At 34.1% G+C, this 72,089-nt stretch overlaps 3 protein-coding genes across 3 annotated transcripts; 1 reads left to right on the forward strand and 2 right to left on the reverse strand.

Annotated features, from left to right (window-relative positions):
* Positions 1-18,428: 18,428 nt before the first annotated feature.
* On the forward strand, positions 18,429-20,591 carry LOC139889591 (GRF1-interacting factor 2-like). The gene is made up of 5 exons (XM_071872533.1): positions 18,429-18,562; positions 19,196-19,272; positions 19,897-20,011; positions 20,100-20,342; positions 20,514-20,591. Exons 1-5 carry the CDS (start codon positions 18,488-18,490, stop codon positions 20,589-20,591), a joined length of 588 nt encoding a protein of 195 aa, XP_071728634.1. The 5' UTR covers positions 18,429-18,487.
* Positions 20,592-22,090: 1,499 nt separating this feature from the next.
* On the reverse strand, positions 22,091-26,553 carry LOC139889592 (uncharacterized). The gene is made up of 13 exons (XM_071872534.1): positions 26,459-26,553; positions 26,329-26,384; positions 26,072-26,183; positions 25,716-25,895; positions 25,444-25,608; positions 25,060-25,278; positions 24,376-24,573; positions 24,215-24,292; positions 23,865-24,134; positions 23,450-23,548; positions 22,965-23,359; positions 22,459-22,491; positions 22,091-22,289 (listed from the first exon to the last, which is right to left on the reverse strand). Coding segments are annotated over exons 1-13 (1,890 nt in total). The 5' UTR covers positions 26,543-26,553; the 3' UTR covers positions 22,091-22,288.
* Positions 26,554-26,557: 4 nt separating this feature from the next.
* On the reverse strand, positions 26,558-27,258 carry LOC139889593 (uncharacterized). Its single transcript, XM_071872536.1, has 3 exons — positions 26,977-27,258; positions 26,658-26,840; positions 26,558-26,590 (listed from the first exon to the last, which is right to left on the reverse strand). The coding sequence occupies exons 1-3, from the start codon at positions 27,106-27,108 to the stop codon at positions 26,558-26,560; spliced, it is 348 nt and encodes a 115-aa protein (XP_071728637.1). The 5' UTR covers positions 27,109-27,258.
* Between the last annotated feature and the right edge of the window lie 44,831 nt (positions 27,259-72,089).

Genomic DNA, 72,089 nt, shown 5'->3' on the forward strand with positions numbered 1-72,089 from the left:
TAAGGTCAATCTCTAGGATTGAGTAATATCAGTCTTAAAAGCTGATTTTTGATCTTTTAAGGAGATTATCCTTTCTGGGGATCTGATTCATTAGTCTTATCCAGCTAATTTGCATGGTGCCCCCCCATTGTACGAGATAAATCCTTCTCATGGTTAGGATAAATCTGACCACTTGGCGACCCTGTTTAATGATGAGGTCCGTGGATTTCCTGCTGATTTTAGTGATGACTTTTCTAGATTTTTCGTCAACCTACAGCTGGTCTGAACGACAACTTCTTGACCTAAATCAAGAAGCGCGTTTCTTTTTCAGAAGACTTTACTTCCTTTTAATGATGGAATTGATTCATCGTGTAGATCCATCTTTCTTACAGTAAATCAGGTAAAACTTTTTAGTTTAGTCCAAAGCAAAAGTATTTTCAGTTATTTGTACAAAAATATGTGATATATGTTTTGAATAACTTGGTAAATTTTCCCACACTTGGCTTTTATTTTCCTTTTTATCGTCCTCTATTCCATTTAAAATGAATTTTAACATTTTGGTTTGTTTCTCAATTTATGTCCTTTCCGAGGTAACAATAATTTCGGTGTTAAAACCTAGTTTTATCGTTCATAAATATGTATAAACATGATTTTGAGTTCATTTAATTGAAAATTTGTAAAAATTTTACTAGAATTGGGTAGTCAGTATATAAGACTAGGGCTGTTCTTTATTATCAGAGAGCACTAGATTCTAATACAACTACTGCTTTACTAGTATTTTTAATGGTAACCAAGTTTTAAGATAAAAATTTTAAAATCCGAAAGAATTTAACCCCTTCCCACACTTAAGATCTTGCAATGCCCTCATTTGCAAGAAATTAGTAACAATTTAAATTATTGAGGGTGATTTGTGTGAAATTGATTAAATTTTACCAAAGTTTCCAAACATATTGGCGTTTGTTTGCTGAATGATAAATGGTGCACATCATTTGTTCATTCCGTCTTGTTTGTTATTTCACATATATTTTGCATTTTGTCATCAAAATTAGTTGCTTTTGCTGAACTTAATGCCAGTCTTTGAAAATGCGTTGTTTTACCCTGTTGTGTACATAAGATAAACTGCAAACATATATACATATTTTTGAAGTTTGGTATATTACCCCACATTCAAAAATTGTTAAAATCTAGGAATAAAAGTTAGAAAATTATAAAAACTATTATAATATTAACATATGTATCAATATTACAAATTACAAAATAAATAAAACTAAGTAGACTAGGGATGATACTGATACCAATAGGGGGTTCCAAGCATAACCATAGGTGCTATAAAATGCTTCGGCAGGATTATACGTAGGATACGGTGGCTGCATCTCTATAGACCAGGGAGGGAAGATGGGTTTCGGTGTAGGAATATAGTTTCTACCTATATGTTGGCAATGAGCTATGATTTGGTTCTGATGAACTTGCCAATCTTCAAATGCTCTCTGTCTAGCATTTTCATACTCCTGAGAAGCTATAAACCTTTGCATTTCTTGCATCTCATTTCCCCCTCCTACATTACCTTGCTGTTGGTTTCTCTCAACCTGTGGATGTCTACCATGGTATTGTACAGCGGCGTTATTTCGCCTCTTCAAAACTTTCGCACCATGATATACATTTAAACCTATAGTATCGCGGGGTTCTGGTTCTTCTACTAATAATCCCCCCCGACTTATATCCACACCGAGATATTCACCAATCAAAGTAATAAAAATACCACCTCCTATTATGCTATGCTGTCTCATCCCCCTAACCATAGCTGATAAATAATAACCCACACAATAAGGTATACTTACAGCGCTTTTGTGGGTCTCGAATACACATATGGTAAAACAAATCCTGTTCATTTACCTTTTCCTTGTTCTTACCTCTTTGTGTAATCGAATTAGCTAAAAACCTATGAATCACTCTTAATTCAGCTCTATCTATATCCAAATAAGAGTAATTTCCCCCTTTGAAACGGTGATGGCTTGTCATTTGACTCCACACACCGTGTGTATCAAAATTTTCATCTATCTTTCTACCATTTAGTATCAACACTCTACAATCGGCAGATGCTAACTCCTCAGGCGTATATATACGTAAAGCCTGAGCCATGTCTAGTAAAGACATGTGGCGCATCGAACCTCCTAACAAAAATCTAATAAAAGAACGATCGGTTAAACTAGCTACCCGATCATTCAACTCTATACTACACAACAATTCTTCACACCATACTTTATATACAGGTCTACGCATGGTGAATAAACGTACCCAGTCATTAAAAGTAGAATTACCATACCTCTGTACAAGTAATTCCCTAATTGGCCCGGCCAATTCTACAGCTTCTAAGGGTCCCCATTCTATGACCCTCGGTACCTCAACAACTTTAGAATGAAGAGTATGCAAACCCCTTTGGTACTTTGGATAATCTATCCAAAGTCTGTCAAATCTCAGGTTCGGGTGCAACTCTTCCAAATGCATATCAGAAAAGGTCATGACTGGATGAGGTATATCTTGCTTGTAGTAGTTATCCACCTCCTGTTGTTCCGCATTCTCAGCAGGAGCATTGCGAGCTTGGGATGAAGATTCACCCCTTTCAGTCTGCAAAACACATCAAACACAATTTTTGTGCATCCAAATATGCATTAGTGTCAGCAAAATCATCAATCAAAATAATTACAATGACATGATCAATTTATATCAAACTTAAGCTCATTTTCACATTTTTATCAAATCTACACTTTTTCAAATAAGCATATACGAAAATGTTCGCCAAGTTCATAAGCATTCAACTCAAATAACATGTCAAAATAATCATTACTAGCAATTAAACAAGTTTCAAATGGCATTATCTCTCAAAAATCAAGTTCATGAATTTTAGACTTGAAAAAGTCCACTTTAATTCTCAAAATCATGTTTAGACTCAAAGTTTGGATCATTTAACTACCTAGACATGCTACACTACTTAATTTAGCAACCATTCATGACAAAAATCGGCCATAACCTGTTTATATCAAAAAGCCCCAAATTTGCTCAAGAACACAAACCCTAGATTACTCAAAATTTGAAGTTTAAGGCTTCTAATCATGTTAAACAGCATCAATCTAGGTTATACAAGCATAATACATAAGCAATTTAAGCATAATTACACTAAAAAGCATCAAAATCAAATTGGGGAAAAAATTGCTCAAGAACACTAATTTTCGGATTAAATGGTGTTTAGGTGTAGAAATTTACCGTTTTTCTTGAGTAATTCCTTGATAGCATCCTTCTCAACATGATTTTAGTAAAAGATTTGGTGATTAACGGTTAAAAATTGTGATTTTGGGGGTGTTTTTGGGGTTTTTTCGCGTATATGTTCGCAGTATTTTTTTGGTTTGAGGTGTGGACTGATCAGTTGCAGCTCTTTTTATTTTTTCTGTATTTCGGTCCTCCCGCGACTCGCGGTGTTTGGACCCTTCAAACTCCGCGAGTCGCGGAGTTTGCTTCTTTTTTTTTTTTTTTAAATTATCATTAACTTATAAAACAATTAAGTAAATAATTTTTAAAATTTTGTTTCCCTTATTATTGAGGACGATGTCGTTTCGGATCGATGTCCTAGTCCGTCCCTCGACAAAATTTTAAAATTTGTCTTTTTGTAGCGATTGTTTTAAAAGCTAAGATTTTTGGGTTTTTTTTATGTTTTTGGCATACTTTAATTCAATAAGATTAAAAATAATGATAATAAAAATTCTTGTCCCTCCCTTGGGTAAAGCAATTTCGGTTCAAAGACCTAGTCTTCAACTTACGACGAATTTTTTTAAAAAATCATATTTTTAACTTAATGAGATAAAGTAAATTTTTGTTTTTAAATTCACACAATTTAATTATAAAATTCAAAATTAATATTAAAAATTCTCACCAAACTTACAATTTAAAATGCATAAAATTAAAAATTCATATTTTAAAAATTAAAAATTCATATTATAAATTCACACCAAACTTATTTTAATTTTTCAAATATTTACAATTTTAAAAATATTGTTTTTACAAAGTTTACAATATTATTTTAAGATTTATATATTAATTTTAAAAACATGGTAAAAATAAAATTAAAAATCTTTTTGGCTTTTTATCTCACTTTAATCAATCAAATATTATCATAAATATGCGCCCCTCTTTTCGGTAAAGTAATTTCGCTTCCAAGACCTAATTTAACTCATGAAGAATTTTTGAAATATTTTTGGTTGATTAATTAAAGATATTTATACCTTAAGAATAAACGTTAAATTTCGCAGTGATGTAATAAATTTTTGAATGATATCAATAATTTCGGTCGCCAAACCTAATTTTATTCAATACCAATTTAATACTTTTTAGCGAACAAATTAGCGTTTATTATCAAAAGGTTAAAAATAAAAATAAAAAAAAATAAAAATTGTACAAACATACCTGTGAAATAGATTTATTAGTTATATGATCTATCCCATTCATAAGATAGTCGGTTTAATTGGTTTTCCATAGCTACATAGGCGTAACCTCGAGCATTCAGTGTCTTTTCTTCTAAACATATGAACGGTCCGTCTCTGCATAAAGTAACAAATTTGGTGTTTGAATAGGTTTGATTATTTGAACATTTACCTCCATGTGACCATTTTCCGCATTTGTGACATCTTTCTAGGTGTCGTGCTCTTCTTTTCGCTGCGGATTTTGATTTCCTTTACCAAATTGTAACTTATTATCTTCGCATCTGGATTCTTTTCTAACTCCGTCCATTCTTTCTCTGATTACTGATACTATTTCACTCGGAAGTGTGTCATTATTACGTTTAGTGATCAAAGCGTGTAGCATTAGACCATGGTTTAGTTCACAGGCAGTCTTCATTTTGTAAAAACCTAAAAAAATAAAAATTCAGAATGGGGGGAGAAGACTAGTTCTTTAGGGTCTGCTAGGGAAAGACCATTCGGGTTCCATTTTCGAGAACTACACGAAAACAGACAATCTAACTCTAACAGAAATACATAAACCCCCTATACTTAGTTGAAATTGTGATTAACATTATTTTCAATTGAATCATCAACAACTTGTATATCTTTGACTTTTACTTCAATCCATTTGTTGATTTCCTCCGTAACTTTCACAAATTTAACTAACATTGCCTTTTCTTTTGACGATAAATTGGATATTAATCGGTTATATAACTTAAAGTTCCCTTTAATCTTAGCATCGTGAATCCGTTTATAAATTTTCTTCGTTGAACTGTTAAAAATGGATTCATCTAATTTCGTATCATCAACGACATTCTTTGTGATTGGATCATCATTAAGTGTTTCTTCATCTTCCCCACACTTATGCGTTTTTATTGGTCTAACAGTTTTTGTTTGTGGAGATCTAAACTTTCGGTTCACAAAGGTGATCGATGTATCACCATCCCTAAGTGTCATTCTACCTTCTCTTACATCAATGAATGCCTCGGTGGTTGCTAAAAATGGGCGACCTAGAATTAGAGGAATATCAAGGTTTTCCTCCATATTAATCACTATGAAGTTTGCAACAAAGGTCAAACTTCCCACATTAACAAGTAAATTATCTGCTATTCCAACCGGGTGTTTAATGGTTTGGTCAAATGATTGAACACCTATTTTGGTTGGTTTTAATTTACCCATGCCTAATCTTTTGTTCCAATTAGAGTTTTGTAGGCTGTTCTAAAAGCCCAGAGTGCATCCTCCAATTTAATGGACCATTCCTTTGGATTTGATCCTACGGTTTTCTCTAGAATACGTTTTAAAGCTCGGTTGGTATTTTCAACTTGTCCACTTGTTTGTGGATGATATGCGGTGGAGATTTTATGAGTTACTCCATATCTTTTAAGAACTTTCTCAAGTTGATTATTACAGAAATGAGTACCCCGATCACTTATTAAAGCTTTCGGTGTTCCAAACCTTGCAAAAAGACGTTTTAAAAAGTTGACTACAACTCGTGCATCGTTAGTTGGGAGAGCTTGTGCTTCCGCCCATTTAGATACATAATCAATGGCTACGAGTATATATAGATTATTATGAGATTTTGGAAATGGACCCATAAAGTCAATACCCCAAATGTCAAATACTTCACATACTTGGATGACATTTTGTGGCATTTCATCACGTTGACTTATTTTTCTGGCCCTTTGACAAGCATCACAGGATTTGCAAAGAAGGTGTGCGTCTTTGTAAATTGTAGGCCAATAGAATCCAGCATCATAAACTTTTCTTGCTGTTAGTTGAGGCCCATAATGCCCTCCTGTTGGTCCTGTGTGACAATGGTTTAAAATTTTACTAGCTTCATCTCCAAATACACATCGGCGTATTATTCCATCGGGACAACTTTTAAACAGATGTGGATCTTCCCAAAAATAGTGTTTTATATCACTGAAGAATTTCTTTCGTCTTTGGTACGATAATCCTTTTTCAAGGAATCCACAAACTAAGTAGTTTGCATAGTCTGCAAATCATGGGATTTCATTATAATCTATCTTCAATAGATATTCATCAGGAAAGTTGTCTTGTATGGCCAATTCATTTAGAACTTCTAATTCGGGATTTTCAAGACGAGAAAGATGATCAGCGGCGAGATTTTCTGCTCCTCTTTTATCTCGGATTTCAATATCAAATTCTTGTAAGAGTAAGATCCAACGGATTAATCTTGGTTTAGCATCTTGTTTTGAAAATAGGTATCTAAGAGCAGAATGGTCGGTATAGACCACCGTTTTTGCTAGAACGAGATATGATCGAAATTTGTCAAAAGCAAAGACAATAGCAAGGAGTTCTTTTTCAGTAGTTGTATAGTTCGTTTGTGCTCCTTGCAACGTCTTACTAGCATAATATATAGGTTGAAATCGTTTTTCAATCCTTTGTCCTAAAACGGCTCCCATTGCAAAATCACTTGCATCGCACATTAGTTCAAATGGTAGATTCCAATTTGGTGTTATCATGATCGGCGCATTAGTGAGTTTCTCTTTAAGAATATTAAAAGATTTGATACACTCATCTGAAAAGATGAATGGAGCATCCTTTTCTAGGAGTTTATTCATAGGAGTGGCAATTTTAGAAAAATCTTTTATGAAACGTCGGTAAAAACCGGCATGCCCTAGAAAACTCCTAACTCCTCTAACATTGGTGGGATGTGGAAGTTTAGCAATTACATCTACTTTAGCTCTATCCACTTCAATTCCTTCTTTTGAAATTTTATGACCAAGAACGATGCCTTCTTTAACCATGAAATGGCATTTCTCCCAATTAAGTACTAGATTTGATTGTTCGCATCTAATAAGCATTCGTTCCAGATTAACTAGACATGATTCAAATGTATCACCGAAGACTGAAAAGTCATCCATGAATACTTCCATGCATTCTTCTATCATGTCATGAAAAATCGCCATCATACACCTTTGAAAGGTTGCAGGGGCGTTGCAAAGTCCAAATGGCATGCGTTTGTAAGCAAAAGTACCATAAGGGCACGTGAATGTGGTTTTCTCTTGATCTTCGGGTGCTATTGGAATTTGAAAATATCCGGAAAATCCATCTAGAAAAGAATAGTAACTATTTCCAGCTAATCTTTCCAACATTTGATCTATGAAAGGTAAGGGAAAGTGATCTTTTCTTGTGGCGTCATTTAATTTTCTATAATCAATACACACACGCCATCTTGTTACAGTCCTAGTAGGAATAAGCTCATTTTTCTCATTTGTAATGACAGTCATGCCACCCTTCTTAGGCACGCATTGAATTGGGCTTACCCATGGACTATCAGAAATTGGATATATCAAACCTGCATCTAGCAGTTTAATAATCTCTTTTTTAACTACATCTTGCATATTTGGATTTAGTCTTCGTTGGTGTTGCACATACGTTTTATGACCTTCTTCCATAAGGATTTTATGTGTGCAATACGAAGGACTTATTCCTTTAATATCATGAATCTTCCATGCAATGGCTGGTTTATGAGCTTTCAACACAGAAATGAGTTGTGATTTCTCATTTTCAGTAAGAGAAGACGATATTATTACAGGTAATTCAGATTCACCATGTAAATAAGCGTATTCCAAATGGTTTGGAAGTGGCTTTAACTCTAATTTCGGAGGTTCTTCTATCGATGATTTATATCAATATCTGTCTTCTTCTTTTAGCATTTGAATTTCTTCTGTTGTTGGTTCATATCCATTAGCTATAAGTGTAGCTAACATTTCAGCTTCATCAATTGGTTCATTACCTTCTCCTAAAGAACATTCTCTTGTTCCTTGTAATTCTGGAAATTCTTCTAATAATTCTGCATGTGCATCTATAGTTTGAATATAATAACATGTATCATCTGCAGATTGCGGTTGTTGCATTGCTCTATCAACTGAAAAGGTAACACTCTCGTCCTCTATACTTAGGGTCAATTTCTTACCGAACACGTCTATCATTGCTTTAGCCGTGTTTAAGAATGGTCTTCCTAATATGAGAGGAACTTGAGAATCTTCTTCCATGTCCAAAACAACAAAATCTACTGGAAATACTAAAGTACCAACTTTAACTAGCATGTTCTCCATTATCCCTCTAGGATATTTTATTGATCTATCGGCTAGTTGTATGCTTATTCTGATTGGTTTCAATTCTCCAAGGTCTAGTTTAGCGTATAGTGAATACGGCATTAGATTTATACTAGCACCTAAATATGCTAATGCTTCTATTGAACTAAGACTACCCAGAAAACATGGAATTGTGAAACTTCCTGGATCAGATAATTTTTCTGGTATCTTATTCAACAGCACTGCTGAACAATTAGCATTCATAGTAACAGCCGATAGTTCTTCCATTTTCTTTCTATTTGAGATTAGATCTTTCAAGAATTTAGCATATCTAGGCATTTCTGAAGTCACATCAATGAAAGGAAGATTTACATTTATCTGTTTAAACATATCCAAGAATTTGGATTGCTCGGCTTCAAGTTTCTCTTTCTTCATTTTACTCGGGTAAGGAAGTGGTGGTTGGTATGGTTTAACATAAGGTTTAGCCTTAACTGTGTTATCTTCATTAACCTTTTCAACTACCGGTTCTTTTTCCTTATCTTGATCAGGTTGTGGTTCTTGTGGAGTAGGAATAGCTTCATCAGAAGTTACAGGTATTTCAGGTGGTTTAAGTGTTGTACCACTTCTTGTGGTAATGGCTTTAGCTGTTTCATTCCGGGGGTTAGCATTTGTATCACTAGGTAGACTTCCCGGTTTTCTTTCACCTATTAACCTTGCTAGGTTACTTACTTCTTGTTCCAAATTTTGAATAGAAGCTTGTTGATTTCTAAATGCTTGAGCATTTTGTTCATTGGCTTGTTTTTGAGATGTGAAAAACTGCGTTTGAGTTTCAACTAGCTTCGTCATCATCTCTTCTAAATTCGGCTTTTTATCATCGGTTTGTTGTGGTGGTTTGTTTTGAAAATTAGGTCTTTGCTGATTGTAAGTATTATTGGATACTTGTTGATTGCTAAGACCTTGTTGGTTGTTGTATGGAATATTTCTGTTATAATTCTGGTTTTGATTGTAAATCGGTCTTGGCGGTTGATAATTATTCTGATAATTATTTCCAGGCCTTTGGTTTATGTATGAAATATTCTCTCTTTGTTCCATTGTTAATTCAATACTGAGACAATCTTTTGTCAAATGTGGTCCTCCACACTGCTCACAACTAATTCGTATTGAGTGAATATCTTTAGTCATCTTTTCCATTCGTCTCTCCACAGCATCTATCTTTGCGAAAATGGAATCTAAGTCATGGCTAGAATCGGCTCTAGCTGCTTTAGATGACCTAACGATATCTTTTTCTTGGTGCCACTCATGTGAGTGGGAAGCAGTATTATCAATAATTTTGTAAGCATCAGTTTCGGTTTTCTTCATAATAGAACCACCAGCTGCTATATCTATGTCTTTTCTTGTAGTGATGTCGCATCCTTGGTAGAATATTTGTACTATTTGACAGGTGTCTAAACCATGTTGCGGACATCCTCTTAATAACTTTCCATATCTTGTCCACGCCTCATATAGAGTTTCATTCGGCTTCTGTGTAAACGTAACAATTTCTGCTTGAAGTCTTACGGCTTTAGATGCCGGAAAGAATTGTTTAAGAAATTTGTCAACTAAAACGTCCCATGTATCAATCGCCCCTTCAGGTAACGATTCCAACCAATCTTTGGCTTCTCCCTTTAAAGTCCAGGGAAATAACATGAGATATATCTGTTCATCCTCCACTTCTCGGATTTTAAATAGTGTGCAGATCTTATTAAAGGTACGTAAATGTTCATTTGGATCTTCCTTCGGCGCACCACTAAATTGGCATTGATTAGTCACCATGTGTAGAATTTGTCCTTTGATTTCATAATCTGGCGCATTAATGTCTGGATGAGTAATTGCGTGACCTTGGCCAGTGCGTTTAGCTCTCATTCGGTCTTCCATACTTAAAGGTTCCAGATTCTCCATAATTGAACTTGTTGAATCTGAATCACTAGAGGATTCTGATTTAATGGTTCGTTCCTCAACAATCTCTGTTTGAATGATTGGTGGTTCCGGAGGAAAGTTTAGTGGTTCAGGATCTACGAATCGTTCCAGAATATTCTCCGGATTCTCAATTGTGAGGTCGGGTTCAAAAAATGGATTATCGGAAATTTGAACTGAAGTACTTGGTCGACTGGATGACGATTCTAAAGAAAAATCAACGGCGGTAATATTTGCTAAATGTCTTGATCTAGTTACAGGTGGTGAACGTACAAAAGGTGGTGAACGTCTTGCTCGGTGCATTCACTGAATAACCTATTAGTTTTTAAAAGGAAAGAAAAATTATAATAAGTTATCCAATCAATAGACTTTTTTGATTTTGCCCACGTTTCGAATAGCCAAAAGATGCAGCAGAGGGGCAGGATTCGTTTGGTCTCAATATAATTGAGGACTGTTTGGCTCCAATAACCCGGTCCACGTACAAATCCAACTATTACTACGAACCAGAAAATTTTGATGTCTATCAATTTAACCACTTAAAATAAATTTTCGTAATTTTAAGAAATTTAGATAAGAAGTAGAATAAAAATCTATGTCCTAAAACTAGAATAGCGAGAAATAAGAAAGAAAAAGAGTTCGTCGGAAAAAGGTCGAAAAAGAAAAATGGTTGAAAAATAAAAGGTGACGGAAAAATAAAAGAAACTTATAAAACTTAAAAACAATTGACTAACCTAACCTTATTACTACAACTAACTTAAAATTATAATCGCAAATTGAGATTACTAATTGGAATGATAATTGATACATAGGTAAAAGTCGTCTAAAAATATTAAAGCTTACAGGAAAAACTAAATCCCAAATGGAAATAACTTAAAAAAAAACTAAAACTTAAAAAGGCGTCGCAAAATTCTAAAGCATCTAAATCTTAGTCTAAAGAAAAAGCACTTAAGGAATTCTACGGCAAAGCCTAAAAATCTAGAAATAAAAATAACTATGGCAAAAACTAAGTTTAAAACTAAATATGAGCGAAAAATACAAATATTACGCTAAAACGATTAAAAAGGGACAAAATATAAAAATATACAAAAAGTTGTAAAAAGTACAATTTTTATAAAAATATTATTTTTATATTATTTATTTATTAAAACTACTAATTTTATAAATTAATTAAACTAATTAATACTAAATAAAACAAATTAATTAAAAAGAAACTTTAAAATAAAACTTAATTATAATAATAATAGATAATTAGGGTTTATAATTATAATAATTAATAATTACCCGTAATTAATTATGAATTAGGGTTTCTGTCGGTGTCAGAGTCACTCCGCGAGTTGCGGTAATCGAGGCATTAAACCCCGCGAGTCGCGGGGTTCCAGTTTTCAACTGACAAGATATTTAAAATTCGACGCGTTTTTCTTTTTATGTTTTATAATTTTCTGTTTTATAATCTAAAAAATATATATAATAAAAACTTATATTTAAATACTAAAATAAAAATAGAATTACTTTATAATTTTATAAATAAAAATCGTAAAACTAGATTTTTTTTTTCAGTTTTTATATTTATAAAATAAATTAAATAAAACTTATATTTTTACAAACTAAAAAAACTTTATAAAACTTAAATATTTATCAAACTCCTAAAAATATTTATATTTTTATTTTTCTTTTTATATTTTCGAATTTTTAAAACGTATTTTTATAAAAACGAATTTTAATAAAAGTAAACTAAATTTTTTTTATTATTATTATATTAGCGTTGCGCTTCCGGCTTTTAAGAGATCCCCGGCAGCGGCGCCAAAAATACTTGATGTTTTAGCAGAGTGGTATAAAATAGTTATTAATTTTACAGGAAATACTATTAAATACGATACAATTTTACACAAGATATTTATTTATTTATTGAATGGATATACTTAAACCTTGCTACAACACTTATAGGCAGTGTACCTAATCGTACAGTAGTGTAGTTTTTAGTAAGTCCGGTTCGTTCCACAGGGAATCTTTTTAAACAAAGCTTAACGCTATATTAGTTTACTTTTATAAAAATACAAATATATATATATAAGTAATATTATTATTATAAAGGGGGGTTTTTACCGTTTAATGACCGGTTTGTCGATTTTAAAACTTTAGTCGCAGTTAAAACCAAATGTAAAATAATAAATAAATACAAGACTTAAATTAAAGCGTAAAGTAAATAACGATAATGAAATTGCGAATAATAAAAGTGCGATAAAATAAACTTGCGATAATTAAAAAGTACGATAATTAAAAGTGCAATTAAATATAATAACAATAAATAAAAGTGCTATAATTAGAAGTGCAATTAAATATAAAATAAAGGAAATAAAATATGAAATAAAAGAATTATGCTTATTTAAACTTCCGTAATCATGATGTTTGACGTGTTGATTTTAGTTTTATGCCCATGGGTTAATTGTCCTTTGTCCTGGATTATTTAATATGTCCATACGGATTTGTCCATAATAGTCCATCAGTCATAAATATAAAGAGCGAAAGCCTTCGTCAAATTATTCTTATTCCCGAAGTCAAATATTCCAACTAATTGGGGATTCGAATTGTAACAAGGTTTTAATACTTTGTTTAATGAATACACCAGGTTATCGACTGCGTGTAAACCAAGGTTTTACTACTTTGTTAACAATTACACCAATTACCCTTGAATGTAATTCACCCCTGTTTCAACAAGTCTATTAACTATTAATCCAATTCCGTATCCGGCAAAATGAATAATTATTGGTATTTATAGATATCCCGCCCACCGTACCCAGTCAAGCGTATGTGGTTATATATAAATACGTCGAATTATAAGTTTGTATATTAAATTAACAAGGTATTGTTTAATTAATATAAAACCCATTGATAGCTCATAGTCTAATTTTCACAAGTGTCGTTCTTTTATCCAAACCCCAATTATGGTACAAAGCCCAATTACCCAATTTTAGTAATTAGCCCAACATCATGATTACTTCGGATTAAATAAGCATAATAATAACTTAGCTACGAGACATTAATGTAAAAAGGTTGAACATAACTTACAATGATTAAAAATAGCGTAGCGTTACACGGACAGAATTTCGACTTACACCCTTACAACATTCGCTAACATACCCTTATTATTAGAATTATAATTAAAATTAAAATATAAATTATATATATATATATATATATATATATTTTACGATATAGATAGAGAGATGGATGGATTTTTGGTGATATTTTTCGATCAGAATTCGTTTGCTTTTATAGGGATTTTCAACTTTTGGGGCTCCGCGACTCGCGGCATTTTTGTCCTTCAAACTCCGCGAGTCGCGGAGATTGAAATTACAGCTCAGTCCCTTTTGGAGTCTTTCTTGCCGACGGTTTTAAATATAAATATAATATATTAAATAATTATAAGAATTATTTAAATATTATATTATATTTATGTGCATAGTTGACTTGTAATTTTTAGTCCGTTGCGTCGAGCGTTGAGAGTTGACTCTGGTCCCGGTTCCGGATTTTCGAACGTCCTTGCATACAATTTAATATCTTGTACTTTGCGTTTTGAATCTTGTACTCTTGTAATTTCGAGACGTTTCTTATCAATAATTGGAACCTCTTTGATTGTCTTTTGTACTTTTGAGCTTTTTGGTCGTTTGCGTCTTCAATTCGTCGAATCTGTCTTTTGTCTTCACCTTTTATTATTTAAACGAATATCACTTGTAAATAGAACAATTTCAACTAAAAGCTTGTCTTTCTTGAGGAATAATGCTATGAAATATATGTTCGTTTTTAGCATTATCAATATTTCATGCTAGTTGCCAAATGATGGTTCCCACATGTGTTAGGTGACTCACATGGGCTGCTAAGAGCTGATCATTAGAGTGTATATACCAATAGTACATACATCTAAAAGCTGTGTATTGTACGAGTACGAATACGGGTGCATACGAGTAGAATTGTTGATGAAACTGAACGAAGATGTAATTGTAAACATTTTTGTTAAGTAGAAGTATTTTGATAAGTGTCTTGAAGTCTTTTAAAAGTGTATAAATACATATTAAAACACTACATGTATATACATTTTAACGGAGTCGTTAAGTCATCGTTAGTCGTTACATGTAAATGTTGTTTTGAAGCCTTTAGGTTAACGATCCTGTTAAGTGTTGTTAACCCATTGTTTATTATATCAAATGAGATGTTAAATTATTACATTATCATGATATTATGATATTTTAATATATCTTAATATGATATATATACAATTAAATGTCGTTACAACGATAATCGTTACATATATGTCTCGTTTCGAAATCATTAAGTTAGTAGTCTTGTTTTTACGTATGTAGTTCATTGTTAATATACTTAATGATATGTTTAATTATCATAATACCATGTTAACTATATATATATATATATATATATATATATATATATATATATATATATATATATATATATATATATATATATATCCATATATATGACATCATATAGTTTTTACAAGTTTTAACGTTTGTGAATCATCGGTCAACTTGGGTGGTCAATTGTCTATATAAAACCTATTTCAATTAATCAAGTCTTAACAAGTTTGATTGCTTAACATGTTGGAAACACTTAATCATATAAATATCAATTTCATTTAATATATATAAACATGGAAAAGTTCGGATCACTACAAATTATACACCTTAATCCACACGTCATATGCACGTTTACAAAGAATTAAACAATGATCCACTGTTTCAATATTGTCGTCACACAATGGGCATCGGACCGAGCTGAGGTCAATGCCCCTCTTATCTAATTCCGTCAACACCGGCAACCTTTTTTTCCTTGCACGTCAAACGAAAACTTCCACCTTTTTAGGTGTCAAGTTGTTTTTTAAAGTTTCGAACCGATTAGTACCAGCACCCATCAGTTTTGATTCGATAATGCCCGATAGCTGTTTGGTTGTGAAGTTGCCATTACCGCTTAAATTCCACCACCATGTGTCATCTTTTTCACCACAAATCGCCACAGATTTAATGATGTTTCGCAGCTGTTCCAGCTCTCCATGAAACCTGCCAGAAGGCTGCCGAGACCAGTTAAACCTTTCTACAGCTCTTTCCCCATCCCAAGTGATTCTATCTCGAACGGTGGCTCCCGGGTTGAGTTCTAGCCTATGTAGCCTGCTGAATTTGTTCTTGAGAGGCACCTCAGAAGTCCAAGGATCACACCAAAAATGAAGTATTCGCCCAATTCCCGATCTTTTTAACGAAAGAGTTCCTGAAACAAATGTCGAGACTATCCAAATATACAACTGTTTTGCCAACGTTTGCCCAAATAGATGATGATGCAGAATCATTACTCAAAAAATCACACTCAAGACGATCCGAAGGACCATAAAGACTTGAGATGACTTTGACCCACAAAGAGGTGGTTTCGGTCTTAAACCTCCACACCACTTGCCGATTAAAGCCATACTTTTGCTTTTAAGTTATTCACGATAAATTTAATGATTAATCGTTTTGTTCCGGCCCAGTACTCCTAAATGAAATCCAATGTAAATCGTTTGAATGGTTATCGAGAAGATCAAAGAATTTATTGATTGATTGGAACAATTGGATCACAAATCCAAGCATATATGATCCCGACTAATGACAATAATCAAGAAACAGGCACTCGTTTTTGCTTTTTGTACTCTCATATTTTGTTATTTGGTTAGCTTGTAATCGGTCTTTGTGTAGCATGTATTTCGCATGCTAAAAGTTTGTAATCTTCTTCTTCTTCTTATTAATAAAATTATCTTGCCTTTCAAAAAAAACAAAAAAAAATAACATAACTTCTAACAACTTTGACGTCATGACCAATAAATTTTGCATTAAAATTTGAACGGTATCGATATATAAAAGTAGTTATACACTGTCATCACTCTTTTTAAAGTAATAATTTAAAGAATGGATAGTTATTTTTTATTTTTTGGTGACCTGATTATCCAACGTTTTTTTAACTGACTAATTCCAGGACGACTGCTCATTTGGCGAACAGTATGAAATTATTGCAGGCAAACCTCCGTGGCCATGAGGAGAATGTATAGTTATGACTTATAAAGTACTAATTATCATTAAATTTTTATCTTTAATCTATTATTTTGTCCTACGTAAATAAATCATAGGCAAAAAGCTTCACTTAATTATTTGTATCTATTTATGAATAATTTGGAATATCTTAAAATGAAATAGTAGATAACTAGTGAAATGACCCGTGGAATCACGGGTTTGTTTAAACGAAACAGTTTAATGATATGTTTTAGGTATTAAGTGAACGTAATTACGTAAATGTTAAAGTCATTTAGTTTAATGACCCGTAGAACCACATAGTCCGACTAAGAAACTAGTCAGCTGAACATTTCATCAAACACCTACAATGCATATTAAACAATCAACATCCAATAATAAGAGATAATAGTGGTTGTCATTTTATTTTAAAAATGTATATTACAATATAAATTTAGAATTGATTTCCTTCTGCCTAGCTTTTATACCTTCTCGTACTCAATTTAAAATAATTAATTAAAATAATTCAAAATTATTTAATTTTAATAATTAAAATAATTTTAATAAGATACAATAATATTAATTAGTTAATAAGATTTAATTTAATTCAAAATTATTTAGATTAATGACATCACCCACCATGCTTAAATTTTTTTCTTTTTCTTTTTGATTTTTTTTCTTAACAAAGGAATTAGCCTAATAATGACATCATCATATAGAATTTTAATATTAACTAGTGAAATGACTCGTGAAAACACGGGTTTGTTTAAACGAAACAGTTAGATGATATGTTTTAGGTATTAAGTGAAGGTAAATGTTAAAATCATTTAGTTTATTGCCCCGTGGAACCACGGATTCCGACTAAGAAACTTGTCGTTGATTTTACAAATATAAAGTTCGCTCAAAGTTGAATATTTATATTTATATTTATATTTATATTTTTAATAATAATAATAATAATAATAATAATAATTAATAATGATAAATGCCTTTTAAATTTTTTTAGTAAAAATAAAATTACAATTTATGAGAGATTAATATTTCCTTTTATAAAAGATTTTGTATTATTTTTTTAATTAAATAAATATATAATTCTGACATCATTATGAAAAGTAAAAGGTAATTTAGCTTAATGATGATGTCATTATTTTACAGGTTTATTAGACTATATAGATATAGATAGATAGAATAGATAGATATAGACACTGTTGTAAACGGCATCCGTTGTGTCCGTTTCGACGCCCGTTGCAGCGTTTTGGTGACTAAACCGTTTCGACCCCGTCCTGTTTTCTTATAAGCTGGTCAATGGTCAAAAGTCAGGTCAAATGCAGAAAAAATTGGGTTACCGCCAGTCAAAAGTCAGAAATTCTGTTAAAATCGGTCAAAAGTCGGTTAAATCAATCAAAATCGACTTAGTTTAGTATTCCATTTTGTATTATATTAACGCTAATAGCAATTATAGGTACAAACTTGTCAACGAAGGTTTTTTAGCTCTAAAATATGTGTAAATATATATTTTTATATATATAAGTCAACATTAGTCAACATCCGTTCCCGTCTCGGCCCCATTTTTTCCGTTGCGATATTTTGAGGTCGCTACCGTTTCGGCCCCGTCTCGCGTCTTTTTCAACCTTGGATATAGATAAGATATGGACATATGAGTATTATCTTGGAGAGAAATGAGGTAAATAAATATAAATATAATATAAATAAATATTAAATATAATAAATGATAAGAAAGTAAAAATAAATTTTATTCGTAAGTTTTTCCTCCTAAAATCAAAATAAAATATACAGTAGATAAATAATTAGTGTAACTTTACTTAATATTTTTCATCCAAATTAAAAAGATACTCCGTATCATTTATTTTCTCTCTCTCTCTTTCTCATTTCTTTTCTCTCTCTTTACATTTCAATTTCGGAGTAGTAAAAAAGAAAAATCTCCGACGACAAAATGCAGCAGCAGCCACCGCATCATCAGTCGTCCAAGTTTTCTCCAACTTTAATCACCACTGAGCAGATTCAAAAGGTTTTATTATTTTTTGTTCTTTATTTTTTTTTTTTTTTTTACTGCCGGTCATTTCTTTTACGGTTGTTTTGTTGAATATTGAAATGTAAATGTATTTAGGCCAAATTTTAGGTTGATTGATTAGGCCTAAGTATCAAAATTATAACTCCATTTAATATTCGACAATAATACGTTGGTTTTATACTTTTATACATGTTTTTAGTTTGTGAAAATTAAATAAATTTGAAATGGAATGTACAACTGCAAATTTTGGTAGGGCCTTAAGATATACTATTATCAGTATTTTTTACTCGTATTTTATTTACTGAAAATAATCTTGTGTGCTATAGTATAGTTTATTTTTCAAATTTGTAGTAAGGTGTTGTTAAAAGGGGTTATGACTTAAAGTTCATATGAACTTTGGGAGTTAGTAAACTAGCTTATACAGTAGCATTTTAAAACCGAGTGTTTAGGCTTTTTTCGAAAAAAATAAGCTTAACAATAAACTCAAAACGATCTGTTTTTTTAGATACACGATAAAGCGAATAACTTGTTTATTTGTGATCCAAAAAAACGATTAATGAAAAATGTAGGATTGGGCATTTGCATCATGATGTATGTGATGTAATGTTGGTTGTGTTGATGAAATTGCAGTGTCTTGAAGAAAACCAAAGATTGATTATGGCAATAATGGAGTATCGAAAGCAAGGGCTTTTTCAGGAGTGTGCTGAGTAAGTCACTTTTTTAATGAACTTTATCTATTCACCTTATGCTAATGTTTATATCGTTTCACGTTTAAAATGATGGTAATTTTATATAGTGAGTGACCTGCATGCTAGTCACTCTGTATTTACAGACTTTTACTTGTGTGTTTTGATAATATGTTTAGTAAAATCATCCATTTGGTGATGACACGTGCTCTCGTACACCAGGGACCTTGATCCAAAACATATACATGATCTTTTAAAAAAGGGTGCATTATAGTTAATCGTACCCATATTAATATAATGGCTCAGTTTGGTTGGTGTGGTTAGCAGAACCATACTTTGTGGTTAACCACCTAACTCTGCACATCCTTATATTGGTTACTGCTTCTAAAATGATACTCCATCCGTCCAGTTAAAATGTCCACTTTGACTAGACACACAATTTGAAAAAATCTCACTGATTACAGTTTTCACCAAGCAAGTTGAATCTCTGCCAACTTAAGTCTATTCTGATCGGTTAAGCAACAAAGTGGACAGTTTTAATTTGACAACTCAAAATAGTAACATGGACACTTATAATGGGACAGAGGGAGTATCATATTATACAAAGTACTAACGTTCGACCTTATGATAATGCAACAAATTTAGGTACCAAGTTGTGCTCCAAAAGAATTTAATGTACTTGGCTGCACTCGCTGATGCTCAACCACCAACACCAGAAATAACAAATCCTTCTCAAGTAAGTTCTAGCTTTATTTATGTCGTTAAAAAACACAAATATTCTCGATTTTAATCTTCATCTTTAATTTTTGTATGTGATGCAGATGCAATCAAATGCCGGACAACAACAGGAAAATAATTTCGTGCAGCAACCTCAACTTGTAATTCCTCGACGATCTAGTGCAGGTGAAAGCAGTGTTCAAAAACTACCGTTTCAACAACAACAACAACAAATGTTGCAGTTTCAGCAACTGCAACAGCTTCAGGGGCAAATGGGCGTTAGGCCCGGTACTCATAATAACATGTTTGGGATGCATCAAGCGATGGAATTTGCATTTATGTCAAATCATGGAGGCCAGCAAGATGGATCTGAGGTTGGTTTTGGCAGTGATGGAAGAAGTATGTTTCGTTAAGATTCATACCATGTTTTGTGCATATATCATAGAAAAACGTAATACTGGTCTTTTGGGTTAGTCGATTAAGCAGCAAGAGGGAAACATATAAAGAAAAAGTTAAGATTGAATCTTTATATCTTTGTTTAGCAGGGTCACCTTATTGTCAATGAAACAGCTCGAGTTCATTTGGATGTTTCACTTCATTGTTTAGCAGGGTCACTTTATTGATTAGCTTCTTATAAAAGGACTTAACATGCCATAGCCCAAACATGTCCCCTGAAAATTGTGAAATGTTTTTGAGTGGGCTTGGGCCTGAAAATTGTGAATCCCAGCTTGGTGGAACCCAGATAGTGGTCTTACTAATCTTATCTTGGCCCTGTGCAGCCCAAACAAGCATGAATCCATAGAAGAAATTTTTTTCACTTGGTATGTCATTTTCTATAATAAGGGATGTTGGTCAAAATGCCCCTATTTTCAATAGTGTTTAACAATATGCTCCTAAAATTTCAAAATTGCAAAACGCCCTCTTAATAAGCAACGAAACCACTAACCTACCACTCACCATGCGTGATTAGAAACCAAAATTAGGGTTTCAAACGCACCACTAATACCAATTTTGCTCATCTGAATCCAAAATTAGGGTTGCAAACGTCGATATTGACTTAGCGATATAGGTAAAGAAACAATGTTAGTCAAATGAACTTAATCAACAGGCAAATCAAATAAGCACAGTAGTTAAATGATAAAAGGAACTACCTTATCGAGTGTCTGCTCAGCTCGAAGACGCCTCCGGATATGCAAATCGATGATTCCACATCTGAAAATGTTCATACTGAAACCGCATATATGCAAATCGACGATTCCGACCACCATAATTGCTGTTCGTCGTTCTTTCAATCACCGTCACCGTCGTATGAACAAGGGAATCGAAGAATCCGACCACCGTAATATGAACAGCGACGACGGATTTGAGGGTTTGAGGTGCGAGATTTGACGATGATGATTTGTAAGTTGAATCCGACCACCGTCGTTGATTTGATAATGATGATTTGTAAGTTGATGATGGGTATATGAGATTCGAGATGATGATGATGATGATGGCAAGTAGCTGATGATGCATATAGGCATGTGATGATGATGATAATAAGATGCATATGAGTGTTGTTTGTAAATATGGATAGCACGCGCCATGCATCACGCATGGTGCAGGTTAGCGTGAAAAAATAGTCGTCTCGGTCAATATCTCGGTAACACGCATCACGCACCAAGAACTAAGCATATGTGCTTGATCAGGGGGCATTTCATGTAATTACCATTTTTTAAGGGCATATTGTTCAACACTTAAGAAAAATATAAGTATTTCGACCAATTTTTCTTATAAAAACATACATACATACATTATCCTTTATAAAATCAGGTTATATATTTTAAACTCAGTAGATCCTCATCCTCCTTACGTTTTTACTTCTAGCTAAACTCTGTAGAATAAACCCAATCAACACTCGACTGGCTAAACCAGATTATAAGCAAATCAAAAAAGAAAAGTACACACCCGGATCGATTTTTCGCTGATTACCCCATGAAATGAATTCTAGGCCAGTTTTGTTTAACATTTTCTTAATTGTGAATGTCCTTTTGGTTTGAATTATAACCAAAATTCAGCCGAACCAGACCAAGGGAAAAAAAAATAATGTCAACTTGAGACCGCAAATGACAGTTTGTCAACATAAGGTAGAAAGTTTAAATTATAATATCCCAATTCCAGTTCCAATTCCAATTCCAACAGCTATAAAAATATATTGATTACATCATTAAACTTAGAACTGCTTTGTATCATCTTCTTCCATCACCAGTTTCACGCTTGTCCATCCAAAGAACCAAATTCAGGATATCTCCGCATCCTTAGATATCATCTACAATCACTCCCTGTTCGCTCAAAACGAAAAAACGTGATCAAGTTAAATGCAACTATGCAAGCAAGAGATAGACTAGGGACCTGTATAGAAAGGTCTTTAAAAACATTTCAAATTCCCAACACACCCACATATAACAGATTTGTACCACATGACTATTTACGTTAAAAGTGTGCACTTACTATTTTCTGGAGCCCGCCAAACCTCCAGTAGACCTGTCACATTTAAGCATACATAATAAATGATTCAATTATTTGTCAATATGTAAATCACAGTTAAAGAGAAAAGCTCGAGCAGCAGCTCCTGAAGGAAAAAAAAAACACATAAAGGTGCAAAAATGAGTGGCAAAATAGGTCAAGTCCGGTTGACTAGAAACATGCTATCAAAAAAAAAAAATTATATTAACCACAACTATTTTTTTTAACACCCATATCGACATCGAATGCTCTCATTTATATGATGAAAATAATTATATACCTTAAATAATGATCTAACTTCATGAATAATTTGACTGACTTAGGATGTTTTGTGAGTTACATAAACACTCCCAAGTGACTACAATTTGACCAGTAGAGATGAACGATTAACTCAAACTGACTCATTTAAAGTATACGAGTCATATGGCATTGCCACTTCTATAAGTACATGATCTTCTTATATATGCTAAAGGGTACCATAGTAATATTACCTTCCCTGTGGCCTCCCATGGTTATTAACCTTGCCTTGAGACCTCATATTAGATCTATCAACGTTTATTCCATTACCACTTGCCACATTCATCTGATTACTGGGTTTACTCAGAACTTTCACACCTGCAGGATTGAATGAAACACCATTCTGGTGCTGTGACTCAGTAAACCTGTTCTTTTCAGTATCTGAATAACTGGAATTGATAGATGGGGCCCGTTTCAGTCGAGTTTGGGCCATAGGTGTGACAGCAACAGAAGACAACGATGATGAATAAGAAGTGGCTGCAGAAGCGGCAACAGTAGCGGCATGGATTTTTGCACGAGCCACCATACCAGCTATGATTTCCTGTGCACCATCTCGCACCTGAATATAATCTCCTTCTATCACAAATAACTGAAAAAAACATAAAGGATATCTTAAGTTACTCATTTGCCAGGATCTATACATAAAAACATAGTCAACTGTTGAGGCACAGGAGCTCACTTCAGGATGACTTTTTAGGAAAGCATCAAGCTTTCCGTGTTTGTCCTCGTAATCAGACCAATTTAGGGGGGCAAGCATCTTTGTAAGCCTGCTCAGAAACTGTTAAATAAGAGAAATAAGACATATTAATCATTAATGACACAGAAAAATATAGTGAAAAAATGATACTGTTGCAGGTCTGTTGTAGGTACAAGTTTCCTGGGTATAGGCCAACTCGGCAAACTCAACTATGTTACAATTAGTGTGAAATTAGTTATCTACTTATCTAACTCCTTAATAATAAGATGATTAGATGATCAGAAGCAGTATGTTAATCCAAACATTCAAAACCGATTATGCGACTTCAAATCCCAAAAATCAGGTAATTAGTTACGTAACTCGTATCTAAACACACCCAAAGATTATTGTTACTAACCGTTGAGCTAATTTGTATTCTTCCTCTAGGACCAGGTGGTATTGTGCGAACAGCACAAGCAAGCAACGTTTCTTCATCAAACAGAACCTTCACTGCAGTCTTTCCTACTGAATAACTATTCTGCAGACCACTTTCCAACTTGTTTGGTGCGGTTTCACTGACCAACGCCGGACGAGTAACTTCAGATGCAACCGAAGATGAACCACGTTGTTCGGTACTTGAAATATGAGGTTCAACTCCATGATTAATCAACATATTTGCATTTTGTTCCTGTGATCAGAAAAAGTGAGATCAGCATAGCAACTAGAAAATACAGCAAATAACACAAAAGAATTCAATATAAGACTAACCCTATGTGTGATGTCATTGCCAGAATGGTTCAGATTTAAAGAGCCATGAAACTGAGAAGATAGTTGCTGCAAACTCTGCTGAAAGTTATCAATTGATTCAATTATATGAACACGATTTATGCTGATTTACAAACAACAAGCCAGATGAATCAATATAATACCTGGTCTGCATCATTCGGTGAAGATGAAATGGCAAAATTGGACTCCAGCCCTTGACTGATACCCAGAAAATCAGAACGCAAAGCTTGCCCATTTATAGGTGCTTCATAATTGTAATTAGTTTCTGGTCTTAATGAACTCTGATCTTTTTGTGAAGAGTACTGTACATGATTAGGCATCTGTGAACTTTCTGAGAATGCCTATAATAGAGTAAGAAATAAGTATATAGATCAGCTGCTATGAACAATTAAAAAAATGGATTTACAAATTTCAATCTGTTTGCTTAAGTAGGGATCAATTTGGGTTAAGTGATGTTTGTAACAGTTCAAAGGAATGTAATATAGTTAAGGTTACTGTTGTTAAAAAACCCAATTAATCCCCGATTACTCCTGTTTAAGAACAAACCGATCCGTTTTTCCAAACTCCGCTTAATTAATCCGTCAACACAAATTAATGGATCAAGATCGGATTTGTTAGTCAAAATTGGTCATCATTTATACTAGAATTTTATAGTTTTTGAACAAATGAACGATAACTTGTAAATAAAATAGGCGGACAAAACTTTTGCACGTCAACTAACCGATCTTTTCAACGTAAATTTTCAATGCATTACACAACCATTAGAACCATATGTTTTGCCAACTACTCAGAGACTACAGGGTGCAACAGAAACAATCTATTTGTACCTGTTGATTCTGCCAATGTGGGATGGATGAATTAGCTGGTAATGAATGGAACTGGCCAGTAAGAGATTGTACGAGATGTGAATTCACATTTTGGGGTAACCCCTGATGATGCAAAAAAAACGGATGCATTGCTGCCAGCTGTCCAGGTGGAAAGTAGTTCGGCATTCCATGTAGTGATTGGGCAGTCAATTGAACAGCAGGAATATTATTACTATCCGTCTGAAATAAGCCAATCATAATTATTTAGATCATACTCCAAAGATAAATTTACAATCATTTCACGACAATGCACCATATAATGTATATTAAAACTCAAATTCATATATTTTTCGACTTCCCTTAAAACCCATAAAAAGTTATATAATTTGCAAAAGTAGACCTTACCTGTGACGAGATAATTTCTGCATCCCCATTTTTAGATGCATCTTTCACTTGTGTTTGAGCGGTACGTGACCCTTCAGAGTTAGTTCCATTCTTTTCTCTTGCCTCGGATAACTCACTCTCGAGCTGTTTTACAGTCTGTAAATGAAGTCTCTCCATCTCAGCAAACTGGCACAAATCAATACCACATTGCTTTAAATAACAGATTATATGAAAAGGAAATAAACATAATATATATGTTAAAATAACAATCATTGCCTCAGAAACATAACAACCTGTCTCTGGCAACCAACATAAAGCAGGTTGTATTGTTCTACCCACTCTCTAAGTTCAGCTTGCAACGAGTGATGTGAAGTTGACTGCAAGGCATCCATTTCCTGGACTCGTTTGATCCAATTTTGTGCCTCCCTTATCTGTTCATCTTTGTATATGATAGTTTCTTGAGTAACTCTATGCTGAAAAGCCAAAACAAATCACCAAGTTAAGAAAAACTATACACAGCAAAAACTACACCATGAACAAACAAATAAAAGATCAAATCAATCATAAACAAGGTTTGCAGTGTTTCTTATGCCATTAAGATTATGGAAGAAAAGGGCATACTAGACCATTAACATACAAAATAGGATACCTGTTCCTGCAATTCTACAAACTGCCTTTCCTTTTCTTGAATATGTTCTTGTAAGTCATGGATTTTTTGAAGATGTTGTGACCTTTCAGATTCAAAATTATCAAGCTCTCGTCTGCAAACACATATACAATAACGTAAGTTTATAATCATTAAACATAAAATAAAGACCCAAACTGTCACCGATACATATAACTTTACTGAAGTAAATCTAACATAAACTGATCATTTCTATGAATATAAAGGGCACATGTATGTACCGAAATGTTGCCAGTTCTTTGTTTTGCTCACGTAGGAGATCCTCTTTCGCCCATGCCTGAACCAATATAGAATAATAATCGATTCAAACAATGAATGACAATAACAAGTCAAAAAGGATTAATTTCATACCGCTTCATGGTCTAATCGACTCGCATGGAGCTCTTTATCTTTATCATCCAAGGTCCTTTGTAACTCCATCACAGTCTTTTCCATTTCATGTAATTGCTCCTATATTCCCTCATTCTTGTAAGCCAAAACTTCCTTTTCGTAATAAAAAAAAAAAAAAAAAAAAAACTAAACTTTACAATTAAAAAATTCTTACACACACCTGAAGTTTAACATTTGAAGTAATATGCTCATTAATCTGCAAATCAAACCGCTCCTGCATACCCAATACTTCTGATCTAGCTATAATCCTAGCTTTCAAATTAACCTCTAAATGCTGAAGTTGTTCTCTTTGTTTCACAACATCATCAAGATGCAATTCATCATCAGAAGCACCATTTACACTCTAACAATCCACAAAACACACCAATTAACTCACTTTGCACTAATTTTGACCAGTCAACATCCTAAATACATACACTTAAGTGAAATGCAACATAATATAATATAATAAAGTACGTTAATACATTCAAAACCCTAACCTCGTTGCCGGAATTTTGAACAAGATGATCGGAAACCACGCGCCATTCTTTTCGTGACGACGGAGATTGGGACGAAGGCATCGTCATGGAAACACCGCGTGCTGCGACGGCGACACTAGCGGCCGCCTCCATCGGGGATTAAACTTAAAATCCCCGTTAAATTAGTGTCGAGAACCCTAACAAGAATCGAATGAAATTGAAAACCCTAGGTCAAGTTGAGTACGAAACGAGTGATATTATTCAGATGAAATCTAAAGTGATTAATGTAGCAATGACTGTAAACTTGAGTAAAAGTGTGTTTGATTTTAGCGATTGAATCCAAAGGTTTGATTTTTTAGACAGTAAATAATAATACAGAATAAATTGTACTAAATTACAAAATTAAATAAATAAATATAATAATAATTATTATTAATAATTAATAATTATTATTAATTATTAATTAATTATTAATCCTTTAATCCTTACATACTAAATGTGGTGACATTTTGTGTAGTTTTAATTATAGTCGATTGTCATTTTGCGTTTACGTTCACATTATAAACGGTCCCTCAAATTCGGCTATTTTTAAATAGCGACCCCTCAAGTGTACACTTTTTCAGCGGTTAAAAGTGTAAATATATAATTTTATTAAAATAAAAGAAACTAAATCCACCCGAATTTATAACGGGCCCTATCTTCTCGCTCGGTGCGAGTTAAATTTTCCCGAGGCCACCGTTCAATTCGGAAAAATCTCACGAACCCAACGGGACTAACTATACGCGAAACGGACAATTTTTTAAAAAACACTAAACACAACGACAACCCGTACTTCCCGCTCGCCACTAGTTAAATTTTTTCGACAGCAGCTTCAGACTCGAAATAATTTTATGAACAAAACGAAACTAACCACGTTCGAAACGGACACTTTTTAAAAAACGCTAAACACAACGACAGCCTGTATCTTTCTGCTCGCCGCGAGTTAAATGTTTCCGACAGCACCGTTACACTCGAAAAAACTTATTGAACAAAACAAAACTAACTACGTTCGAAACGGATACTTTTTAAAAAACGCTTAACACAACGACATCTAAAACGACGCTTAACACATGAGCCGTGTTCCCCTCTGTAAATGCACAACGCTACGTTAAATATGAATACGCAGCCCAAAAGCCCCCGCCGCAACGCGCGGGCCAGTCCGGACTAGTTATTATTATTATTATTATTATTATTATTATTATTATTATTATTATTATTATTATTATTATTATTATTATTAATAATAATAATAATAATAATAATAATAATAATAATAATAATAATAATAATAATAATAATAATAATAATAATAATAATAATAATAATAATAATAATGAAGACTTTATAACAAAAGGCTTTAATCGAAAACAAAAGACGTCAAACAAGATACAAAATGGATAACTTAAAAAGCTCGTAACAAAAAAACTGTACAATACAAACAAACTAGTCCAAGAAATCTACGAACGAGCTTAACCAGATCAAAATAACCAATACTAAAAAAAAGAATTGGAAAAACTAAACCAATACACCGTATTTTTTTTTTTTTTTTTGCATCAAAGCGGAAGTCTTTAAAAACACATCACTTATATATATATATATATATATATATATATATATATATATATATATATATATATATATATATATATATATATATATATACATATATATATTATTAATTAATTATACATAATATATGATTGCACAAAACACAGATGTTACTTAATTACAAACCACTTAAAACACTGTTTATACAAAACATCAGAGTCTACGATGGTGTCAAACATCACTTCAATCCCTACTACCTTCATCCACTAACATGCTACACCTCACCTGCAGGGAAAGAACATTGTGGAGGAATTAGTGCACCGCTAAGTAAATGAAAATATCTAAATGGACATCACTATAACCTACAAGCACAACTTAAGACACGGGTCACTAAGCACATAGAGCACAATACAAGAGGAATAACGGCATGGTCGGGCCTTCAACTACTAGCTGATCACACTAGAGTTTAATGATAGTCCATATTACTGAACCATTAGTATAGTCTTCCTGATGGTACACACTCGTCATTTAAACTATACCACCAAATAGTAACACTTTGACATGAAATGTCCCGTTCATAGCGATTATAAACGTTTCATATTAATTGATTTCTTTGTGAGGTTTTGACCTCTATATGAGACGTTTTTCAAAGACTGCATTCGATTTTAAAAACAAACCATAACCTTTATTTTATCGATAAAGGTTTTTAAAGCATGACGTAGATTATCAAGTAATGATAATCTAGAATATAACGTTTTACGCACGACCATTACATAATGGTTTACAATAATATTACACATCGATTAAATTCTACGAATGCAGTTTTTAAACAATATTATACAAGCATGCAGACTCCAATTCCTATCTTTATATAGCATTGATATTGCTCAAAATATACATATTTATCTTCGCAATATCTTCCTACTTTCGTGGCATTTCGATACGAGTTGTGATGATTAGTGAGCGGTTTGTGGTATTTAGTTGTTTCGGGACAAAAGTGGTCTAAAAGTTCATATTTATGCTAAGGAATCAACCCTTGGGCCAAAAGGAATGAACCTAGTGAAGTTTTGGAGTGAAAATGAAGTTCCAGGATCAAAAGCGCCGCTCCTAAGGTCAAAAGCGGCACTCCTATGTGCTAAAACGTGTGTTAAAAAGATCAGTAACCAAAAGCGTCGCTCCTATGACAAAAGCGCCGCTCCTACGGGATCAAAAGCGTCGCTCCTATTCCAAAAACGCCGCTCCTACAGGATCAAAAGCGTCGCTCCTGTTCCAAAAGCGTCGCTCCTGGTGCTGATTCAGCCAGAAAATTCAGCCGACCTATAAAAGCAAATTTGGGGTTTTTGGGTGAGAGAGCTGGTTCATTAGGCCGTTTTGAAGCCCTAAATGGGTTCCAATCATGATTCCATCAAGATGAAGTCCAATTTCATACTCCCAACTCCAATTCCATGAAGATTAGTAATAGATTCATGTCATCCATTCTCCATTTTAGTGTTTCTTCTCCATTTTGGGTTGTAATCTCCATCTACTTTACTCATTTTGCACTTATTAGTTGTAATCTTTGTTTTTCTTCATCTAGCTTTGAATTAATTACTTGTAATCACTCAAGATGATGTTTATTGATGCTTTTATGATTATTGCTAGTGTAATCTTTGCTATGAGTAGCTAAATCTCTTGTGTTTGCTTATCTATGAATCTTTAATGCATGATGTGCCCTTAATCTATTGAATGAAAGTTGTTTTGAATGAAAATACATGAGCTAGTGTTATTGAGTTAGCCATGAGGTCCATTGCTATGTTTGATAATGGTTTTACTTTGATTACATGGATTGAGTAGCTCTTTAAGTGATTTTAGTAGTGAATCAATTTGTGCTTCAACACCTTTGGTGATCTAGACAACTAGAATAGGAATTTCAAGTGATTGTGTTTCTAGGCTAGGTTGGTTTTCAATTGACCTTTGTTCATCATAGTGGTATTTGACTATCTTAGGTGACTTTGATGGTTAAAGGGTTTTAAGTGATTTTAACCTGGGCATAATCTCAATAATCAACTCATACATTACTTGATCTAGTATTGCTAAGCTTATGTGAATTTGCAAGGTAAAATTAGATTAAGAATATTTACTAGTTCAAACAACTTAAGTGATAACAATTTGGGGAAAAACAAGGGCCATCTAAGCATAAAGAGGATTAGATAAGTGAACACTGTAGTGACCCGAACTTTTCCATGTTTATATATATTAAATGAAATTGATATTTACATGATTAAGTATTTCCAACATGTTAAGCAATCAAACTTATTAAGACTTGATTAATTGGAACAGGTTTCATATAGACAAATGACCACCCAAGTTGACCGGTGATTCACGAACGTTAAAACTTGTAAAAACTATACGATGACATATATATGGTTATATATATAGTTAACATGATTTTATTATAAGTATGTATCTCATTAGGTATTTTAACAATGAGTTATATACATAAAAATGAGACTATTAAATTAAGAAACTCGAAAACGATATATATAACGATTATCGTTATAACGTCTTACTAGGTACATATGAATCATATTAAGATATTGATACACTTGGTTAATTATGTTAAATGATAAGTAAATATATCATTAAGTGTATTAACAATGAACTACATATGTAAAAATAAGACTACTAACTTAATGATTTTGAAACGAGACATATATGTAACGATTATCGTTGTAACGACATTTAATGTATATAGATCATATTAAGAGATATTCGTACATCATAATATCATGATAATATAATAATTTAAAATCTCATTTGATATTATAAACATTGGGTTAACAACATTTAACAAGATCGTTAACCTAAAGGTTTCAAAACAACATATACATGTAACGACTAACGATGACTTAACGACTCAGTTAAAATGTATATACATGTAGTGTTTTAATATGTATTCATACACTTTTGAAAGACTTCAAGACACTTATCAAAATACTTCTACTTAACAAAAATGCTTACAATTACATCCTCGTTCAGTTTCATCAACAAATCTACTCGTATGCACCCGTATTCGTACTCGTACAATACATAGCTTTTAGATGTATGTACTATTGGTATATACACTCCAATGATTAGCTCTTAGCAGCCCATGTGATTCACCTAACACATGTGGGAACCATCATTTGGTAGCTAGCATGAAATATCTCATACAATTACAAAAATATGAGTAATCATTCATGACTTATTTACATGAAAACAAAATTACATATCTTTTATATCTAATCCATACACCAACGACCAAAAACACCTACAAACACTTTCATTCTTCAATTTTCTTCATCTAATTGATCTCTCTCAAGTTCTATCTTCAAGTTCTAAGTGTTCTTCATAAATTCCAAAAGTTCTAGTTTCATAAAATCAAGAATACTTCCAAGATTGCAAGTTTACTTCCAAGTTTTCTAAATCCATTCCAAGTAATCATCCAAGATCAAGAAACCTTTGTTACTTACAGTAGGTTATATTTTTAATACAAGGTAATAATCATATTCAAACTTTAATTCAATTTCTATAACTATAACAATCTTATTTCGAGTGGAAATCTTACTTGAAATTGTTTTCATGTCATGATTCTGCTTCAAGAACTTTCAAGCCATCCAAGGATCCTTTGAAGCTAGATCCATTTTTCTCATTTCCAGTAGGTTTATCCAAGGAACTTGAGGTAGTAATGATGTTCATAACATCATTCGATTCATACATAAAAAGCTGTCTTATTCAACGTTATAAACTTGTAATCACTAGAACATAGTTTAGTTAATTCTAAACTTGTTCACAAATAAAGTTAATCCTTCTAACTAGACTTTTAAAATCAACTAAACACATATTATATATCTATATAATATGCTAACTTAATGATTTAAAACCCGGAAACACGATAAACACCATAAAACTGGATATACGCCGTCGTAGTAAAACCGGGGGCTGTTTTGGTTGGGATAATTAAAAGCTAAGAAGAACTTTGATTTAAAAGCTATAATTCTGGAAAAATGATTTTTCTTATGAACATGAAACTATATCCAAAAATCATGGTTAAACTCAAAGTGAAAGTATGTTTTTCAAAATGGTCATCAAGATGTCGTTCTTTCGACGGAAATGACTACCTCTTTCAAAAACGACTTGTAACTTGTATTTCTGACTATAAACTTATACTTTTTCTATTTAGATTCATAAATTTAAGTTCAATACGAAACCGTGGCCACTGGAATCACTCAAAACGGATTAGAAACGAAGAAATGGCGAGTAAAACAAGATTGATAAAAACTACTCATTTTACCTACGTGAAAGTTAGTAATAAATCTATTCCAACCATAACCTAATCAACTTATATTGTATATTATGTAATATTGAGATACCATAGACACGTATACAATGTTTCGACCTATCATGTCGACCCATCTATATATATATATTGCGGAACAACCATAGACACTCTATATGTGAATGTTAGAGTTAGCTATACATGGTTGAGGTTGATTCCAAAATATATATATAGTTTGAGTTGTGATCAATACTGAGATACGTATACACTGGGTCGTGGATTGATTCAAGATAATATTTATCGATTTATTTCTGTATATCTAACTGTGGACAACTAGTTGTAGGTTACTAACGAGGACAGCTGACTTAATAAACTTAAAACATCAAAATGTATTAAAAGTATTGTAAATATATTTTGAACATACTTTGATATATATGTATATATTGTTATAGGTTCGTGAATCAACCAGTGGCCAAGTCTTACTTCCCGACGAAGTAAAAATCTGTGAAAGTAAGTTATAGTCCCACTTTTAAAATCTAATATTTTTGGGATGAGAATACATGCAGGTTTTATAAATGATTTACAAAATAGACACAAGTACGTGAAACTACATTCTATGGTTGAATTATCGAAATCGAATATGCCCATTTTTATTAAGTCTGGTAATCTAAGAATTAGGGAACAGACACCCTAATTGACGCGAATCCTAAAGATAGATCTATTGGGCCTAACAAACCCTATCCAAAGTACCGGATGCTTTAGTACTTCGAAATTTATATCATATCCGAAGGGTGTCCCGGAATGATGGGGATATTCTTATATATGCATCTTGTTAATGTCGGTTACCAGATGTTCACCATATGAATGATTTTTATCTCTATGTATGGGATGTGTATTGAAATATGAAATCTTGTGGTCTATTGTTACGATTTGATATATATAGGTTAAACCTATAACTCACCAACATTTTTGTTGACGTTTAAAGCATGTTTATTCTCAGGTGAATACTAAGAGCTTCCGCTGTTGCATACTAAAATAAGGACAAGATTTGGAGTCCATGTTTGTATGATATTGTGTAAAAATTGCATTCAAGAAACTGATTTCGATGTAACATATTTGTATTGTAAACCATTATGTAATGGTCGTGTGTAAACAGTATATTTTAGATTATCATTATTTGATAATCTACGTAAAGCTTTTTAAACCTTTATTTATGAAATAAAGGTTATGGTTTGTTTTAAAAATGAATGCAGTCTTTGAAAAAAAAAACGTCTCATATAGAGGTCAAAACCTCGCAACGAAATCAATTAATATGGAATGTTTTTAATCAATAAGAACGGGACATTTCAGTTGGTATCCGAGCGTTGGTCTTAGAGAACCAGAATTTTGCATTAGTGTGTCTTATCGAGTTTGTTAGGATGCATTAGTGAGTCTGGACTTCGACCGTGTTTACTTGAAAAATGATTGCTTAATAAATTTTGTTGGAAACTATACATTTTTAACATGTGAATATTATGTGATATATTAATCTCTTAACGTGTTTGATATTATGTGATAGATGTCTACCTCTAATACAAGTCCCATTGACTTACCTAATAATAATGAAGAGTCAAATGTAATTTGGAATGATTCGTGGACTGATTCACAAGTTCCCGAAGAGGAACCGGAAGAAGAATCGGAACCGGAGGAGGAGGAACCGGAAGAAGAAATAGAACCAGCGGGGGAAATAATAAAACGGTTAAGTAAAAAAAAATCCTCAACCAACCGACCAAGGTTAATTATGGTCAACGGTGTTTCCGCCAAGGAAGCAAAATATTGGGAGGATTACCCATTCTCCGATGAATCGGATCCCGACGAGGATTCCGATGATGTTATAGAAATTACCCCAACTGAATTTAAAAAGGCAAAAGAGAACATTAAGGGAAAGGGCATAAAAATAGAGAAATCTGATTCCAACCCCGATGAACTTTATATGTATCGTCAACACCCGTATTTCTTAAGTTGTAACAATAACCCGGAACCTCTAAATCACCAGGTTTTTCTAGACCAATGTGGAAAACGACGGCTCGTATTAGGGGAACATCATATATCCCTAAAAACTTAGCAAAAAGAACCAAGTTCGAAAAAGAAGAAACGAGTGAGTCGGAATAAGATAGTTGTATTTGTGCGGTGTAATATATGTAATATAGTGTGCTTATGCTTTACGATATATGTAAAAATTGCTTGTATTAATAAGTATCTTTTATGAATCTAACTCTTGTCTATTTTACAATATAAAAACACAAAATGGATAGACAACCCAATATTTTAGAAGACTTACCCGGAGACATGATTGATGAAATCTTGTCTAGAGTCGGTCAGAATTCCTCGGCACAACTATTTATGGCAAAATCAGTTTGTAAGACATTCGAAGAACGTTCCAAGAATGCCTTGGTTTATAAAAGGCTTTCATTTGAAAGATGGGGGATATCACATTGGGAAACCCATAAGTTACGATGTGTTTACTTTGACGCATATATTGCGAGGAACCCAAATGCTATTTTACGCAACGGGTTAAGAAATTATTTTGACTCAATGTATCCGAATATAGGACTTCATGATTTAGAAAAAGCGGCTAACATGCAACATAAAGAAGCATGTTATGCTTACGGGTTAGTAATGTTCGCTTCTCACCAAAGTGAGAAAAAGAACATCGGGCTACAACTATTAAACAAAACGTTCCCACAAGTGACTGAGTCGGTAATTGGGGTAAGAAATGAGGTTTTTAGGTTATTACGAGACTGTTGGTCATTACGTAACCTTCGTCCTTTTGACGACGTTACAACACGTTGTCATACTATCGGTCACAACGGTTACGTTCCACAAGACCAAGGATGGGAAGTGGTATTAGTAAAACTAGAATGCATGACTTGTTTCTGGACGTATGAATTACGTGTCTTTGTTGCCTTTGCTGAACGCCTTATTTATTAACTAGAATTATCTTCGCAACTACTTTGTATCAAAGTTTTATGTGCTATATTTCATGCTATATGTAAAATAGCGGTATTGTAAGTTTGCAAGTTATTGTATAAAGGTTTGAATATGATATATATATTTTTTTGTGATTAGTTTTTCATATAGAATTGTAGTAGTTGAAATGGTATGTTAGCTACTAAGTATGAACTTAACAGGTAGGTACTACCCGAATTAAAGAGTATAAAATGCTAATATGAAGAAAGAGCTTTTATAAATAAGTTCATATTACGCTACGAAATACTATTGACTACTCTTGATATTCTATATGATTAACTCGTTTCATTTGACTATTTTGAAGGAAATGGCACCGACTACTCGACACACCTTGAATATGAGTGAAGAGGAATTTCGTGCCTTTCTTGCTTCAAACATAGCCGCAGTACAGGCCGCGCTACATACCAACAATAACCTCAGATCTAGCAGTACAGGAAATCATGTAGGATGCACCTACAAAGAATTCACTGCCTGCAAATCTTTGGAATTTGATGGAACCGAAGGACCGATCGGATTAAAACGGTGGACCGAGAAGGTCGAATCGGTGTTTGCCATAAGTAAGTGTACTGAAGAGGACAAATTGAAGTACGCTACGCATACCTTCACAGGTTCTGCGTTAACATGGTGGAATACCTATCTAGAGCAAGTGGGACAAGATGATGCTTACGCACTACCGTGGTCAGCATTCAAGCACTTGATGAACGAGAAGTACCGTCCCAGAACCGAGGTCAATAAGCTCAAGAGAGAACTTAGAGGGTTACGAACCCAAGGATTTGATATTACCACGTACGAAAGACGATTCACAGAATTATGCCTATTGTGTCCGGGAGCGTTCGAAGATGAGGAAGAGAAGATCGACGTGTTTGTGAAAGGATTACCGGAAAGAATCCAAGAAGATATAAGTTCACACGAGCCCGCCTCCATACAATAGGTATGTAGAATGGCTCATAAACTAGTGAACCAGATTGAAGAAAGAATTAAAGAACAGACTGCTGAAGAGGCCAATGTGAAGCAAGTCAAAAGAAAGTGGGAGGAAAACGGTGATAAGAATCACCAATACAACAATAACAGCAATTACAACAATAATCGCAACAACTATCCTAACAATTGCAACATCAATCGCAACTACAACAAACGGCCCAACAACAACAACAACAACAACAACAACAACAACAACAACAACAACAACAACAACAGCAACAACAACAGCAACTACAACAATCATCTTAACAACAATAATAACCGCAATAACAACAACAATCAGAAGCAGCTATGCCAAAGGTGTGAAAAGTATCACTCGGGGTTCTGCACCAAATTTTGCAACAAATGTAAAAGAAATGGTCATAGCGTGGCGAAGTGTGAGGTCTACGGACCAGGGGTTAACAGAACGAAAGGAACAAATGGTGTCGGAACGAGTAATGGCGGAGCAAGTAGTGTCGGAGCAAGTTATGCCAATGTAGTTTGTTATAAATGTGGAAAACCGGGCCACATTATTAGAAATTGCCCGAACCAGGAGAACACGAATGGACAAGGCCGCGGAAGAGTTTTCAATATTAATGCGGCAGAGGCACAGGAAGACCCGGAGCTTGTTACGGGTACGTTTCTTATTGACAATAAATCTGCTTACGTTTTATTTGATTCGGGTGCGGATAGAAACTATATGAGTAGAGATTTTTGTGCTAAATTAAGTTGTCCATTGACGCCTTTGGATAGTAAATTTTTACTCGAATTAGCAAATGGTAAATTAATTTCAGCAGATAATATATGTCGGAATCGAGAAATTAAACTGGTTAGCGAAACATTTAAGATTGACTTGATACCAGTAGAGTTAGGGAGTCTTGATGTGATAATCGGTACGGACTGGTTGAAAGAAGTAAAAGCAGAGATCGTTTGTTACAAAAATGCAATTCGCATTATACGAGAAAAAGAAAAACCCTTAATGGTGTACGGAGAAAAGGGCAACACGAAGCTACATCTTATTAGTAATTTGAAGGCACAAAAACTAATAAGAAAAGGTTGCTATGCTGTTCTAGCACACGTCGAGAAAGTACAAACTGAAGAAAAGAGCATTAATGATGTTCCCGTCGCAAAAGAATTTCCCGATGTATTTCCGAAAGAATTACCGGGATTACCCCCACATCGATCCGTTGAATTTCAAATAGATCTTGCACCAGGAGCTGCACCAATAGCTCGTGCTCCTTACAGACTCGCACCCAGCGAGATGAAAGAACTGCAAAGCCAATTACAAGAACTTTTAGAGCGTGGTTTCATTCGACCAAGCACATCACCGTGGGGAGCTCCCGTTTTGTTTGTCAAGAAGAAAGATGGTACATTCAGGTTGTGTATCGACTACCGAGAGTTGAACAAACTTACCATCAAGAACCGCTACCCACTACCGAGAATCGACGACTTATTTGATCAACTACAAGGCTCATCTGTTTATTCAAAGATTGACTTACGTTCCGGGTATCATCAAATGCGGGTGAAAGAAGATGATATTCCAAAGACTGCTTTCAGAACACGTTACGGTTATTACGAGTTTATGGTCATGCCGTTTGGTTTAATTAATGCACCAGCTGTGTTCATGGACCTTATGAACCGAGTGTGTGGACCATACCTTGACAAATTTGTCATTGTTTTCATTGATGACATACTTTTTTACTCAAAGAATGACCAAGAACACGGTGAACATTTGAGAAAGGTGTTAGAAGTATTGATGAAGGAAGAATTGTACGCTAAATTTTCAAAGTGTTCATTTTAGTTGGAAGAAGTTCAATTCCTCGATCACATAGTGAACAAAGAAGGTATTAAGGTGGATCCGACAAAGATAGAAACTGTTGAAAAGTGAGAAACCCCGAAAACTCCGAAACACATACGCCATTTTTTAGGACTAGCTGGTTACTACAGAAGGTTCATCCAAGACTTTTCCAGAATAAAAAAACCCTTGACTGCATTAACGCATAAAGGGAAGAAATTTGAATGGAAGGATGAACAAGAGAAAGCGTTTCAGTTATTGAAGAAAAAGCTAACTACGGCACCTATATTGTCATTGCCCGAAGAGAATGATGATTTTGTGATTTATTGTGACGCATCAAAGCAAGGTCTCGGTTGTGTATTAATGCAACGAACGAAGGTGATTGCTTATGCGTCTAGACAATTGAAGATTCACAAACAAAATTATATGACGCATGATTTGGAATTAGGTGCGGTTGTTTTTGCATTAAAGACTTGGAGGCACTACTTATATGGGGTCAAAAGTATTATATATACCGACCACAAAAGTCATCAACACATATTTAATCAGAAACAACTGAATATGAGGCAGCGTAGGTGGATTGAATTGTTAAATGATTACGACTTTGAGATTCGTTACCACCCGGGGAAGGCAAATGTGGTAGCCGACACCTTGAGCAGGAAGGACAGAGAACCCATTCGAGTAAAATCTATGAATATAATGATTCACAATAACCTTACTACTCAAATAAAGGAGGCGCAACAAGGAGTTTTAAAAGAGGGAAATTTAAAGGATGAAATACCCAAAGGTTCGGAGAAGCATCTTAATATTCGGGAAGACGGAACCTGGTATAGGGCTGAAAGGATTTGGGTACCAAAATTTGGAGATATGAGAGAAATGGTACTTAGAGAAGCTCATAAAACAAGATACTCAATACATCCTGGAACGGGGAAGATGTACAAGGATCTCAAGAAACATTTTTGGTGGCTGGGTATGAAAGCCGATGTTGCTAAATACGTAGGAGAATGTTTGACGTGTTCTAAGGTTAAATCTGAGCATCAGAAACTATCAGGTCTACTTCAACAACTCGAAATCCCGGAATGGAAATGGGAAAACATTACCATGGATTTCATCACTAAATTGCCAAGGACTGCAAGTGGTTTTGATACTATTTGGGTAATAGTTGATCGTCTCACTAAATCAGCACACTTCCTGCCAATAAGAAAAGATGACAAGATGGATAAGTTAGCACGACTGTATTTGAAGGAAGTCGTCTCCAGACATGGAATACCAATCTCTATTATCTCTGATAGGGATGGCAGATTTATTTCAAGATTCTGGCAGACATTACAGCAAGCATTAGGAACTCGTCTAGACATGAGTACTGCCTATCATCCACAAACTGATGGTCAGAGCGAAAGGACGATACAAACGCTTGAAGACATGCTACGAGCATGTGTTATTGATTTCGGAAAAAGTTGGGATCGACACCTACCGTTAGCAGAATTTTCCTACAACAACAGTTATCATTCTAGTATTGAGATGGCGCCGTTTGAGGCACTTTATGGTAGAAAGTGCAGGTCTCTGATTTGTTGGAATGAAGTGGGGGATAGACAGATTACGGGTCCGGAGATAATACAAGAAACTACCGAGAAAATCATCCAAATTCAACAAAGATTGAAAACCGCCCAGAGTTGACAAAAGAGCTACGCGACAGTAAAAGAAAAGATATAGAGTTTAAAATTGGAGAAATGGTCATGCTTTAAGGTTTCACCTTGGAAAGGTGTTGTTCGATTTGGTAAACGGGGGAAACTAAATCCAAGGTACATTGGACCATTCAAGATTATAAATCGTGTCGGACCAGTAGCTTACCAACTGGAGCTACCTCAACAACTCGCGGCTGTACATAACACTTTTCACGTCTCAAATTTGAAGAAATGTTTTACTAAAGAAGATCTCACTATTTCGTTGGACGAAATCCAAATCAATGAAAAACTTCAATTCATTGAAGAACCCGTCGAAATAATGGATCGTGAGGTTAAGAAACTTAAACAAAACAAGATACTGATTGTTAAGGTTCGATGGAATGCTCGTAGAGGACCCGAGTTCACCTGGGAGCGTGAAGATCAGATGAAGAAGAAATACCCGCATCTATTTCTAGAAGATTCGTCAACACTTTCAACAGCTTAAAATTTCGGGACGAAATTTATTTAACGGGTAGGTACTGTAGTGACCCGAACTTTTCCATGTTTATATATATTAAATGAAATTGATATTTACATGATTAAGTGTTTCCAACATGTTAAGCAATCAAACTTATTAAGACTTGATTAATTGGAATAGGTTTCATATAGACAAATGACCACCCAAGTTGACCGGTGATTCACGAACGTTAAAACTTATAAAAACTATACGATGACATATATATGGTTATATATATTGTTAACATGATTTTATTATAAGTATGTATCTCATTAGGTATTTTAACAATGAGTTATATACATAAAAATGAGACTATTAAATTAAGAAACTCGAAAACGATATATATAACGATTATCGTTATAACGTCTTACTAGGTACATATGAATCATATTAAGATATTGATACACTTGGTTAATTATGTTAAATGATAAGTAAATATATCATTAAGTGTATTAACAATGAACTACATATGTAAAAATAAGACTACTAACTTAATGATTTTGAAACGAGACATATATGTAACGATTATCGTTGTAACGACATTTAATGTATATAGATCATATTAAGAGATATTAGTACATCATAATATCATGATAATATAATAATTTAAAATCTCATTTGATATTATAAACATTGGGTTAACAACATTTAACAAGATCGTTAACCTAAAGGTTTCAAAACAACATTTACATGTAACGACTAACGATGACTTAACGACTCAGTTAAAATGTATATACATGTAGTGTTTTAATATGTATTCATACACTTTTGAAAGACTTAAATACACTTATAAAAATACTTCTACTTCACAAAAATGCTTACAATTACATCCTCGTTCAGTTTCATCAACAAATCTACTCGTATGCACCCGTATTCGTACTCGTACAATACACAGCTTTTAGATGTATGTACTATTAGTATATACACTCCAATGATCAGCTCTTAGCAGCCCATGTGAGTCACCTAACACATGTGGGAACCATCATTTGGCAACTAGCATGAAATATCTCATAAAATTACAAAAATATGAGTAATCATTCATGACTTATTTACATGAAAACAAAATTACATATCCTTTATATCTAATCCATACACCAACGACCAAATACACCTATAAATACTTTCATTCTTCAATTTTATTCATCTAATTGATCTCTCTCAAGTTCTATCTTCAAGTTCTAAGTGTTCTTCATAAATTCCAAAAGTTCTAGTTTCATAAAATCAAGAATACTTCCAAGATTGCAAGTTTACTTCCAAGTTTTCTAAATCCATTCCAAGTAATCATCCAAGATCAAGAAACCTTTGTTACTTACAGTAGGTTATATTTCTAATACAAGGTAATAATCATATTCAAACTTTAATTCAATTTCTATAACTATAACAATCTTATTTCGAGTGGAAATCTTACTTGAAATTGTTTTCGTGTCATGATTCTGCTTCAAGAACTTTCAAGCCATTCAAGGATCCTTTGAAGCTAGATCCATTTTTCTCATTTCCAGTAGGTTTATCCAAGGAACTTGAGGTAGTAATGATGTTCATAACATCATTCAATTCATACATAAAAAGCTGTCTTATTCAACGTTATAAACTTGTAATCACTAGAACATAGTTTAGTTAATTCTAAACTTGTTCGCAAATAAAGTTAATCCTTCTAACTAGACTTTTAAAATCAACTAAAAATATTTTCTATATCTATATGATATGCTAACTTAATGATTTAAAACCCGGAAACACGATAAACACCATAAAACTGGATATGCGCCGTCGTAGTAAAACCGGGGGCTGTTTTGGTTGGGATAATTAAAAGCTAAGAAGAACTTTGATTTAAAAGCTATAATTCTGGAATAATGATTTTTCTTATGAACATGAAACTATATCCAAAAATCATGGTTAAACTCAAAGTGAAAGTATGTTTTTCAAAATGGTCATCAAGATGTCGTTCTTTCGACCGAAATGACTACCTCTTTCAAAAACGACTTGTAACTTGTATTTCCGACTATAAACTTATACTTTTTATATTTAGATTCATAAAGTTAAGTTCAATACGAAACTGTGGCCACTGGAATCACTCAAAACGGATTAGAAACGAAGAAATGACGAGTAAAACAAGATTGATAAAAACTACTCATTTTACCTACGTGAAAGTTAGTAATAAATCTATTCCAACCATAATCTAATCAACTTATATTGTATATTATGTAATCTTGGGATACCATAGACACGTATACAATGTTTCGACCTATTATGTCGACCCATCTATATATATATTGCGGAACAACCATAGACACTCTATATGTGAATGTTGGAGTTAGCTATACAGGGTTGAGGTTGATTCCAAAATATATATATAGTTTGAGTTGTGATCAATACTGAGATACGTATACACTGGGTCGTGGATTGATTCAAGATAATATTTATCGATTTATTTCTGTACATCTAACTGTGGACAACTAGTTGTAGGTTACTAACGAGGACAACTGACTTAATAAACTTAAAACATCAAAATATATTAAAAGTGTTGTAAATATATTTTGAACATACTTTGATATATATATGTATATATTATTACAGGTTCGTGAATCAACCAGTGGCCAAGTCTTACTTCCCGACGAAGTAAAAATCTGTGAAAGTGAGTTATAGTCCCACTTTTAAAATCTAATATTTTTGGGATGAGAATACATGCAGGTTTTATAAATGATTTACAAAATAGACACAAGTACGTGAAACTACATTCTATGGTTGAATTATCGAAATCGAATATGCCCCTTTTTATTAAGTCTGGTAATCTAAGAATTAGGGAACAGACACCCTAATTGACGCGAATCCTAAAGATAGATCTATTGTGCCTAACAAACCCCATCCAAAGTACCGGATGCTTTAGTACTTCGAAATTTATATCATATCCGAAGGGTGTCCCGGAATGATGGGGATATTCTTATATATGCAACTTACACCGCTCTCTTGGGACAATTAATAGTTTCAATTATCCAACTTACACCGCTCTCTTGGGACGAACTTGAAATGAATACTTACATTAAAGTACTATAATGACCGGGTTCTAAGTGTTCGTTAGTTGTGTGTGCTTATTTGTAGTGTTTGAATCATGTATAAATTTAGAGGGTAAAAGATGTATTGTCACGCACGCATCAACACTTTCTTGGCGCCGCTGCCAGGGAACGGTTAGCTAAGTTGGGTAGTTGGTTTAAACTTTTAGTTGTTCGATCCTTTTGTGAGAATTTCATTCTTGCAAAAGTTACTTTTTTTCATATTTGCTTGTATTCGGAAAACGCTTGTTTGTTTGTGGCGTGATTAAGCTAGATGGCAGAGTATGATACTTTGTGTGACTACTTTATGTCGAGAATCGCGAATTATGATCAACAATTGATGGGAGACTCAAGTCACATAGGTTTGGATAATGGTTATTTGGGAATGAATGATGATAACGGGTACATGGGCATGAACAATGAAGATTATATGGGTATGAATGATGGTTATGGGTATATGAATGATGGTTACATGGGTATGAATGATAATGGGTGTATGGATTCGTGGCAAGCTAATGGTGAGCTGAATGGTTATTTTGGTGCGTATGATGGTTATTGTGATGACGGGGGTTATGATAACTGTTATATGAATGATTTTGTCCCCGTGGATCAACCTTGTGATTATAGTCCCATTTCTAATTTTGACTCTTTTGGTCAACCAATGGACTAATGTTATGAGGGAGATGACTCGACATTGGATTCTTCTCAATTTCAATTTCAAAATCAACAACAAGAGGAGATTGATCCGAATTTACTAGAGTTATTCTCAAACGTTGTGAGAACCCACCTTAACCGTATGGAGGCTCTAGTTCAAGAAAGAAGAGATTTGAGAGAAATGTTAGAAATTCAACACGCTTCATTTCAAAGCTTAGAGAAAACCGTGTGTTCCATGCTCCCTTTACTTGAAGATTTTGTACCCACTACCATTTCACCACCCACCTCACCCGTAGTCTCTACTTCTTGGTCAAGAAATTGGGTCTTTTATGATGATGAAGATGATGATGATGATAGCTTTTATGCCAAGACCGAAGTAGTAAAAATTGCGCAAGTACCCGAATCTTTGATAACCAATGATGAAGATGAGAGTGAAGATGGTGAAGAGGATAAAGATTGTGAGGATGATGAATTTGATAAAGATGATGAATGTGATGAGGAAGACAACGAATTGATTGAAGCTTTACCAACGCCCAATGTTTTTAAAGTTTATGATAATCCACTCGGGGTTGGTGAAGAGGTTTGTGATAAGGATAATGATGAAGATGATGATGATGAAGGAGATGAGGTTGAGAATATCATACTCGAAACTTTCAAAGTGTATAACAATCCTCTCGGGTATGGTATTGATGATTTTAAGGGGGTTTTGCAACCCGAGGTTGATGATTCGTGTTTGTGTGAGCCGATTAAGAAAGTGAACCTCGTAGTTAAAATCGTGTTTGGAAGAAAGTCAAGTGTTGACTCTTGGGTTGGTTTAGTCTTCTTCATGCAAATAAAGAAGATTATTTTCTTCTTATACACCACCCTAGGGGTTAATGATTGGCTCACTCTCTTGATTCGTGGAACTTTTTCCACTGATTTCACATGTCGTCCGATAAAGTGTGGGGGAGAACCACCCCGATAAGGAATGTTAAGAAAACGGGGACGAGTCAAGACAAAGACTCGTTAATCAAAATCAAAGCAAAAAGGAAGTTTGGCAATGCGGTTTTGATAAGATAACTTCATGCAATTCGATAATCACTTGTGGAAATAGCCTTTGTTCTCGGGTATCTCTATTTCTCTTCCACTTTTCATTTTGTCCTCTCGAATTTATAAGTTATTTCGATTCATGTAATGAGGGCATTACATGATCTCAAGTGTGGGGGGAGAGATAAATTCTCGTGGACTTATTTTTTTAAAATTTTCACAAAATTTTAAAATTTTCACAAAATTTTAAAATTTTCCCAAGTAACTTGTTGAATTAAATGGAAAATTGTGGTCAAATTAAGCCATAACTTACCTTGTTTTGAATGGTTAAAGTTCCATTCATTTTTGGTTCCAAGTTTCAACTTGAATGGTTAATTCACTTGGTGTAGGAGACTTCCTAATCTACACCATTTTACATTTAGCTATGCTAAGTGCCGTGGGAAGAGGAGCCTTGAGCTTCACAAAGTGCTATCCTTTTTAGGAGCAATGGCTTCGTGCTAGTGTTGCTAGACAACACAACCCATAGCCAAAAGCTATGGCACCCTTGCGCTTGTAATTAACAGAAAGGTAGTAACTACTTCCTACCTTTTCTAAAAATAAGCATAAAAGCTTGTTATGTGGGAAGTAGATAAGCATCATCTCGTTTTGGAAGTAAAGTCTTCCAAACTTGGAGGTAAAGTCTTCCAAGTTATGTTATTCCAAGCTTGGGAGTAAAGTCTCCCAAGTCAAGCTCGATTATTTGAAAGGAAGTTAAAGTCTTCCTAGTGCTTCAAAAATTTGGAATTGGCGGACTCTCTTATTTAGCCACGTGGGGCCCTAATTCCACGAACCTCCGTCAATGCTTTTGCCCTACTATGAGAGAAACCATAGAGTTGTGATAGAAAGCTTGATGAGTGCCTGTTACCCCGTGCCCGAGTGACCAAATAAAGGTGGGGTACCCAGTCCCTTACCTTTGGCACACCCACCTTAACCTTATACTTGGAATTGACGATTATCAATTGGAATTGATGATATATATATTTGGAATTGACGATCATTCTTGGAATTGACGAAAAATAGGTGTTTTGGGGGCATGGAGGTGGAAGAGCGATAGCCATTGCGGGTTAATGAGGTGAGCATTCTTTTTGGGAAGCGTATTCTTTACACGATGCATTTCATGATTAGGGGTGATGTGTACGATTTTCATGGCCCTTGTTCATTTCGGGGTGCATTTTACATATTTTGGGTACACTTTGAATTTGTTGGAGTTTGCTTGTGATAGATTTATTGATTGACTAGTTTGATGAGTTTATGGCTATCCCGTGAATCCTATATATTTGGTCAAAGTCAAGGAGGTCAAGTTCAAGTTTGTATAGATTTGTTGATTATTGATTGATGATTGATGGCCTTCTCGTAGATGAAGTTGGCTTTGACGGGGGGCATGAATGGTTCGGGTAGACTTAGGCTTGAAATGTGATTGTGTTAGTATTTGAGGATTGAAGACTTTAAGATGTTCTAGTTGAAGAGATTGTTTGAAGTTGATGGTGTTATTGCTTGAAGGTTTGAGTTTGAGAAGATTGAAGATTGTTTTTTATTATTGATTGAAGAGTTCACCCAAGTCTCAAGTTCAAATGATGATTTGAAGAATGGCAAGTGCTTTGAGGTAATACTATGCATTTTGGCTATATTTATTTCAAATGCAAGTTTGGTTTGATCTTTATTGCATTTGAGCTTGAGACTACTAGTTTGGGTATTGATGGTTGAGTTTAGAGTGCTTGATCCTATATTGCTTGAGGACAAGCAATGCTTAAGTGTGGGGGATTTGATATTGCTCAAAATATACATATTTATCTTCGCAATATCTTCCTACTTTGGTGGCATTTCGATACGGGTTGTGATGATTAGTGAGCGGTTTGTGGTATTTAATTGTTTCGGGACAAAAGCGGTCTAAAAGTTCATATTTATGCTAAGGAATCAACCATTGGGCCAAAGGAATGAACCTAGTGAAGTTTTGGAGTGAAAATGAAGTTCCAGGATCAAAAGCGCCGCTCCTAAGGTCAAAAGCGGCGCTCCTATGTGGTAAAATGTGTGTTAAAAAGATCAGTAGCCAAAAGCGTCGCTCCTATGACAAAAGCGCCGCTCCTACAGGATCAAAAGCTTCGCTCCTATTCCAAAAGCGCCGCTCCTACAGGATCAAAGGCGCCGCTCCTGTTCCAAAAGCGTCGCTCCTTGTGCTGATTCAGCCAGAAAATTCAGCCGACCTATAAAAGCAAATTTGGGGTTTTTGGGTGAGAGAGCTGGTTCCTTAGGCCGTTTTGGAGCCCTAAAAGGGTTCCAATCATGATTCCATCAAGATGAAGTCCAATTTCATACTCCCAACTCCAATTCCATGAAAATTAGTGATAGATTCATATCATCCATTCTCCATTTTAGTGTTTCTTCTCCATTTTGGGTTGTAATCTCCACTCTACTTTACTCATTTTGCACTTATTAGTTGTAATCTTTGTTTTTCTTCATCTAGCTTTGAATTAATTACTTGTAATCACTCAAGATGATGTTTATTGATGTTTTTATGATTATTGCTAGTGTAATCTTTGCTATGAGTAGCTAAATCTCTTGTGTTTGCTTATCTATGAATCTTTAATGCATGATGTGCCCTTAATCTATTGAATGAAAGTTGTTTTGAATGAAAATACATGAGCTAGTGTTATTGAGTTAGCCATGAGGTCCATTGCTATGTTTGATATTAGTTTTACTTTGATTACATGGATTGTGTAGCTCTTTAAGTGATTTTAGTAGTGAATCAATTTGTGCTTCAACACCTTTGGTGATCTAGACAACTAGAATAGGAATTTCAAGTGATTGTGTTTCTAGGCTAGGTTGGTTTTCAATTGACCTTTGTTCATCATAGTGGTATTTGACTATCTTAGGTGACTTTGATGGTTAAAGGGTTTTAAGTGATTTTAACCCGGGCATAATCTCAATAATCAACTCATACATTACTTGATCTAGTGTTGCTAAGCTTATGTGAATTTGCAAGGTAAAATTGGATTAAGAATATTTACTAGTTCAAACAACTTAAGTGATAACAATTTGGGGAAAAACAAGGGCCATCTAAGCATAAAGAGGATTAGATAAGTGAACACTCACTATCATATTGATTTACTCTCATTTCTTCATTACTTGTTACTTGTTAAGTTTTAGTTTGTTTATTGCAAATTTATTTTATTAGTCAAAATCTCTCGCAAACACCCCCCCCCCCCCCCAATCAAACAAACCCTAGGACAATTAATAGTTTCAATTATCCAACTTACACCGCTCTCTTGGGATGAACTTGAAATGAATACTTACATTAAAGTACTATAATGACCGGGTTCTAAGTGCTCGTTAGTTGTGTGTGCTTATTTGTAGTGTTTGAATCATGTATAAATTTAGAGGGTAAAAGATGTATTGTAACGCACACATCAAACATGCCACAGCGGAAGCTCTTAATAATCACCTGAGAATAAACATGTTTTAAACATCAACAAAAATGTTGGTGAGTTATAGGTTTAACCTATATATTTATCAATTCGTAATAATAGACCACAAGATTTTCAATTTCCATTTCTCAATAACATGCAAACTGCATAAAAATCATTCATATGATGAACACCTGGTAACCGACCTTAACAGGATGCATATAGAATATCCCCATCATTCCAGGACTCTCATCGGACATGATAAATCGAAGTACTAAAGCATCCGTAACTCGGATGAGGCTTGTTGGGCCAAATAGATCTATCTTTAGGATTCGCGTCAATTGGTGTCAATTATAATAAACAAAAATTCTTAGGCTACCAAGCTAAAAAGGGGCATATTCGGTTTGATAATTCAACATAGAATGTAATTTCGATCACTTGTGTCTATTTTGTAAAATATTTATAAAACTGCGTGTATTCTCATCCCAAAATAATAGATTTTAAAAGTGGGACTATATCTCACTTTCACAGATTTCCTTCTTCGGAAAAACAACACTTGGCCACGGGTCGATTCACGAACCTATAACAAATATGTATATATATATATATATATATATATATATATATATATATATATATATATATATATATCAAAGTATGATCGAAATATATTCACAACATTTTTTTATTACGTTTTAATGATTTAAGTTTGTTAAGTTAACAGTCCAACGTTAGTAATCTACAACTAGTTGTCCACAGTTAGATGTACAGAAATAAATCAATATATATTATCTCGAATCAATCCACGACCCAATGTCTACAAGTCTCAGACTCGATCACAACTCAAAGTATATATTATTTTGGAATCAACCTCAACCCTGTATAGCTAACTCAAGCATTGCTGCATATAGAGTGTCTATGGTTGTTCCAAATAATATATATAGATGGGTCGATATGATATGTCAAAACATTGTATACGTGTCTATGGTCTATCAAGGTTACATAATATGTTAGAGTACATGTATAATACAATATAAGTTAGTTAAGTTATTGTTAGAATAGATTTGTTACAAATTTCACGTAGCTACAACAAGCAAAAATATCCAATCTTGTTTTACCCATAACTTCTTTGTTTTAAATCCATTTTAAGTGATTCAAGTTGATATGGTTTCATAATGAACTGAAATTTATGAAACTAAACAGAAAAAAATCAGTTTATAGTCAGAAATACAGGTTACAAGTCAAATTTGTAAGAGGTAGTCATTTCAGTCGAAAGAACGACGTCTTGATGACCATTTTGAAAAACATACTTCCACTTTGAGTTTAACCATGATTTTTGGATATAGTTTCGTGTGTAGTGACCCGAACTTTTCCATGTTTATATATATATATATTAAATGAAATTGTTATTTACATGATTAAGTGTTTCCAACATGTTAAGCAATCAAACTTGTTAAGACTTGATTAATTGAAATAGGTTTCATATAGACAATTGACCACCCAAGTTGATCGGTGATTCACGAACGTTAAAACTTGTAAAAACTATACGATAACATATATATGGTTATATATATAGTTAACATGATTTTATTATAAGTATGTATCTCATTAGGTATTTTAACAATGAGTTATATACATAAAAATGAGACTATTAATTTAAGAAACTCGAAAACGATATATATAACGATTATCGTTATAACAACGTCTTACTAGGTAAATATGAATCATATTAAGATATTGATACACTTGGTTAATTATGTTAAATGATAAGTAAATATATTATTAAGTATATTAACAATGAAATACATATGTAAAAATAAGACTACTAACTTAATGATTTCGAAACGAGACATATATGTAACGATTATCGTTATAACGACATTTAACTGTATATATATCATACTAAGATATATTATATATCATAATATCATGATAATATAACAATTTAACATCTCATTTGTTATAATAAACAATGGGTTAACAACATTCAACAAGATCGTTAACCTAAAGGTTTCAAAACAACGTTTACATGTAACGACTAACGATGACTTAACGACTCAGTTAAAATGTATATACATGTAGTGTTTTAATATGTATTCATACACTTTTGAAAGACTTCTAGACACTTATCAAAATACTTCTACTTAACAAAAATGCTTACAATTACATCCTCGTTCAGTTTCATCAACAATTCTACTCGTATGCACCCGTATTCGTACTCGTACAATACACAGCTTTTAGATGTATGTACTATTGGTATATACACTCCAATGATCAGCTCTTAGCAGCCCATGTGAGTCACCTAACACATTGGAACCATCATTTGGCAACTAGCATAAAATATCTCATAAAATTACAAAAATATGAGTAATCATTCATGACTTATTTACATGAAAACAAAATTACATATCCTTTATATCTAATCCATACACCAACGACCAAAAACACCTACAAACACTTTCATTGTTCAATTTTATTCATCTAATTGATCTCTCTCAAGTTCTATCTTCAAGTTCTAAGTGTTCTTCATAAATTCCAAAAGTTCTAGTTTCATAAAATCAAGAATACTTCCAAGATTGCAAGTTTACTTCCAAGTTTTCTAAATCCATTCCAAGTAATCATCCAAGATCAAGAAACCTTTGTTACTTACAGTAGGTTATCTTTCTAATACAAGGTAATAATCATATTCAAACTTTAATTCAATTTCTATAACTATAACAATCTTATTTCGAGTGGAAATCTTACTTGAAATTGTTTTCGTGTCATGATTCTGCTTCAAGAACTTTCAAGCCATCCAAGGATCCTTTGAAGCTAGATCTATTTTTTTCATTTCCAGTAGGTTTATCCAAGGAACTTGAGGTAGTAATGATGTTCATAACATCATTCTATTCATACATATAAAGCTATCTTTTTCGAAGGTTTAAACTTGTAATCACTAGAACATAGTTTAGTTAATTCTAAACTTGTTCGCAAATAAAAGTTAATCCTTCTAACTTGACTTTTAAAATCAACTAAACACATGTTCTATATCTATATGATATGCTAACTTAATGATTTAAAACCTGGAAACACGAAAAACACCGTAAAACCGGATTTACGCCGTCGTTGTAACACCGCGGGCTGTTTGGGGTTAGTAAATTAAAAACTATGATAAACTTTGATTTAAAAGTTGTTATTCTGAGAAAATGATTTTTATTATGAACATGTAACTATATCCAAAAATTATGGTTAAACTCAAAGTGGAAGTATGTTTTCTAAAATGGTCATCTAGACGTCGTTCTTTCGACTGAAATGACTACCTTTACAAAAACGACTTGTAACTTATTTTTCCGACTATAAACCTATACTTTTTATATTTAGATTCATAAAATAGAGTTCAATATGAAACCATAGCAATTTGATTCACTCAAAACGGATTTAAAATGAAGAAGTTATAGGTAAAACAAGATTGGATAATTTTTCTCATTTTAGCTAAGTGAAAATTGGTAACAAATCTATTCCAACCATAACTTAATCAACTTTTATTGTATATTATGTAATCTTGAGATACCATTGACACGTATACAATGTTTCGACCTATCATGTCGACACATCTATATATATTTCGGAACAACCATAGACACTCTATATGTGAATGTTGGAGTTAGCTATACAGGGTTGAGGTTGATTCTAAAATATATATAGTTTGAGTTGTGATCAATACTGAGATACGTATACACTGGGTCGTGGATTGATTAAGGATAATATTTATCAATTTATTTCTGTACATCTAACTGTGGACAACTAGTTGTAGGTTACTAACGAGGACAGCTGACTTAATAAACTTAAAACATCAAAATATATTAAAAGTGTTGTAAATATATTTTGAACATACTTTGATATATATATGTATATATTATTATAGGTTCGTGAATCAACCAGTGGCCAAGTCTTACTTCCCGACGAAGTAAAAATCTGTGAAAGTGAGTTATAGTCCCACTTTTAAAATCTAATATTTTTGGGATGAGAATACATGCAGGTTTTATAAATGATTTACAAAATAGACACAAGTACGTGAAACTACATTCTATGGTTGAATTATCGAAATCGAATATGCCCCTTTTTATTAAGTCTAGTAATCTAAGAATTAGGGAACAGACACTCTAATTGACGCGAATCCTAAAGATAGATCTATTGGGCCTAACAAACCCCATCCAAAGTACCGGATGCTTTAGTACTTCGAAATTTATATCATATCCGAAGGGTGTCCCGGAATGATGGGGATATTCTTATATATGCATCTTGTTAATGTCGGTTACCAGGTGTTCACCATATGAATGATTTTTATCTCTATGTATGGGATGTGTATTGAAATATGAAATCTTGTGGTCTATTGTTACGATTTGATATATATAGGTTAAACCTATAACTCACCAACATTTTTGTTGACGTTTAAAGCATGTTTATTCTCAGGTGAATACTAAGAGCTTCCGCTGTTGCATACTAAAATAAGGACAAGATTTGGAGTCCATGTTTGTATGATATTGTGTAAAAATTGCATTCAAGAAACTGATTTTGATGTAACATATTTGTATTATAAACCATTATGTAATGGTCGTGTGTAAACAGGATATTTTAGATTATCATTATTTGATAATCTACGTAAAGCTTTTTAAACCTTTATTTATGAAATAAAGGTTATGGTTTGTTTTAAAAATGAATGCAGTCTTTGAAAAACGTCTCATATAGAGGTCAAAACCTCGCAACGAAATCAATTAATATGGAACGTTTTTAATCAATAAGAACGGGACATTTCAGTTGGTATCCGAGCGTTGGTCTTAGAGAACCAGAAAATTTGCATTAGTGTATCTTATCGAGTTTGCTAGGATGCATTAGTGAGTCTGGACTTCGACCGTGTTTTCTTTAAAAATGATTGCTTAACATTTTTGTTGGAAACTATATATTATTAACATGTATATATTATGTGATATATTAATCTCTTAACATGTTTGATATTGTGTGATAGATGTCTACCTCTAGCACAAATCCCATTGACTCACCTAATAATAACGAAGAGTCGAATATATATTGGACTGATTCACAAGTTTCCGAAGAAGAACAGGAAGAAGAATCAGAACCGGAAGAGGAGGAACCGGAGGAGGAAATAGAACCGGTGGGGGAAATAATAAAACGGTTAAGTAAAAGAAAATCCTCAACCAACCGACCAAGGTTAATTATGGTCAATGGTGTTTCCGCCAAGGAAGCAAAATATTGGGAGGATTACTAATTCTCCGATGAATCAGATTCCGATGAGAATTCCGATGATGTTATAGAAATTACCCCAACTGAATTTATAAAGGCAAAAGAAAATAATAAGGGAAAGGGCATAAAAATAGAGAAATCTAATTCCAACCCCGATGAACTTTATATGTATCATCAACCCCCGAAGCCCTTAAGTTGTAACAATGACCCGGGAACCTCTAAACCACAGGTTTTTCTAAACCGTTGTGGAAAACGACAGCTCGTATTAGGGGAACGTCATATATCCCTAGAAACTTAGCAAAACGAACCAAAATCGAAGAAGAAGAAACGAGCGAGTCGGAATAAGATAGTTGTATTCGTGTGGTGTAATATATGTAATATAGTGTGCTTATGCTTTATGATATATGTAAAAATTGCTTGTATTAATAAGTATTTTTTTTATGAATCTAACTCTTGTCTATTTTACAGTATAAAAACACAAAATGGATAGACAACCCAATATTTTAAGAGACCTACCCGGAGACATGATTGATGAAATCTTGTCTAGAGTCGGTCAGAATTCTTCGGCACAACTATTTACGGCGAAATCAGTTTGTAAGACATTCGAAGAACGTTCCAAGAATGTCTTGGTTTATAAGAGACTTTCGTTTGAAAGATGGGGGATATCACATTGGGAAACCCATAAGTTACGATGTGTTTACTTTGACGCATATATTGCGGGGAACCCAAATGCTATTTTACGCAACGGGTTAAGAAATTATTTTGACTCAATGTATCCGAATATAGGACTTCATGATTTAGAAAAAGTGGCTAACATGCAACATAAAGAAGCATGCTATGCTTACGGGTTAGTAATGTTCGCTTCTCACCAAAGTGAGAAAAAGAACATCGGGCTACAACTATTAAACAAAACGTTCCCACAAGTGACGGAGTCGGTAATTGGGGTAAGAAATGAGGTTTTTAGGTTATTACGAGACTGTTGGTCATTACGTAACCCTCGTCCCTTTGACGATGTTACAACATGCTGTCTTATCAACGGCCATAACGGTTATGTTCCACAAGACCAAGGATGGGAAGTAGTCCTAGTAAAACCAGAATGCATGACTTGTTTCTGGACGTATGAATTACGTGTCTTTATTGCCTTTGCTGAACGACTTGTGTACTAACTAGAATTATCTTCACAACTATCTTGTATCAAAGTTATTGTGTGCTATATTTCATGCTTTATGTAAAATAAGCGGTATTGTAAGTTTGTATAATATTGTATAAAAGTTTGAACGTGAAATATTATTATAATCAGTTTTTCATATAGAATTGTAGTAGTTGAATTGTATATTAGCTACTAAGTATGAACTTAATGGGTAGGTACTACCCGAATTTAAACTTATAAAACGCTAATATGAAGAAAAAGCTTTTATAAATGAGTTCATATTATGCTACGAAATACTATTAACTACTCTTAATATTCTGTATGATTAACTTGTTCCATTTGACTATTTTGAAGGAAATGGCACCGACTACTCGACACACCGTGAATATGAATGAAGAGGAATTCCGTACTTTTCTAGCTTCAAACATAGCCGCAGTACATGCTGCGCTACATACCAACAATAACCTTGGATCTAGCAGTACAGGAAATCGTGTAGGATGCACCTACAAAGAATTCACTGCCTGCAAACCTTTGGAATTTGATGGAACCGAAGGACTGATCGGATTGAAACGGTGGACCGAGAAGGTCGAATCGGTGTTTGCCATGAGTAAGTGTACTGAAGAGAACAAAGTGAAGTACGCTACGCATACCTTCACAGGTTCTGCGTTAACATGGTGGAATACCTATCTAGAGCAAGTGGGACAAGATGATGCGTACGCACTACCGTGGTCAGCATTCAAGCACTTGATGAACTGAAGTACCGTCCCAGAACCGAGGTCAATAAGCTCAAGACAGAACTTAGAGGGTTACGAACCCAAGGATTTGATATTACCACGTACGAAAGATGATTCACAGAATTGTGCCTATTGTGTCCGGGAGCGTTCGAAGATGAGGAAGAGAAGATCGACGCATTTGTGAAAGGATTACCAGAAAGAATCCAAGAAGATATAAGTTCACACGAGCCCGCCTCCATACAACAGGCATGTAGAATGGCTCACAAACTAGTGAACCAGATTGAGGAAAGAATTAAAGAACAGACAGCTGAAGAGGCCAATGTGAAGCAAGTCAAAAGAAAGTGGGAGGAAAACGGTGATAAGAATCACCAATACAACAACAACAGCAATTACAATAATAATCGCAATAATTATCCCAACAATCGCAATATCAATCGCAACTACAACAAACGGCCCAACAACAACAACAACAACAACAACAACAACAACAACAACAACAGCAGCAACTACAACAATCATCCCAACAACAATAACAACCGCAACAACAACAACAATCAGAAGCAGCTATGCCAAAGGTGTGAAAAGTATCACTCGGGGTTCTGCACCAAAATTTGCAACAAGTGCAAAAGAAATGGTCATAGCGCGACGAAGTGTGAGGTCTACGGACCAGGGGTTAACAGAACGAAAGGAACAAATGGTGTCAGAATGAGTAATGGCGGAGCAAGTAGTGTCGGAGCAAGTTATGCCAATGTAGTTTGTTATAAATGTGGAAAACCGGGCCACATTATTAGAAATTTCCTGAACCGGGAGAACACGAATGGACAAGGCCGCGGAAGAGTTTTCAATATTAATGCGGCAGAGGCACATGAAGACCCGGAGCTTGTTACGGGTACGTTTCTTATTGACAATAAATCTGCTTACGTTTTATTTGATTCGGGTGCGGATAGAAGCTATATGAGTAGAGATTTTTGTGCTAAATTAAGTTGTCCATTGACGCCGTTGGATAGTAAATTTTTACTCGAATTAGCAAACGGTAAATTAATTTCAGCAGATAATATATGCCGGAATCGAGAAATTAAACTGGGTAGCGAAATATTTAAGATTGACTTGATACCAGTAGAGTTAGGGAGTTTTGATGTGATAATCGGTATGGACTGGTTGAAAGAAGTGAAAGCAGAGATCGTTTGTTACAAAAATGCAATTCGCATTATACGAGGAAAAGGAAAACCCTTAATGGTGTACGGAGAAAAGGGAAACACGAAGCTACATCTTATTAGTAATTTGAAGGCACAAAAACTAATAAGAAAAGGTTGCTATGCTGTTCTAGCACACGTCGAGAAAGTACAAACTGAAGAAAAGAGCATCAATGATGTTCCCGTCGCAAAAGAATTTCCCGATGTATTTCCGAAAGAATTACCGGGATTACCTCCACATCGATCCGTTGAATTTCAAATAGATCTTGTACCAGGAGCTGCACCAATAGCTCGTGCTCCTTACAGACTCGCACCCAGCGAGATGAAAGAACTGCAAAGCCAATTACAAGAACTTTTAGAGCGTGGTTTCATTCGACCAAGCACATCACCGTGGGGAGCTCCTGTTTTGTTTGTCAAGAAGAAAGATGGTACATTCAGGTTGTGTATCGACTACCGAGAGTTGAACAAACTTACCATCAAGAACCGCTACCCACTATCGAGAATCGACGACTTATTTGATCAACTACAAGGCTCGTCTGTTTATTCAAAGATTGACTTACGTTCCGGGTATCATCAAATGCGGGTGAAAGAAGATGATATTCCAAAGACTGCTTTCAGAACACGTTATGGTCATTACGAGTTTATGGTCATGCCGTTTGGTTTAACTGATGCACCAGCTGTGTTCATGGACCTTATGAACCGAGTGTGTGGACCATACCTTGACAAGTTTGTCATTGTTTTCATTGATGACATACATATTTACTCAAAGAATGACCAAGAACACGGTGAACATTTGAGAAAAGTGCTAGAAGTATTGAGGAAAGAAAAACTGTACGCTAAGTTTTCAAAGTGTGCATTTTGTTTGAAAGAAGTTCAATTCCTCGGTCACATAGTGAACAAAGAAGGTATCCAGGTGGACCCGACAAAGATCGAAACCGTTGAAAAGTGGGAAACCCCAAAAACTCCGAAGCATATACGTCAATTTTTAGGATTGGCTGGTTACAACAGAAGATTCATCCAAGATTTCTCCAAAATAGCAAAACCCTTGACTGCATTAATGCATAAAGGGAAGAAATTTAAATTTAAGGATGAACAAGAGAAGGCGTTTCAATTATTGAAGAAAAACCTAACTACGGCACCTATATTGTCATTGCCTGAAGGGAATGATGATTTTGTGATTTATTGTGACGCATCAAAGCAAGGTCTCGGTTATGTATTAATGCAACGGACGAAGGTGATTGCTTATGCATCTAGACAATTGAAGATTCACGAGCAAAATTATACGACGCATGATTTGAAATTAGGCACGGTTGTTTTTGCATTAAAGACTTGGAGGCACTACTTATATGGGGTCAAAAGTATTATATATACCGACCAAAAAAGTCTTCAACACATATTTAATCAGAAACAACTGAATATGAGGCAGCGTAGGTGGATTGAATTATTGAATGATTACGACTTTGAGATTCGTTACCACCCGGGGAAGGCAAATGTGGTAGCCGACGTCTTGAGCAGAAAGGACAGAGAACCCATTCGAGTAAAATCTATGAATATAATGATTCACACTAACCTTACTACTCAAATAAAGGAGGCGCAACAAGGAGTTTTAAAAGAGGGAAATTTAAAGGATGAAATACCCAAAGGATCGGAGAAGCATCTTAATATTCGGGAAGACGGAACCCGGTATAGGGCTGAAAGGATTTGGGTACAAAAATTTGGAGATATGAGAGAAATGGTACTTAGAGAAGCTCATAAAACAAGATACTCAATACATCCTGGAACGGGGAAGATGTACAAGGATCTCAAGAAACATTTTTGGTTGCCGGGTATGAAAGCCGATGTTGCTAAATATGTAGGAGAATGTTTGACGTGTTCTAAGGTCAAAGCTGAGCATCAGAAACCATCAGGTCTGCTTCAACAACCCGAAATCCCAGAATGGAAATGGGAAAACATTACCATGGATTTCATCACTAAATTACTAAGGACTGCAAGTGGTTTTGATACTATTTGGGTAATAGTTGATCGTCTCACCAAATCAGCACACTTCCTGCCAATAAGAGAAGATGACAAGATGGAGAAGTTAGCACGACTGTATTTGAAGGAAGTCGTCTCCAGACATGGAATACCAATCTCTATTATCTCTTATAGGGATGGCAGATTTATTTCAAGATTCTGGCAGACATTACAGCAAGCATTGGGAACTCGTCTAGACATGAGTACTGCCTATCATCCACAAACTGATGGGCAGAGCGAAAGGACGATACAAACGAGTGAAGACATGCTACGAGCTTGTGTTATTGATTTCGGAAACAGTTGGGATCGACATCTACCGTTAGCAGAATTTTTCTACAACAACAGCTACCATTCAAGCATTGAGATGTCGCCGTTTGAAGAACTTTATGGTAGAAAGTGCAGGTCTCCGATTTGTTGGAGTGAAGTGGGGGATAGACAGATTACGGGTCCGCAGATAATACAAGAAACTACCGAGAAAATCATCCAAATTCAACAAAGATTGAAAACCGCCCAGAGTCGACAAAAGAGCTACGCGGACAGTAAAAGAAAAGATATAGAGTTTGAAATTGGAGAAATGGTCATGCTTAAGGTTTCACCTTGGAAAGGCGTTGTTCGATTTGGTAAACGGGGGAAACTAAATCCAAGGTACATTGGACCATTCAAGATTATAGATCGTGTTGGACCAGTAGCTTACCAACTGGAGCTACCTCAACAACTCGCGGCTGTACATAACAATTTCCACGTCTCAAATTTGAAGAAATGTTTTGCTAAAGAAGATCTCACTATTCCGTTGGACGAAATCCAAATCAATGAAAAACTTCAATTCATTGAAGAACCCGTCGAAATAATGGATCGTGAGGTTAAGAGACTTAAACAAAACAAGATACCGATTGTTAAGGTTCGATGGAATGCTCGTAGAGGACCTGAGTTCACCTGGGAGCATGAAGATCAGATGAAGAAGAAATACCCGCATTTATTTCCAGATGATACGTCAACACCTCCAACTGCTTAAAATTTCGGGACGAAATTTATTTAACGGGTAGGTACTGTAGTGACCCGAACTTTTCCATGTTTATATATATATTAAATGAAATTGTTATTTACATGATTAAGTGTTTCCAACATGTTAAGCAATCAAACTTGTTAAGACTTGATTAATTGAAATAGGTTTCATATAGACAATGGACCACCCAAGTTGATCGGTGATTCAATAACGTTAAAACTTGTAAAAACTATACGATGACATATATATGGTTATATATATAGTTAACATGATTTTATTATAAGTATGTATCTCATTAGGTATTTTAACAATGAGTTATATACATAAAAATGAGACTATTAATTTAAGAAACTCGAAAACGATATATATAACGATTATCGTTATAACAACGTCTTACTAGGTACATATGAATCATATTAAGATATTGATACACTTGGTTAATTATGTTAAATGATAAGTAAATATATTATTAAGTGTATTAACAATGAAATACATATGTAAAAATAAGACTACTAACTTAATGATTTCGAAACGAGAGATATATGTAACGATTATCGTTATAACGACATTTAACTGTATATATATATCATACTAAGATATATTATATATCATAATATCATGATAATATAACAATTTAACATCTCATTTGTTATAATAAACAATGGGTTAACAACATTCAACAAGATCGTTAACCTAAAGGTTTCAAAACAACGTTTACATGTAAAGACTAACGATGACTTAACGACTCAGTTAAAATGTATATACATGTAGTGTTTTAATATGTATTCATACACTTTTGAAAGACTTCAAGACAATTATCAAAATACTTCTACTTAACAAAAATGCTTACAATTACATTCTCGTTCAGTTTCATCAACAATTCTACTCGTATGCACCCGTATTCGTACTCGTACAATACACAGCTTTTAGATGTATGTACTATTGGTATATACACTCCAATGATCAGCTCTTAGCAGCCCATGTGAGTCACTTAACACATGTAGGAACCATCATTTGGAAACTAGCATAAAATATCTCATAAAATTACAAAAATATGAGTAATCATTCATGACTTATTTACATGAAAACAAAATTACATATCCTTTATATCTAATCGATACACCAACGACTAAAAACACCTACAAACACTTTCATTCTTCAATTTTCTTCATCTAATTGATATCTCTCAAGTTCTATCTTCAAGTTCTAAGTGTTCTTCATAAATTCCAAAAGTTCTAGTTTCATAAAATCAAGAATACTTCCAAGATTGCAAGTTTACTTCCAAGTTTTCTAAATTCATTCCAAGTAATCATCCAAGATCAAGATACCTTTGTTAATTACAGTAGGTTATCTTTCTAATACAAGGTAATAATCATATTCAAACTTTAATTCAATTTCTATAACTATAACAATCTTATTTCGAGTGGAAATCTTACTTGAAATTGTTTTCGTGTCATGATTCTGCTTCAAGAACTTTCAAGACATCCAAGGATACTTTGAAGCTAGATCTATTTTTCTCATTTCCAGTATGTTTATCCAAAGAACTTGAGGTAGTAATGATGTTCATAACATCATTCTATTCATACATATAAAGCTATCTTATTCGAAGGTTTAAACTTGTAATCACTAGAACATAGTTTAGTTAATTCTAAACTTGTTCGCAAATAAAAGTTAATCCTTCTAACTTGACTTTTAAAATCAACTAAACACATGTTCTATATCTATATGATATGCTAACTTAATGATTTAAAACCTGGAAACACGAAAAACACCGTAAAACCGGATTTACGCCGTCGTAGTAACACTGCGGGCTGTTTGGGGTTAGTAAATTAAAAACTATGATAAACTTTGATTTAAAAGTTGTTATTCTGGGAAAATGATTTTTATTATGAACATGAAACTATATCCAAAAATTATGGTTAAACTCAAAGTGGAAGTATGTTTTCTAAAATGGTCATCTAGACGTCGTTCTTTCGACTGAAATGACTACCTTTACAAAAACGACTTGTAACTTATTTTTCTGACTATAAACCTATACTTTTTCTATTTAGATTCATAAAATAGAGTTCAATATGAAACCATAGCAATTTGATTCACTCAAAACGGATTTAAAATGAAGAAGTTATGGGTAAAACAAGATTGGATAATTTTTCTCATTTTAGCTACGTGAAAATTGGTAACAAATCTATTCCAACCATAACTTAATCAACTTGTATTGTATATTATGTAATCTTGAGATACCATTGACACATATACAATGTTTCGACCTATCATATCGACACATCTATATATATTTCGGAACAACCATAGACACTCTATATGTGAATGTTGGAGTTAGCTATACAGGGTTGAGGTTGATTCCAAAATATATATAGTTTGAGTTGTGATCAATACTGAGATACGTATACACTGGGTCATGGATTGATTCAAGATAATATTTATCGATTTATTTCTGTACATCTAACTGTGGACAACTAGTTGTAGGTTACTAACGAGGACAGCTGACTTAATAAACTTAAAACATCAAAATATATTAAAAGTGTTGTAAATATATTTTGAACATACTTTGATATATATGTATATATTATTATAGGTTCATGAATCAACCAGTGGCCAAGTCTTACTTCCCGACGAAGTAAAAATCTGTGAAAGTGAGTTATAGTCCCACTTTTAAAATCTAATATTTTTGGGATGAGAATACATGCAGGTTTTATAAATGATTTACAAAATAGACACAAGTACGTGAAACTACATTCTATGGTTGAATTATCGAAATCGAATATGCCCCTTTTTATTAAGTCTGGTAATCTAAGAATTAGGGAACAGACACTCTAATTGACGCGAATCCTAAAGATAGATCTATTGGGCCTAACAAACCCCATCCAAAGTACCGGATGCTTTAGTACTTCGAAATTTATATCATATCCGAAGGGTGTCCCGGAATGATGGGGATATTCTTATATATGCATCTTGTTAATGTCGATTACCAGGTGTTCACCATATGAATGATTTTTATCTCTATGTATGGGATGTGTATTGAAATATGAAATCTTGTGGTCTATTGTTACGATTTGATATATATAGGTTAAACCTATAACTCACCAACATTTTTGTTGACGTTTAAAGCATGTTTATTCTCAGGTGAATACTAAGAGCTTCCGCTGTTGCATACTAAAATAAGGACAAGATTTGGAGTCCATGTTTGTATGATATTGTGTAAAAATTGCATTCAAGAAACTGATTTTGATGTAACATATTTGTATTGTAAACCATTATGTAATGGTCGTGTGTAAACAGGATATTTTAGATTATCATTATTTGATAATCTACGTAAAGCTTTTTAAACCTTTATTTATGAAATAAAGGTTATGGTTTGTTTTAAAAATGAATGCAGTCTTTGAAAAACGTCTCATATAGAGGTCAAAACCTCGCAACGAAATCAATTAATATGGAACGTTTTTAATCAATAAGAACGGGACATTTCATCGTGTTCATAAGAAAAATCATTTTTCCAGAAGAACAACTTTTAAATCAAAGTTTATCATAGTTTTTAATTATCTAACCTAAAACAGCCCGTGGTTTTACTACGACGACGTATGTCCGATTTTACGGTGTTCATGGTGTTTCCAGGTTTTAAATCAATAAGTTATCATATCATATAGATATATAAAATGTGTTTAGTTGATTTTAAAAGTTAAGTTATAAGGATTAACTTTGTTTGCGAACAAGTTTAGAATTAACTAAACTATGTTCTAGTGATTACATGTTCAAATCTTCGAATAAGATAGTTATATATATATGAATCGAATGATGTTATGAACATCATTACTACCTTATGTTTAGTAGGTAAACCTACTGTAAATGATCAAAAATAAACTTGAGCTTCAAAGGATCTTCGATGGCTTGGAAGTTCTTGAAGTAGAATCATGACACGAAAACAAGTTCAAGTAAGATTTTCTACTCGAATTAAGATAGTTTTAGTTATAGAAATTGAATCAAAGTTTGAATATTAGTATTACCTTGAATTAGAATGATAACCTACTGTAAATAACAAAGGTTTCTTAATCTTAGATGATTACTTGGAATGGATTAGAAAGCTTGGAAGTAGACTTGCAAACTTGAAAGTATTCTTGATTTTATGAAACTAGAACTTATAGAATTTATGAAGAACACTTAGAACTTGAAGATAGAACTTGAGAGAGATCAATTAGATGAAGAAAATTGAAGAATGAAGGTGTTTTTATGTGTTTTAGGTCGTGATATATGGATTAGATATAAAGGATGTGTAAGTTTGTTTTCTTGTAAATAAGTCATGAATGATTAACAATATTTTTGTAATCTTACTAAATAATTCATACTAGATTACAAAGAATGGTTCCGACATGTTTGATGACTTATTAAGAGCTGCTAAGAGCTGATCATTGAAGTGTATATACCAATAGTATGTACATCTAGGAGCTGTGTATTGTACGAGTAAGAATACGGGTGCATACGAGTAGAATTGTTGATGAAAATGAATGAGAATGTAAATGTAAGCATTTTGTTAAGTAGAAGTACTTTGATATGTGTCATGAAGTCTTTCAAAAGTGTACTAATACATCTTAATATGCTACATGCATATACATTTTAACTGAGTTGTTAAGTCATCGTTAGTCGTTACATATAAGTGTTGTTTTGAAACCTTTAAGTTAACGATCTCATTTAATATTGTTAACCCAATGTTTATTATATCTAATGAGATGTTAAGTTATTACATTATAATGATATTATGATGTATGAATATATCTTAATGTGATATATATACATTAAAATGTCGTTACAACGATAATCGTAACATATATGTCTCGTTGTTATAATCGTTCTTAAGTTAGTAGTCTTGTTTTACATATGTAGTTCATTGTTAATATACTTATTAATGATATATATAATTATCATTTTATCATGTTAAATATAGTGTAACAATATCTTAATATGATACATATGTATTTAGTAAGACGTTGTTATAACGATAATCGTTATATATAGCGTTTCGAGTTTCTTAATTCAACAGTTTCATTCTCATGTATATATCTCATTGTTAATATACTTAATGAGATACTTACTTATCATAATTTCATATTAACTATATATATATATATATATATATATATATATATATATATATATATATATATATATATATATATATATATATATATATATCATGTAGTTTTTTTTCAAGTTTTAACGTTCGTGAATCGCCGGTCAACCTGGGTGGTCAATTGTCTACATGAAACTCATTTCAAATAATCAAGTCTTAACAAGTTTGATTTCTTAACATGTTGGAAATATTTAATCATGTAAATATCAATTTCATTTAATATATATAAACATGGAAAAGTTCGGGTTACTACATGACCCAACACACTTCCCTCATAAAGCACCATGAAGAAATAGTTGACCTCTTCCATCCGAAAGCACCAAGACGATATCACTGGGTATACACGTAGTCACATATAATTACTTGCACTGGTCACAAACTCATTACACAGTCTAATCATAAGCATATCATTAGTCACTATACTTTTCACTTATAACCACATCCATAATAATCCCACTCACCTGAAAGCACAAGTATTCAATAGTCTTATTTCATTGAGCCTTCACCTTTTCCTTTATCACCTAAGAATAGCACTGATATGGCCGAAACGGACGGTTTTATTTATGGGGTGTCGTTAGGCAGCAAGGCGTTAGAACCAGCATATCAAGAGAGCAATTGTTTTAAATTTATATTTAGCTGGGCCTAAATCGTACTACTCCTTATTATGAGTAAGGGAAGTATGACCTAGAGTCGTATCTTTCAGATATCAGTAGAATCGAACCTATAAGTAAAGGTTAAGATAATCCTAAAGTAAAGGAGTAGTGGTTTGTTACCTAATTTTAGGTTTTCTAATTTATAAGATAAAGTAAAGTAAATGAGATAAAATTTGCAATTCAGATAAGGTTAAAACAAGCGCATACTATGATTTCATCAGTAAATTTGCCGAGATTATGGAATGCTGTCTCATGAATAGGTATTGACCTTGTATTCATTACACTGGTCCTAAACGCGCCTGCCATAAGACATGTCACTGGGTAATGCGTTAGGCTTGAAGATTCTAAATAGACAACAATGTCCCTTACCCCAATAAGTGTACTTTGAATCGAGGTTCTCAACTTCCCAATAACAGAGTCGATAACTACGTTTTATTAGTTGGAAAAGCAATTGAGTTTAAAGCATAATCGGAAAGCATCTCGACAACATACACAAACCATAACATTATTTCGGCATTATAACTGACTCTATCATAGCATACACTGAAGATAACTATTTGCTAATCATGACAACAATATCACAAAGCATAATAATGGAAGACATTATATAAAGACAAAGGATAGAAGTAGCAGTAGATTAAACGAGTTCCGAATACAAAAGTGACAACTTCAAACTCCAGACCGCTCCTAATACAATCTTTGGCGTTCTTCTCCGGGTACTAGGTTTCCCGGAAGGAGTCGAAGACCTTGAAAGTATGACTAATATTGTAGAAAGAGAGAGAAAGAAGTGAATTGAAGTGTGTGTTGGAATGGATGACAAAGACCCTTTAAATAGAAGTGAAATTAGCCTGCAAACGGCTGGGCCGTATGGCAGGCCGTTTTCCCTTATGGCAGGCCGTTTGGCTTGCTAATTTGCTGGATCATAACTTAATTTCTTGTCTTTCACCGTTTTCGCTCTAGAATCTTCGTTTTAGCTCCAATTCTGTTGATTCTTTTTGCATCGTCTTCATAATCACTTGTTCTTCAATTATAACCGATGAAGTGGGTATTCTGATGATAAAGTTTAGAACTTTATTGTTTTCGGGATTTAATACCGGGGTGAAAACGTGACTTTTTAGTCGATATCAAATATCCCACACTTAGACTTTGCTTGTCCTCAAGCAAACTTCTCGTTTTTACCTCACGAAATCTTTACGGAGTTTCTTTTCTAATAGCCTAAGCAGTTTGCTTTTTATTATAAGAGTGGAAAATAAGGTGAGTTATCTTTGTTAGGAATGAAACTATCTCTGCAAGCATGCGAGGAGGTTACATGACTTAGGCTAACTTTCACGGGTCACTCAAATCACACGAGTGTTTAGGGTTCCATATAGATCTAAGAAATGAATTCACTCATAGCCAGTCATGTTGCACCCATCGTCATAGGCTTGATAAAGACTCAAATCCTTGCTACTAATGTGAAAACGGTAGTAACCATAACTTCTAGATCATTTGTCAATTTGGAATGATGGAAAGGAATTTTGGAGTGGTGGTGAAGTTGTTTTGAAAGGGGTGAGAGTCTAGTCTTTTTAAAGACTTTTATTCAAAATTTCGGAAATATAGGATAGATAGGATTGCTGATATTTTTGAGAAGCAATTTGACTTTTTCTCCTTTGGAGTGATAGGCGTTTGTGGTCAAGTTCTTCTTCGGCGTTTCTCTTTATAAGTTCTGCTCCGTTTTTTCAGAACTTTGAAAATCCAAAAAAATATATATATTTTTTATTTTTTATTTTAGAGATTTCATCTTGAAACTTTTTGCCGGTAAACTTTTTCAAGACCTTTTGCCATGATACTTGAGAGGTTTATAACTTTCGGGTTTTCGGAAGGAATCTCATTTTCTGGATTTTCTGAGTGATAGTAAAAATGATGTGGATGAGTTGGTGTGGTAGAAGTAGTGGAGGTGTGAAAGACTTATTTTTGACAAATGGCTAGCTCTTTTGATTATACACGAATCACATTTCGTTACTTGGAAATGCAGATCTAAAGTAAGTTCCGATTCTGAGTACAGACATCGGCACTCTCAATGGAAAATAGCGAAGTATTAAAGATGAATGCTGGTCTTATTTGGGTGCCTCACCATAATCAATTTAGGTCGATAATGCGTAGTCATGCAATGCTCTATTAGAGATTCGGTCATCCCAACAAGATTTCTACCTTATTTAAGCCTTAGTTTTTTTACAAACATTTTAGGTTTTCCAAAATACTTTTTCGGAAAGGCTTTCTCTTGTTAAAAATTTGAAATTTGGCTTAAGAGCTCGGAATATTTGTAATGGGTTATTTAAATATAGCATAAAAAGATTATACCAACATCCCACACTTAGACGAACATTGTCCTCAATGTTCCTAGTGTATCCCACACTTAGGAGTTTTAGTTGAAGAGTTGAGAATATTTGTGTAGTGTTTATTTGGGTTGGAATCCCACTGATATCGGCCAAAAAGTCACGTTTTTACCCCCGGTGTAAGTTAACCTAGTGTCGTATTTTTGAATAGATTAACGAATTGAAAATCAAGTGGATAATTGTCTTTTATCTAAATTACCTAGATAAAGGATAATAGTTGGTTTAAGCTAATGGTCCTAAGTGCGGAAAAGTAAATAAAGTGGAAGGATATCCGGAGTATGCAGATCAGGGAAATGTTGACCAAGATATTAGTTTTGGGTTAGGGAAAGGTAATTATGCTTATGTTAAGGCTATGTTTGAAATGATGTAGATCTGGTTGGATGAGCCAATTACACAGACCTGCTTATCTTTAGATTCTCAGAGTTCTCTTTGAGCAGTGAAAAGTATGTCACTTGGTTGTATAATTGAAATGCAGCTATACCTTGGAGGTTATCCTCAGTAAAGTACTAGGTTTATTAGTAAGTTAAGCTCTGATCCTGACCCTCGTTATCAGTTTAGTTAACTGAATTACAACATGCTGTGTTGATTGAACACTAATCACAAACGGAAGGAGTCCGCTGGTTTATGTAAGTCATCCAAAATGGTTGTCAGTTTCATGGACTACCGAATGACGATCCTAACTCTCACTTTGATAAATTCATATCTCTTTCGAACTCCTACAAACAGCCAGGGATAGGACATGATATAGTTTGGCTATACTCGTTCCCCTATTCTCTCACTCATCTTGCACAAACATGGTTCGAAGGACTGGAAAAAGATTTCATCACGTCATGGACGGAGATGGCTACTAAATTCCTAACCAAATATTTCCCTCCTTCTAAACAAAGCAAACTAAATAATGACATCATTAACTTCAAACAAAGTTATGATGAATCTCTTTACACTGTATGAGAGCGATTCAAAACCCTACTGAAGAAATGCCCTAATCACCAGTTAGAACGGTCAGCTCAAATCTGCACCTTCTAAAATGGTCTTACGGTAATCATAGGATGACGATCGATGCAGCAGCTCAAGGAAATCTGATGAACCAAACCGCAGACAAAGCATGGGAATTGCTCGAGAACATGACAATGCATCATCATGACTGGAACAGTGGTGAAACAACTTCATCATCTGCCACACTCTCTGCACTTAACAATCAAACGGAGGCCATCAAATCCCTCACAGATAAGATGGAATCTCTCGCCAAACAACTTGGAGAATTGATGATGCAGCCGCAGCAGGTTAACTAGGCTCAGGCCTGTGTTAATTGTACCAACCCGCAACCCACTGAAGAATATCAAGTTGAGTACGAGAACCTTGATGGTTCAGTCTGTTACGTTCAATACCCAGCTCGTCAACTAAATCCCAGATTCAATCAACAACCTAGGGTTAACCAATTTCAACGAAGTAACCAGCATTATCGCTATCGCTACCCACCTTATCTAGCCCAACAATCTCAATTGTCCTACGATCAACCACTTCCACTCACTGGCCCACCAGTCGAGGAAAATTCCCCAACCACCCAAATTACAAAAGTAACCAACCCCACTCTAGGAGCTGATGATCAGTTGACTCAGTTCATTCAAGGACAACAACAGCTAAATCAGAGAACTGCATCCAGATAAGACCAGATAGAGATACTAATGAGAAATCAGTTGGCTCTGCTCAAAAGTCTAGAAACACAGCTCGAACAATTATCACAACGCCTTGAAACTAGACCATAAGGAAGGTTACCTAGTAACACTATCCAAAATCCCCACATAGAGGAAGCTAAGCAAATGGATTCCGTAATCCCATTGGAAGAACCACGGAGAAGGTCAGTTAGGCTCAAAAACAAATCGACATATACTCAAAAGCTGCCCACTGCAACTCGAGTTTGTGTACCCTACCCTGGAAGGCTACAGGAGGAACCATCCAAGCTTGATTCCTTCAAACTTCATGGAAGATTCCTGGACATCATGTCCAAGGTTCCCAATCAGAAGAGATACATCCGAAGGCTTCTCTCTACTAAGGAAAGGATACCAGATTCTAACAAAATTCCACTGAGTGAAGAATGCTCGGCATTACTCAGAAACTCTCTAAAACCAAAGCTAGGAGACAAGGGCCGATTCATTTTCCCATGTTCGATCTACCAATCTGGAACCATTCATGTGCTAGCAGATTTAGGAGCAAGTATCAACCTAATCCCCTACTCTCTCTACAAGATATTAGAACTAGGAGACTTGTCACCAACCAAAATGACAATCCAGCTTGCCGATCACACAATTCGATATCCTAAGGGCATAGTTGAGAACGTCTTGGTGAAAGTTGACAAATTCTTGTATCCTACAAATTTCGTAGTGATGGACATTAAGGAAGACCTACACACACCAATAGTGTTAGGAAGACCTTTCATGAATACGGGTAGGACTGTCATTGATGTGTACAATCAAACCTTGATCTTGCGATCACATGGAGAGAGCGTTACCTTCAAAATTGACCGACCTACCGATCTTTCTGGATAGGCAGAGATGTTTGCTATTTCCACCAGACAGATCATTTCCGATAACGAGTCTTCACCACTAGCCAATGATATCGAGATGGGTGTCGAATCACAATCTGCAGATGACCCAGAAATGGAAGAAAAGGATCCCAACGAAGAAATAGAGGAAGAGGAAGAACCTGGAGAGGAAGAGGAAATGGAAGACGTAAAAGAGACTGCGATAATACCCTCTCTAAGCATTAAGCGCCATGAAGAATTCAAGAGGCTTGAGATGGAAGATCAAAGTTTAATAATTCGTTTTAAGAAGAAGACTGATAAGGTTGAGGTTAAAGATATAGACTTGACCCTGCAAGTATCAAAATAGAGAACCAGAGTACTGAAGAAGCCCGTTCATCAGACGAATCCTCAGAAGAACTTTGTACCGATGATGACGAAGAAGAGCAACATGAAGACATTCTGGATAACACACACACTCCAACTGAATCAGATCAAGGGGAGCCGGACTCTTCTACGAATCGTATTTCAGTCATATCTACACACGCCGACATGATAACCTTCATCAATGGCAGTGATGAATTTGACGATATTCTCAAAGCTATCCGTAAATCAACAATTGATTTCACACTACGCTTAACGGAACGAATCATGGCTATCCGAGAAGAATACAACCTCTATCTCCAGAGAGAAGACAATGATGTTGAAATCCTAGAAGAACGCATTCAAGACTTTATCAATACCCTTCATGATCATATCTACCGCAAAGAAAGGCAACGAGAGTACAGTTCAGTGGTTCGCACTATTCTTGAGACAAGATTCTGTCGAGATCAGAAGATCATTTACTCTAAGGTTTACAACGCCTTAGCCGGATCTGCACTTCCTTTCTCAACAAACCAACGAGCACTACTAACTCTCATCCAGAAGCATATGGATCTTTCCACCGGACGCCGATCTTATCCCTATGATTTGCAAATGATCGAGGACATTCACAGTTTTTTCGCTCTCTTGGAAAGAGATAATTTTGAAAGCACACCAGATAGGCTAGTGATTTATGCAACAGTTGATCACCATGCTGATCTAATTATCAAAGAGTTACGAGACGCAGTTACAGAAGAGGT

This window comes from Rutidosis leptorrhynchoides, chromosome 2 (genome assembly GCF_046630445.1).
Source record: "Rutidosis leptorrhynchoides isolate AG116_Rl617_1_P2 chromosome 2, CSIRO_AGI_Rlap_v1, whole genome shotgun sequence".
In the NCBI taxonomy this organism is placed as follows: domain Eukaryota; kingdom Viridiplantae; phylum Streptophyta; class Magnoliopsida; order Asterales; family Asteraceae; genus Rutidosis; species Rutidosis leptorrhynchoides.

Bases quoted from the DNA above. Each gene is read 5' to 3' on its own strand.
- LOC139889591 (XM_071872533.1), top strand. From the start codon at position 18,488: ATGCAGCAGCAGCCACCGCATCATCAGTCGTCCAAGTTTTCTCCAACT. The intron at 19,273-19,896 runs GTAAGTCACTTT...CAACAAATTTAG, and splicing joins CTTTTTCAGGAGTGTGCTGA to GTACCAAGTTGTGCTCCAAA. The intron at 20,343-20,513 runs GTTGGTTTTGGC...TTTGTTTAGCAG, and splicing joins GCCAGCAAGATGGATCTGAG to GGTCACCTTATTGTCAATGA.
- LOC139889592 (XM_071872534.1), bottom strand. From the start codon at position 26,542: ATGGAAAAGACTGTGATGGAGTTACAAAGGACCTTGGATGATAAAGAT. The intron at 26,184-26,328 runs GTACATACATGT...ATGTGTTTGCAG, and splicing joins AAAGAACTGGCAACATTTCG to ACGAGAGCTTGATAATTTTG. The intron at 22,492-22,964 runs GTAATATTACTA...TAAATGTGACAG, and splicing joins CATGGGAGGCCACAGGGAAG to GTCTACTGGAGGTTTGGCGG.
- LOC139889593 (XM_071872536.1), bottom strand. From the start codon at position 27,108: ATGGAGGCGGCCGCTAGTGTCGCCGTCGCAGCACGCGGTGTTTCCATG. The intron at 26,841-26,976 runs GTTAGGGTTTTG...GTGGATTGTTAG, and splicing joins TTCAAAATTCCGGCAACGAG to AGTGTAAATGGTGCTTCTGA. The intron at 26,591-26,657 runs GTGTGTGTAAGA...TATTACGAAAAG, and splicing joins CTTCAAATGTTAAACTTCAG to GAAGTTTTGGCTTACAAGAA.